At 39.0% G+C, this 72,089-nt stretch overlaps 1 protein-coding gene and 2 long non-coding RNA genes across 4 annotated transcripts; 2 read left to right on the forward strand and 1 right to left on the reverse strand.

Annotated features, from left to right (window-relative positions):
* Nucleotides 1-25,333: 25,333 nt before the first annotated feature.
* LOC110929292 (probable E3 ubiquitin-protein ligase ARI1) lies at nucleotides 25,334-32,184 on the reverse strand. Its single transcript, XM_022172423.2, has 7 exons — nucleotides 31,874-32,184; nucleotides 29,135-29,167; nucleotides 28,749-29,028; nucleotides 27,665-28,145; nucleotides 25,990-26,538; nucleotides 25,755-25,921; nucleotides 25,334-25,649 (listed from the first exon to the last, which is right to left on the reverse strand). The coding sequence occupies exons 1-7, from the start codon at nucleotides 32,006-32,008 to the stop codon at nucleotides 25,501-25,503; spliced, it is 1,794 nt and encodes a 597-aa protein (XP_022028115.1). The 5' UTR covers nucleotides 32,009-32,184; the 3' UTR covers nucleotides 25,334-25,500.
* A 4,262-nt stretch (nucleotides 32,185-36,446) lies between these two features.
* On the forward strand, nucleotides 36,447-39,367 carry LOC110927815. 2 transcript variants are annotated; one of them, XR_002585919.1, is made up of 3 exons: nucleotides 36,447-36,575; nucleotides 37,509-37,603; nucleotides 39,139-39,367. It is a non-coding gene; the product is annotated as an uncharacterized LOC110927815 (long non-coding RNA). The 2 variants fall into 2 exon arrangements; XR_002585920.2 differs by lacking the exon at nucleotides 39,139-39,367 and adding an exon at nucleotides 38,961-39,109.
* A 2,753-nt stretch (nucleotides 39,368-42,120) lies between these two features.
* LOC110927817 lies at nucleotides 42,121-45,020 on the forward strand. Its single transcript, XR_002585921.2, has 4 exons — nucleotides 42,121-42,228; nucleotides 43,162-43,256; nucleotides 44,614-44,669; nucleotides 44,792-45,020. It is a non-coding gene; the product is annotated as an uncharacterized LOC110927817 (long non-coding RNA).
* Nucleotides 45,021-72,089: the final 27,069 nt, after the last annotated feature.

Below are 72,089 nucleotides of genomic sequence, written 5' to 3' on the forward strand. Positions count from 1 at the left end.
TCCGGAAATCGAACCTGTTATGGGTGAAATTCTGAGCCCATACCCTGACTTTGTATCTTGATTTTTTATTAGTTGTATATGATCAGGATACCGGATCATGATATTAGATCAAGATACCGGATCAGGATACCGGACCAGGATGTTGGTAACATCCTGAGGCAGTATCCTGACTACTACTAACAATTTGCTTGTAAACGTTGGCTACAAGGGACTAATGTTCATGAAGACCAATTCATCCTGAAGACCTGCTCAAATTGGTTAGGATAAGGGCGTTGATGGCGGAAAAATAGCTCTTGTAACGGTCAGCATTGAAGATTGGCGTGTTTTATGGAAAGTTACAAAGATTGGTCAAAGATATTAATGTTGTAACGGTTATGGAAGCTTAAATCCCGGAGTTATAGTTAGTAAGCGCGTGGAAAACGAGTGGAAACAGGCTGGCAACGTTCAGAAAGGAAATAATCTCAGTATCCCGGATTTTTAGCATAATATCCCAGATTTTTAGCAAAGTTAGTTATTTCCTTTTACTATATAAAGGAATGCATAGATCATAGGAAGACACGACTTTCACACACACAGTTTCTCGTACACTCTTACTCTCTACCACTTGTAACCACTCACAAACACAAACACTTGCACTCGAATCGCATTGTAACACTTAGTTGATCCGTGTCATATCCTGCATTGTATCCTGTTATTCAAGCAATAAGAAGAACAAGGCAGCGGACGATTGTCAGCTCCCGAGGTTTTATGCCGGAGATCTAGATTGATCAAGGGCTTTCCTCGTACATCACGTGTCAACCTTTACATTTTTGCTCATTGTTTGTTCGTAGATACAGCTCGATATCCTGAGCCGTATCCTGTTAACTGTTTTTGCAAACTAACAAACCAACATATTTTTCACAAAGTATTACTAGCACACTACCTTACAAAACTAATTTGATCACTTAATTGCTTAGGTAATTTTGGACCAAAACAGAACCCACATGATTTTATTTAATTACGTTAACTAGACTCTCTAGATTTAGACTGACACGACTCTAACTGTTTATATATACATATATATATATATACTATATTATAATGCATGAGGCAAGGACATTTTAAGATATCCAAAAAATAAGAACTTTCCCCCCTTTTATTTATAGAAATACCCCTAAAATGAGGGTAGTTTGGTCTTTTAAACGCTATTTGTTTTTTATCCCCTAAACTTATTACACTTAAATCACTAAAATTTTAACAAAATTATAGATAATTAGTTAGAATTCACCCCTTCATAACAAACTTATATTTTTTTTACTTATTCTTGACATATCTTATAAACTATAATGTTTAAAAAAAATCCAAAGATAGCATGACGACCTACACATTTTTGTCGACGTTTCGGTAGTTGTCTTGTTCAATATCGACGCACGGATTAAAAGGTACAAGTAGATAATGCTTTAATGTATAAGTGATTTAAGAAAATAAAAACAAATAATCTATACTATATTATAATGCATGAGATAGGGGTATTTTAAGATACCCAAAAAAATAAAAACTTTTCTCCCCTTTATTTATAGATAGACCCTAAAATAAGAGTAATTTGGTCTTTTAAACAATATTTATTTTTTAGCCATTAAATTAGCAGTTAAAAAAAAGAACAAAACAAAGTTAATGTTGTAATAAAAGAAATGAAAACAAACTAATAATTAATAATAATAGTAATAATAATTAATAACTTAATTCTTTGACTTTTATTCAAATCAAAAGATCCGCCACTCTTTTTACGAATTCAAAACCTTAAACAACTATCATTCTCTCAACACAACAAACTCACAGGATAACTAGGAAATATTGTTATCTTTCAATAACAATCAACACTATATTTCGAATGATTCCCGATTCAAAGTTCAAACCTCACAAAGTTGTTATCAACTATTTTCCTTACACACCCTGATTCAATATCTGTTTTGCCACGGACCTCTGCCGCAAGGAAACAACTCCGACGACTTCGCATCACGTGATTGGTCATTCGGTAAGATTTTTTATTCCATTTGATATGGCTACCTCTATTTGTAACTGAGTGACCGGAAATAACATTCGAGATCTCGCTGGTAGGTCTCTGAATTGTTCCTTCATTCTCTATTCAAGCCACAGTTTTGAATCTCTAATCCAGTCCATTTATTTTTCATAGCCGCGGCAGACCTCCGACACGTCACCTCCACTTGTAACGACTAATGCCTAAGGTATATATTGTTATTCGATACTCTTCTGCTGTGTTTCGTAACTCGAATATTCAGAGAATAGCTTTCTTTACTCGCAGCTGCGCACCAACGTTGTCAACTCTCTAAATCATCACAAATTCATTGCCTTGCTGTTTGAAGATCTCCTATTGATCCACAACGCATAACCCAACTCTCTTTCTGATCTAAGGTACCGATGCTAATCCTTCTATAACGTCATGTTCTGATTGAAAGATATAGAATTATGTGTGTGAGTTGTGCACATGAAAGAAGATAAAGAATTAATGGGTCCGTGTACTATACAACCTACTTACACAACTTTTTTTCATCTTTCTATTGGGTTGGGTAAATAATATATGAAACACTAAATTAGTAATTTTTAGAAAAACTAATACTCTAGAACTCTCAAAAACTAAGAATTTATGTTAGTAAATTTAGATCATTAATATATATAGATATATGTTAGTCAACCAAATCTGTATTTTCGGCTAAAGGATGGAGATAGCTGGTATTCACAATATCAAATGAATATGAAGTGAAAATTGTTGTTGTAAAAGAAAAAAAATGTTAAACCAAACGACGTATTTCTATATATACACCATTCGCGGATTTAGTGCAATTTTAGATGTCCAAAAAATAAAAATAAAAAATAAACGGTAAACCAAACCACGTAAATGTACAGTAGCATTTGAACTTGGTTCACAACCACTTGTTTTTACTTCTCTGCATGATTACCACTTTAATATGTAGCTAATTTGCATATTTGTGTTGTTTAGAACCGTAATTTATAATTTATTTTGATAGAAAAAGTAAAGTAATTATAATGAAAATGATAAACTATGGCAAACATAATAACGTGTGTTTTGAGATGATTTGAGAGATGGATTATAAAAAAATTAGTCAAAGTAAATTTGGATGATTAATTTAATAATAATTAAAATGTGTCACGAGACAAAATGACCTTAATACCTAATTATTATTGTAACGCATATGTAGGTTTGTGATTGTTTGAGATGAATATCAGCTTCAGTGGAGGATAATAGCTAAACCGAACGAATCATGCACGCCATAATGAAATTGACTTATCGATGACTTCGCCTATGACGTATACCCACTATAATGATGCTACAATAAATATTATACGAACAAGAAAACTACCAGAAACGAGTGCTGCAATGCAAATTGTCCCCCCCCGCCGCATCGCGCGAGCACACTACTAGTATATATATATATAAGGAGAAGATCATGAGAAAACTACATATAAATGAGAAAACTAACTAAAAAACCTAAAAAAAGCTAAAAAACATACCAATTTTTTTTACAATTTTTATAAGAAAATCGCTAGTTTTTATATATAAAAAAAATTCAAAAAAAAAATTGTTGTACTGCACATGTGCATTATATGTGTACTACACATGTGCACTATATCCGTAATAGTGCACATGTGCAATACAACAAAATTTTTTTTTTATTTTTTTATTTTTTTTTTGAACATTTTTTTTCCATGCATAAAAAACTGCGATTTTTTTATAAAAATTTAAAAAAAAATTGGTATGTTTTTAGGCTTTTTTAGTTAGTTTTTTGGTTTTCTCATTTAAACTAGTTTTCTCATGATCCATCCCCTATATATATAGGGTTAGATTAACGTACAAATGCCCTTATCGTACATTACGTACGCGATCATCTCAGCCGTCAGATCTTCATCCCACATTGAAATCGCATGTTGGTTTTTTTGTAACAATTTCGCATGTTGGTTTTTTAACATGCGATTTCATCAAAATTACCACATGCGAAATTGTTACAAAAAACCAACATGCGAATTCATCAAAATTATCACATGCGAAATTGTTACAAAAAACAAACATGCGATTTCATCAAAATTATCACATGCGATTTCACTGTATTGTACGTAATGTACGTTAAGGGATATTGTATAGTACACTTTCTCTCTCTCTCTTTCTCTCTCTCTCTCTCTCTCTCTCTATATATATATATATATATATATATATATATATATATATATATTTGGGGGGGGGGGGTTCTAAATATACGAAAATTGAAATTAATTAAAACTTATTAACTAAGTTAACTAAGACACGAAGATACTTGGGTTTTATTCAGATGATGACGAATGACTACCTAGACTGGAATCCTGGAATATTACTAGTTATGTTTTAATAGGATGCAAGTTATTATGTAATCGGGATCATAAAATACTAAACCTCTCGAGACACCGAACAGGACCCCCGGCCCTTCTCATGAAGACACCTATGGAACTCTAAAGGTTGTTGAGACTTGAGAACACTGGTTAGTCTAGACTCACTCTCGGGTTATCTAAGTGGTTTATGTAAACTACCCTAATTTGATCTACTCCCTCTCGGGTTATAAACCTAGGGTAACTTGGGTTCTTGATTCGACTCGATAGACAACGGTTGACAAGGAAACTAGTTTGGACTCCTCTTGAAGACCTACCTAGCAATTTACCAACTTAGGGGGTGTTTGTTTTTTCTTCAAACATCTTCAAGGGGGCTGATGTCTGCAGGCGCGCAGACGTTACCCTTGAAGACTGTTTGTTTTTTTTCTTTTAAATAGATCTGAACTCAGCTTTTTTCATCTTAAAAAATAAGCTATGGACCCCCTTCTTAAAACATCTTCACACCTCACTCTTCTCCTCCCTCAAACATCAGCCCCTCCCATCGCCGCTCCTCCACCTTCTCTGACCTCCCCCTTCTCCTCCGGCGACCTACCTCCTCCTCCGGCGACCTCCCTCTTCTCCTCCGGCGACCTACCTCCTCCGGCGACCTACCTCTTCTCCGACCTCCCTCCTCCTCCGGCGACCTCCCTCTTCCTCCGGTGACCAGCTCCTTCTCCGACCTCCCTCGTCTCCTCCGCTGGATCGAAGCGGAATGTGAATGTTTCGTCATTGTTTGATGCGCTTCAGACCGGTATCAACTTATAAAAACAAACAGTCTTATATTTTCAGCTTGCAGATCTTCAGACCACATCTTCAGTTGCAGACATAAAAACAGATGAAATCAGCTTGCAGACAATTTATGTCTGCAAAAACAAACAACACCTTAGACCTACCAATAACCTCGCACCTCTCATCTATTGAGATTAGCAGAACACTTAGACCTACTCAATTATCAAATATTACTTCTAAGGTATATCGGCTGATTAACCAAACAAATCACAAACATAAGTTATGATCTAGCATGGCCCTATTACGCGAAAGAGATCCACCAAGAATCATACGAAGCAATAAACAACTTTTAAGCAAGTCTAAGCATGCATATACAACGAACCAATAAGCAAGTCGGTTACTTTAACATAAATAATCCATAAATATACAAGTACCCATCGTAAAAAACAAAACTTTAACATCCCATTCATCCTAGTCTAGGCAGTACAAGGTTTCTAGCCAGACATATTGTTCATTAAGCACAAAGCAAGAGTATTATCAAGATAAGTAAACATGGTCAAAACTAAAAGTGAAGAACTAATAAACCCGAAAGATAATATTGTTCACGAGCCATGCGATCCGAGCACTTCCAACCTTCAACTTATGCTTATTCAACCTTGAAAACACTCTTAGAACTTCAGAATTTTCACCCAAGTCTTTTCAAACTTATAACTCGGGTTGGACATGTTTATTATGATGTATTTATATGTTTCCATGTAAGTGCCTAGCTCAAACCACGAAACCTTCTGCGAAAACAACCCTTTCGCGTCACGCAAAGGGGATCTCACCCAAGCGTCGCGTAGCGCGACGCGTTATAAATTTCTTATTCTTTTTATTGCCTTCGCGTTACGTGAAGGTGATTCTGCTTCATGGCCGCGTGACGCAGCGTGTTCCTTTTCCAATTTCCTTCGTTCTTTCAGTTCCCTTTCAGCTGCATCTAACCCGGTTCTCGGTTCTTTTTCTCGTTAAACATATTTTCGCGTTTTTCAGCATTTTCAGCATCCGAGACTTGCAATTCTGTCACACCCCGATTTCCACGTGTCTCACCGGTGGGCCCGGTGGGGGATTACCGTGACGATGTTGGCAACAATATAGTCAAACCACACAATTATATAATGCACAGCGGAAGCATAAGATAAATATATAAATTTCAACCTCTGATCGTAATATCAAAATGTATTACAGGGGTTGAATATATCCACAGCGGATCGTAAATAATCATAAATTATTGTTCCATCAGATACTGCAATCAAGCTTGCGAGGCTTATCCCGACGCTAGGGAGCTAATACCAGCCAATTACGTTTAGGTACCTGCACTTAATCTTTTTTTTGGGGAAAATACGTCAGTTTACACTGGTAAATACATTCAACTGACACATTTGAAAATGTTTATTTAAAATTGATTTGAATGCACAAGGCACAAACTCTTTTATAACTTGGGAAAATTCATAATGATCTTGTGAACGTTTTACATGTTCTTTTATGCGTTCAGTAGCCCGGGTCGTGCCGGGTTAAAGATTTATAGACACACCACGTTTGCGTAAAACCGTAGTATAAAAACCAACGGCTACGTCTTTTAATTTTAATGTCGACACTTTATACCGGGTGTACGCCTACACCGGGATGTCGATGGTCGTGGCCATTTCGTAAAATGATGCCGAGGATATCCGGGACAACGGTCATTAAACCCCCCAAAGGCTTATAAGCAACAAAACTGTTTAAATGAGCCGATCATATTTAATCAATTAACCACCTAAGCGATGGAATTATATAATGCTCAATCAAGCGGTATTAATATACCGTAACCCAAGCCCATATAGGGGAAATAAGTTAAAGTATTTACCTTTGCAAGTATTAATCCTTAATTTAGATCAAGTCACCGATAGCTTTTACTGGGGCTCCTAATCTGGAACGAAGGTTTTAATTAACCTCTTAGAATCCTAACGGTCCTTGTATTAGCCGTAGCTTAAACCGGTTGATTCCGATATATAGATATGGTTAATTCGCACGGAAAGGCGAAAATCGAGAATGGAGTATGATTTGGACCCAACAAGTTTAGTGACTTGTTTTATATGGGTTTATAGTTCATACTCTGGATTTTGGGGTTCAAATAATATAATTTGACCCATATCGGCTATTGCACGAAAACTAGTTCCATGAGCCGTACCGTGTGCGCAAATAGGCGAAACGGTTAACTATGAGAGTCGTACGCTTATTTTCCTACGTCAATATGCCTTAAAAGTATTTTGGTATCAGTAGGATACCTTCCGTAGTGCCCGCAACGAGTTTATGTTTATATTATGCCCCGTAGGGGCTTGTCGGTCATTTTAAAGACTTTAAAAGGGCTTTTCGAGTTCTACAGGAAATCTGAGTTTCCCGAACAGCTTATAAAGCTTAAAATACTTTATTTATTATTTAAAACCAGTGGCAATTGGAATCGGGTCAAAAGACCTTGTAGAACTCCCGTTTTGGCCAAAAAGGGCATATTCGGTATTTACCGAACCGTAGTCATAACCGCAGGTTATGAGCAAGGTAAAAATTATTAAAATCTTTAAAATTCCCAAAATATTATTTTACCACAGTGGGTAAAAGTTTTGGTGACGAAAACTTGGGTTAGATGGGCGTTATGCTAATTGCGCCGTTAATTACAAAACTTTCTTAAAAGTGCGCCTTTTAGCATAACTCTCATTCTAGGTCTCGGATTGACGTGAAACTTTAAGGACATGCTTATAATTTAACAAGCAAGGTTTTGGTCCGTTCACGTGTCCGAAATACTCGTTTTAATTTTAAAAGGCCGTTACGGTCAACTTTTTAGGCGAATGACGGAAATACGTAAAAGACTCGGATAACTCATGAACCGACCACAGAGGCTTATACCAACATGTGACCTGGTCCTAAGAGAGTCCTAAGGTATATTTATACCTCACTAAAACGGGTCAGAACTGAAGTCAAAGCAAAAGTCAAACTTATGCGACTTTCGGCTCCGAACCGGTTCAATATAGTAAATGATCGATTCAAACGAGCGCAAACAAGTTTATATACTTATTATCATGTTTTATGATTGTCAAAACAGGTTCCATAACATATACATTACAGATTATGCATAAATCGCTAAAATAGCTTTCTGTTGACTTTTTAACCGCGCGTTTGACTCGACATTTGACATAGTTAGAGTGGTGATCAGGGGGAACCATTTTAGAGGTTTATTACCCACATAAATACCAACTCATAACCACTTTTGATTCGTCATAAGACTGATCCATTACTGATCTATTGTAAAGTCAAACCGTAGTTACGACGGTTTGGTTTTTAGCTAAAAACTAAGCATAAACTGAACTATGGATGATCAAGGTAACTTACAGAAGTTAGTACTTGAATATGGAGCAGAGAAGAATGCTTGGAGCTTCTTAGAATGATCAGATAGTGTGTTTTTGTGTTGTGTGTATGTTATGAGCCAAGCATGCTATTTATAGTGGAACTAAGCCTTCTAGCTCACTAAATAACAACCTATACTGACCATGATGGTAAGTAGATGTCCCCTGAGTGATATGGGTCGAGTAGGGGGCTCCCATACCTCATTTATTGGGGTTGATCGTTCACTATGCTCAAAAGTCAAGAAAACATCAACTTTCTGCATCTGGGCGTCTAATGCGGCCCGCATGGAGGTTCCATGCGTTTACAATGCGGGCCGCCTGGGATTAAAAGATCAGACGCGTTATTGAGGAGGCTCGCGGCCCGCCTCAACTTAACCCATTATGCAATGCGGGCCGCGTGGGTTAAGATTTCAGAAATTTTTAAATCTTTTATCATGATTACAGAATCTGGCCATTAATAACGAAATCTTTCGTAATGATTTACCTGACCTTTCGGGTTTGAAGGGGTAACTTTGCGGTTTGGCCCTCGGTTATTTACCGATAGGGGCCTCGTGTTATTTACCCGCATTATAAAGTCCCCGGTTTATTTATTTAATTATTCTGAAAGCCTTAACTTTCACTATTGACGCTTTTAACCCTTCTTCTACGAATTCGATCGTAACTTTCTCGTTTCATATCGAAACTTTGCGAAATTCATATATATTATTTTAGTGAGGGTATAATACCGTTACAAAGTCTTTGGAACGTTAAAGGGTCACTCAGAGGTATTATTAAACATGTTGACACAGTTAACCCCTGTAGTTTGTAATCTCTCACTTTCTTCCACGTTTTGTTTTTGTACGATCTATAATTTATTCGTTTGAAGGTTTAAGCATTATTTAGGGATACTATACAGTATATTTACCCTTGTTGACATTTATAACCCTCGAATTTACATACTTTCAAGGTTTGTCAAAATTAGTCATTTATTTATTATGGATGCCACGTGTAATCAAATGACACGTGTTAACACATCATTGGACACAAAATTTCGAGGTGTTACATCCTCACCCCCTTAAAATAAATCTCGACCCGAGATTTACTCAAATAAATAGGGGTATTTTTCTTTCATTGTAGCTTCGACTTCCCATGTATATTCAGGACCTCTACGAGCATCCCATTTGACTTTTACAATCGGTACGTGCTTGCTGCGAAGCTTCTTCACCTGTCGATCTTCAATCGACAAAGGTTTTTCTATGAACTTTAAGCTCTCATCTATATGCACATCTGTGTGTGGAATCACCAACGATTCGTCGGCGAAGCACTTTTTGAGATTGCAGATGTGGAACACATTGTGAATTCCATTGAGCTCTTCAGGCAAGTTTAGTTTATAGGCAACTGACCCGACCCGTTCAATGACCTCAAAAGGTCCTATGTATCTCGGACTCAGTTTGCCTTTCTTGCCGAAACGCATCACCCCCTTCCAGGGCGATACCTTAAGTAATACCTTTTCACCTACTTCGAAGTGAAAATCCTTACGCTTTGGATCAGCGTAGCTCTTCTGCCTATCGCGGGCAGCCTTGAGACGTTCCCGGATCTGGACAATCTTGTCCGTCGTCTGGAAAACAATCTCTGGTCCCGATAATTGGACCTCTCCTACTTCCGCCCAACAAACAGGCGATCTACATTTCCTACCATATAATGCCTCAAAAGGCGCAGCCTTTATGCTGGTGTGGTAGCTATTATTGTAGGAGAATTCGATCAGGGGTAGATTTTTATCCCAGTTACCACCTAAATCGATCGCACATGCACGAAGCATGTCTTCCAGCGTTTGGATAGTACGCTCACTTTGACCGTCCGTCTGTGGATGGTAAGCCGTACTAAAGTTTAAACGCGTGCCCAAAGATTGCTGGAAACTCTTCCAGAAATGAGATGTGTATCTAGTATCCCTGTCGGAGATAATAGACACAGGTATGCCGTGTAAGGCTACAATCTTATCAACATAAAGTTGGGCTAACATATCGGAGCTATACGTCTCCTTGATGGGTAGAAAATGAGCTGATTTAGTCAGCCTATCGACTATGACCCATATTGTATCGTTTCCTTTCCTGGTTTTGGGTAACTTGGTTATGAAGTCCATAGTTACGCATTCCCACTTCCACTCGGGAAGTTCAGGCTGTTTTAGCAAGCCAGACGGCTTTTGGTGCTCGGCTTTGACTTGAGCACAAGTCAAGCACCTTGCTACATGGGCGGCTACAGACTTTTTCAAGCCTATCCACCAATAATTTGCCTTTAAGTCTTGGTACATTTTATCTGCACCCGGATGGACTGAGTATTTGGAACTATGGGCTTCCTGGAGAACAACATCTCGTAGTCCCCCATAAATCGGAACCCATATACGTCCATTCAGCCTAAGAATTCCATCCTTGCTAAGAGTCAACTGCTCCTCAGTTACTCCTAGCTTTTCATTAGGATAATTCGCTTCCAACACAGCCTCACGCTGCGCAGCTAATATCCTTTCCATCAAATTATTCTTAACCTCAATGCTCTTGGCATTGATTCGGATAGGTTTTACCCTTTCTTTTCTGCTCAAGGCATCGGCGACCACATTCGCCTTGCCGGGATGGTACCTGATTTCACAGTCATAATCATTCAGGGTTTCCATCCAACGGCGTTGCCTCATGTTCAACTCTTTCTGGTTGAACAGGTGCTGGAGGCTTTTGTGATCTGAATAAATCACAAATTTAATGCCATAAAGGTAGTGCCTCCACAACTTAAGTGCAAATACAACAGCACCCAACTCCAAGTCGTGGGTGGTGTAATTCTTTTCATGCACCTTTAATTGTCTTGAAGCATAGGCAATCACCTTGCCCTTTTGCATAAGCACACACCCCATGCCCGTGTGTGATGCATCGCAGTAAACTACGAATTCATCTGTACCTTCTGGTAAGGTTAACACAGGTGCGTTGCTCAGCTTCTGCTTCAGTATTTCAAAGGACTCTTGCTGCTTTGGGCCCCAAATGTACTTTTCTTTCTTCTTGGTCAAAGAAGTCAAGGGCGCAGCAATCCTCGAAAAATTTTCAATAAATCTTCGGTAGTATCCTGCTAACCCCAGGAAACTACGAATTTCAGTAGGCGTCTTTGGCTCTTGCCAGTTCATGACTGCCTCTACCTTAGCGGGATCCACTTGGATACCACGCTCACTCACAACGTGTCCTAAAAACTGGACCTCTCGTAGCCAGAATTCACATTTCGAGAATTTGGCGTAGAGTTTCTCACGCTGTAGTAATTCGAGAATGCAACGGAGGTGCTTCTCGTGGTCAGCTTGATTCTTGGAATAGATAAGGATATCGTCGATGAAGACTATGACGAATTTGTCCAAGTATGGCTTGCAAACGCGATTCATGAGATCCATGAACGCAGCCGGTGCATTTGTGAGCCCAAAAGGCATCACTAGAAACTCGTAATGACCATAGCGAGTCCTAAATGCAGTCTTGTGTACATCTTCATCTCTGACCCTTAGTTGATGATAACCCGACCTTAAGTCGATCTTGGAGAAGTAGCTTGCTCCTTGCAGCTGATCGAATAGATCATCGATCCTTGGTAAAGGATATCTATTCTTTATGGTAACTTTATTCAGCTCTCTATAGTCGATGCACAACCGCATCGATCCGTCCTTCTTCTTTACAAATAGGACAGGAGCTCCCCAGGGAGATGAACTAGGTCTGATAAAACCTTTCGCCAGCAGTTCATCCAACTGGGTCCTCAGTTCTTTCATTTCCGTTGGCGCTAGTCTGTAAGGTGCTCTTGCTATCGGAGCTGCTCCAGGAATGATGTCAATTCTGAACTCCACTTGTCTATCTGGTGGCAAACCAGGTAGTTCCTCAGGAAAAACTTCGGGGTATTCAGAAATGATAGGAAGATCCTCGATCTTCGGCTTTGGTTCTTCAATTATCACCTGAGCCATGTAAATTGCACAGCCTCTGTTCAAACACCTTGAAGCTTTCAGCATAGATACGTCTTTGGGCAACCCGTAATGCGTATCCCCTCGAATGGTAAGAGATTCACCACTCGGAGTCTTTAAAACTATCTGCCTTTTGCCGCAAATGATTTGGGCCTGGTTATGGGATAACCAGTCCATGCCTAGCACGATGTCAAAACCCGCCAGTTTGAAAGGAAGTAGAGATAAAGGAAAAGAATGGTTCCTAATGGACATTTCACATCCTTCTAGAACAGTAGAGACGGTTTCTATCGTGCCGTCTGCTAACTCTACTTCGTATTTCACGTCAAGGGTTTTGATTGGCATATTTAGTAGTTGGCAAAATTTCTGGTCTACAAAGGATTTATCAGCGCCAGAATCGAACAATACTCTTGCAAATATATTATTTACGAGAAAAGTATCTGTAAGCACATTGTCGTCCTTAACCGCTTCCTTTGCATCCAAGCGAAAAACTCTCGCATTCGACTTCTTCGTCTCTTCCGCCGTCTTGGCATACTTCGGGCAATTACTCTTTATATGCCCCTTTTCGTTACAATTAAAGCAGGTTGCGTCCTTTATCTTTTTGCACTCCACCGTCTTATGATCCTTGGACTTGCATAGCCCACAGGGTGGAGTCTTTTGTTGCGACTGTGAACCAGACGCAAACCTACACTTCCCGGAGTGAGGTTTCTTGCAGACCTTGCAGTAAGGTCTTCCATCAGCTTGCCCCTCCTTCTTTGCCTCCGACCCTCTCTTGCCCTCACCGTTTCCACGGTGCTTTTTACCGGACTTTCGTGAGGTATCATCCTCACGTTTTCGCTTTTCAGCCTCCTTGCTCCTTTGTGCCCTCAGACGGACAGCATCAAGTGTAAGAGACAAGGAGAGGTCAGTAACTGACCTGAAGGTCGTTGGCCTAGAGGCCTTTACGCTGGCCTTGATCGCCGGCTCTAAGCCCCCAATGAAACGGGCAATCCTTCTAGGTTCTGGTGTCACAAGGTATGGCACCAGACGTGACATAGTGTTAAAACTTGTCAGATATGCCTGACAATCCAGGTTTGTCATCACTAGTGAGACAAAATCTGCCTCAATCTTCTCAACCTCGTGCTGAGGGTAGTAGTTTTCTTTTATGAGGGTAATAAACTCCCCCCATGACATTTTGTACAAGGCAGACTTACCTGAAGCCTGCACCAGAGCTCTCCACCACGCCAGGGCCTCGCCCTTGAATAACTGGGACACAAACTTAACCACGTCCCTCTCCGCGCACCCGCTGATGTCCACTATCGTGTCCATCTCGTCTAGCCAGGTGATACAGTCAACCGCACCTTTCTCCCCTGTAAATTCACGGGGCTTACATGATACAAAGTATTTGTAGGTGCAACCCTTAGCACTTGACGCATCAGTATATTCTCTATCGCGATGAACACTGTGCTCAGTAGACGAGTGCTTGTCGTCATCTTTCTTGGGTTCAGAGGGTGGTTTGGAGTGTGTCTTTGGTTTAGAGGGTGGTTTTGACACAGTTCTGCCTTGAGACTCAGTATGTTGACGATCAATAGCTGCCTGGACAGCATTGTTAATCAGAGCCTTCAGTTGTGCGCCTGTCAAATGCACTGACGCATTGTCATAGTCATCTTCGTTTGTGTGGCTGTTCTCTCCGTTGGGATCCGCCATTGTAACTTGAATCTGTTACAGAAGATAACAAAATTTTAATTTAGGAGATTATTATATGATTGTCTTTTATGACAATTTGTCAACCATGGTACAGAGACCATATTTGGTTAACTTATTATTTAAATATTAGGATTTGAATATATCCTATTTCAACTATATAAATAGTATTGGCGGCATAAAGCCTAATCATGATGATGTTTTATAATGTTAGCCGAGATTTCAGAGAATCAAAGGCATAGAGAGTTGAACCGTAGTTCTTTTATCTCTATCTGACAGGGAGTCATAGACCACCACTGTCTTTTGTCTTTATAAGACAATTATTATGGCCCATAGGCACTACATCTCTAATGGATGTCTTAATATGGTTGGCCCGTAGGCACTACATCACTAATGGATGTTTTAATAATATTGGCCCGTAGGCACTACATCACTAATGGATGTTTTAATAATACTGGCCCGTAGGCACTACATCACTAATGGATGTTTTAATAATACTGGCCCGTAGGCACTACATCACTAATGGATGTTTTAATAATTCTGGCCCGTAGGCACTGCATCACTAATGGATGTTTTAATAATTCTGGCCCGTAGGCACTGCATTACTAATGGATGTTTTAATAATACTGGCCCGTAGGCATTGCATCACTGATGGATGTCTTTATAATACTGGCCCGTAGGCATTGCATCACTAATGGATGTCTTTATAATATTGATCACCTTCATTGGTGATTTAACCCACGATTTATATATCATTTAGTTGGGTTTTGAAATCCTTAAAGGATTATTGTATAAGAATGACGTGCGTGATTTTAACGAATCACATCTGCCATGAATGTTAACATGCGTACAGAGGTTAACTGGGAATCAGAATCTTTTCAGTTTAGGTCGTACCATCTTGACTAGATCTTAACAGACCCCAAGCTAGGTTTCACCTCTTAAGGTTCTTTATTTAGGCAGATCAATATAAAAGGAATGGTTTTGATTTATTTTTATATATATTAAAACAAAACTCATAACATACATTCCAAAATCTCTAATACAATTACATATTGCCCTAAACGGGTCTTTCAAATAATACATACCTCCAGGGAGGTTTTAAAATAAGTGACAAGTCCACGCAGGGACTAATACAAGATAGGTGTCCGTGCAAGGACGAAAGATAAGTCCACGTAGGGACTGAAATACGATAAGTTGTCCACGCAGGGACTTATTTCAAAGTAGACATTACAGTAGTATTACTATTAAGGGTTAATGGTCACGTTTCTTCTTTTTGCCCTTTAGTAGATTTGCCAAGCCTTTGAGAAATCCTCGGTGGCTTTTCTTTTCTTCCTCGAACTCTCTCTCCACACGATCTAGTCGATGGAGTATTTCTTCCTGTTCAGGAGGAGAAAATCGTGGTTGTGGCGCTTGATGCGGAACTGGAGGTCTGGGAGGTATTGGATACCCATGAGCTGAGTAGTCCGGTGGTCCCATGTTTCCATGTGCTCCGTCAGGGTAGCGCGCATTATATCTAGCCGACACCACATATGGGTCGCGCTCATAGCCGTAGTTGTATTGTGCTTGTGATGGTTCGAACGGGTTGTAAGCCGTCGGACCCGTATAAGCAGGTATGGGTTGGTCATACCCAAATGGTGGCGAATTTCGTGCAGTAGGTGCGGAGTTCGCCTCCTGTATAGGGCTTGAAGGTCCTTCTTCTTGTAGCGGCGGATAATGGCTACTACTTGAATGTCGAGGAGTGCTGAAGTGGATACCCCCTCCTCCTCGCGTAGACATACGAGCATTGGTCCTCCTACGCCTCGGCGGATCAGGTATAACTGGTTGTGCCGGTGGCGGAGGTGGTGGCGTAACTGCCTCAAAGCGTGAATCCTCAGAGGGATCCTGTGGATGTCTCGGTTGCGATGTCTGATGAGATGGTGTGTTGTACCACTCATGTCGGTCAAACAAGGCCATAAAGCTGTCTGGGCCTTGATACTGCGGACCATGATATGAAGATCCATCAGATACTTCTATCGGATGCGTGGGCGTACCACGAGCTGGTTCAGTTGGATCCTCATCTTCCTCCATGGGATCTTCAGAAAAATGGTCTTGTGGCCCTAGTGGAACAAAACCTGAAGGTTCCTGTATGTAGTCAGCCGGATTGAACTGACCTATGTAGTACGGACTAGGGTCGTCGTAGTTTCGGTGCGAAACCGAACGTTGTAGAGGTATGAAGGAAGGTTGTGGGTTGTTGGGATTATTTTCTGAATCTGGTCCAAAGGAGTGCCGGTAGGATGGCGTCGAGCTGTGCGAAGTGGAATGCCTCGCGGGTTCGTAAAGATCTCTTCGTCGTTGTGGCTCTTCGCTCCTTGTCATCGAAGGATGTCTTGTACCAGATGGTCCAGCTTCTTGATCGTGATGTGTCACGATTTCTCCTCGGCCTCTACGTCCCCTTCCTCTTCCTCGGAATATAACAGGTGGCATTTTCCTGCTCCAAAACTTATTAAAAATCAAATCGAAAAATAAAGACAAAGAGGAGTAAAAATCCGAATTTGTCCTAAGTTTTTGTCTAGACTCAAGTATGTGCAATTGTGTCATTGAGATTAAACACAATAGGATAGTGTTTAATTCACTCAATGTTGGCTCTGATACCAACCTGTCACACCCCGATTTCCACGTGTCTCACCGGTGGGCCCGGTGGGGGATTACCGTGACGATGTTGGCAACAATATAGTCAAACCACACAATTATATAATGCACAGCGGAAGCATAAGATAAATATATAAATTTCAACCTCTGATCGTAATATCAAAATGTATTACAGGGGTTGAATATATCCACAGCGGATCGTAAATAATCATAAATTATTGTTCCATCAGATACTGCAATCAAGCTTGCGAGGCTTATCCCGACGCTAGGGAGCTAATACCAGCCAATTACGTTTAGGTACCTGCACTTAATCTTTTTTTTGGGGAAAATACGTCAGTTTACACTGGTAAATACATTCAACTGACACATTTGAAAATGTTTATTTAAAATTGATTTGAATGCACAAGGCACAAACTCTTTTATAACTTGGGAAAATTCATAATGATCTTGTGAACGTTTTACATGTTCTTTTATGCGTTCAGTAGCCCGGGTCGTGCCGGGTTAAAGATTTATAGACACACCACGTTTGCGTAAAACCGTAGTATAAAAACCAACGGCTACGTCTTTTAATTTTAATGTCGACACTTTATACCGGGTGTACGCCTACACCGGGATGTCGATGGTCGTGGCCATTTCGTAAAATGATGCCGAGGATATCCGGGACAACGGTCATTAAACCCCCCAAAGGCTTATAAGCAACAAAACTGTTTAAATGAGCCGATCATATTTAATCAATTAACCACCTAAGCGATGGAATTATATAATGCTCAATCAAGCGGTATTAATATACCGTAACCCAAGCCCATATAGGGGAAATAAGTTAAAGTATTTACCTTTGCAAGTATTAATCCTTAATTTAGATCAAGTCACCGATAGCTTTTACTGGGGCTCCTAATCTGGAACGAAGGTTTTAATTAACCTCTTAGAATCCTAACGGTCCTTGTATTAGCCGTAGCTTAAACCGGTTGATTCCGATATATAGATATGGTTAATTCGCACGGAAAGGCGAAAACCGAGAATGGAGTATGATTTGGACCCAACAAGTTTAGTGACTTGTTTTATATGGGTTTATAGTTCATACTCTGGATTTTGGGGTTCAAATAATATAATTTGACCCATATCGGCTATTGCACGAAAACTAGTTCCATGAGCCGTACCGTGTGCGCAAATAGGCGAAACGGTTAACTATGAGAGTCGTACGCTTATTTCCTACGTCAATATGCCTTAAAAGTATTTTGGTATCAGTAGGATACCTTCCGTAGTGCCCGCAACGAGTTTATGTTTATATTATGCCCCGTAGGGGCTTGTCGGTCATTTTAAAGACTTTAAAAGGGCTTTTCGAGTTCTACAGGAAATCTGAGTTTCCCGAACAGCTTATAAAGCTTAAAATACTTTATTTATTATTTAAAACCAGTGGCAATTGGAATCGGGTCAAAAGACCTTGTAGAACTCCCGTTTTGGCCAAAAAGGGCATATTCGGTATTTACCGAACCGTAGCCATAACCGCAGGTTATGAGCAAGGTAAAAATTATTAAAATCTTTAAAATTCCCAAAATATTATTTTACCACAGTGGGTAAAAGTTTTGGTGACGAAAACTTGGGTTAGATGGGCGTTATGCTAATTGCGCCGTTAATTACAAAACTTTCTTAAAAGTGCGCCTTTTAGCATAACTCTCATTCTAGGTCTCGGATTGACGTGAAACTTTAAGGACATGCTTATAATTTAACAAGCAAGGTTTTGGTCCGTTCACGTGTCCGAAATACTCGTTTTAATTTTAAAAGGCCGTTACGGTCAACTTTTTAGGCGAATGACGGAAATACGTAAAAGACTCGGATAACTCATGAACCGACCACAGAGGCTTATACCAACATGTGACCTGGTCCTAAGAGAGTCCTAAGGTATATTTATACCTCACTAAAACGGGTCAGAACTGAAGTCAAAGCAAAAGTCAAACTTATGCGACTTTCGGCTCCGAACCGGTTCAATATAGTAAATGATCGATTCAAACGAGCGCAAACAAGTTTATATACTTATTATCATGTTTTATGATTGTCAAAACAGGTTCCATAACATATACATTACAGATTATGCATAAATCGCTAAAATAGCTTTCTGTTGACTTTTTAACCGCGCGTTTGACTCGACATTTGACATAGTTAGAGTGGTGATCAGGGGGAACCATTTTAGAGGTTTATTACCCACATAAATACCAACTCATAACCACTTTTGATTCGTCATAAGACTGATCCATTACTGATCTATTGTAAAGTCAAACCGTAGTTACGACGGTTTGGTTTTTAGCTAAAAACTAAGCATAAACTGAACTATGGATGATCAAGGTAACTTACAGAAGTTAGTACTTGAATATGGAGCAGAGAAGAATGCTTGGAGCTTCTTAGAATGATCAGATAGTGTGTTTTTGTGTTGTGTGTATGTTATGAGCCAAGCATGCTATTTATAGTGGAACTAAGCCTTCTAGCTCACTAAATAACAACCTATACTGACCATGATGGTAAGTAGATGTCCCCTGAGTGATATGGGTCGAGTAGGGGGCTCCCATACCTCATTTATTGGGGTTGATCGTTCACTATGCTCAAAAGTCAAGAAAACATCAACTTTCTGCATCTGGGCGTCTAATGCGGCCCGCATGGAGGTTCCATGCGTTTACAATGCGGGCCGCCTGGGATTAAAAGATCAGACGCGTTATTGAGGAGGCTCGCGGCCCGCCTCAACTTAACCCATTATGCAATGCGGGCCGCGTGGGTTAAGATTTCAGAAATTTTTAAATCTTTTATCATGATTACAGAATCTGGCCATTAATAACGAAATCTTTCGTAATGATTTACCTGACCTTTCGGGTTTGAAGGGGTAACTTTGCGGTTTGGCCCTCGGTTATTTACCGATAGGGGCCTCGTGTTATTTACCCGCATTATAAAGTCCCCGGTTTATTTATTTAATTATTCTGAAAGCCTTAACTTTCACTATTGACGCTTTTAACCCTTCTTCTACGAATTCGATCGTAACTTTCTCGTTTCATATCGAAACTTTGCGAAATTCATATATATTATTTTAGTGAGGGTATAATACCGTTACAAAGTCTTTGGAACGTTAAAGGGTCACTCAGAGGTATTATTAAACATGTTGACACAGTTAACCCCTGTAGTTTGTAATCTCTCACTTTCTTCCGCGTTTTGTTTTTGTACGATCTATAATTTATTCGTTTGAAGGTTTAAGCATTATTTAGGGATACTATACAGTATATTTACCCTTGTTGACATTTATAACCCTCGAATTTACATACTTTCAAGGTTTGTCAAAATTAGTCCTTTATTTATTATGGATGCCACGTGTAATCAAATGACACGTGTTAACACATCATTGGACACAAAATTTCGAGGTGTTACAAATTCACACATCTATTAGCAGTAACTAAATCTAACCTAGAAACGACACAAACTGACTCAAAACATATATAAACTGTATATGATAAATAGATGTATTTTGCAATACATCAGTAATAAATGTTAAAGAGAAGCAATGGTTGTACGTTTTTTTATCACCAGCAAAGCATTGTCATAATCGAATATGTTTAAGATACTTTGCAGCTTATATAATTAGAGTTAATTACATTTTTCATCTCATGGATTGTTAAAAATAACCAGTACAATCTATTAGTTTAAATTGCTAAAACAGTCCCTATACTTTCACTTTTGTAACAATTACAGTCCATTCTCACTAAGGTCATCCAGTGATTCGTTAGTTTAATTGAAATGACCATAATGCCCATTTTATTAAAATTTTAAATCAAAATAAATAAAGAGTTACTTACGTTTTTCGTCTCTTTGGTTTAATGAAAATAATCATTACAATCCATTAGTTTAATAATTGTTAAACAGTACCATTGTCTTTCTATTTACTTTTCATTTTCCCCATTTATTCAGATCCTGGCAAAACATCTCCTGCTCCGGCTCCACAACTCTGTTCTGACGACCCAGTTTCACCACAGCACCCCTTCGCCGTATCACCGTCAACCACATCTCCTCCGTCACTTCCATCGGCGTCATATATGTTTCCGTCAACTGGTTACACCGGAATCAAAATCGTCGGCCACCTAATTTCCCCATCACAATCGACATAAGTGTGAGAACTTGAGGCCTACCTGAAAAACTTGAGGGGAGGAGATTAAGTCTGGGCGCTGCCAGTGGTCAGAATTGGTAGAATTCATCGGTCGAAAAGGAGTTGGCCGACGATTTGTTTGAAGAGAATGACCATGGGGTGTGGGGTAAGGGGTGGGCGGTAGTTTGATAACGGTGATGGGCAGATTGGGTGGTGGAGGTGGTCACCGTTTAGGTATGTGTGTGTGGTGGTGGGAGATGTTGAAGATGGATGAAGTGGAGAGGTTGTGGAGCTGGAGTAGGTGATGTTCCGGCTGGATCTAAAGAAACAGAGATAATGAAGAGTAGAGTGAAGGATAGTAGATAGATGAGGTTGTTAGCCGCCATTGTTGGTGAGTTAAAGGTGGAAGTTGTGAAAGTACTGGTACTGTTTTGGCAATTTTTAAACTAACATACTGTAATAGTTAGCTTCAATAAACCACATGGATGAAAAGCGTAATTAACTCTTTATTTATTTATATTTTAGTTTTGAGTTAATTACGTTTTTGTCCCTGTGGTTTGCTAAAAATCACTATTTCAGTCCATTAGTTTAAAAAATTTTCAAAATAGCCCTTGTGATTTCACTTTCGTAACTATTACAGTCCCCCTCACTAGGGGTGTAAACAAACCTAGAAGCTCGAGAGCTACTCGTTATCGGCTTGGTTAAAATCTCGAACGAGCCGATCTTTAACGAGCCCGAGCTCGAGCCTGAATTAGAGCTCATTTAGTTATCGAGCCCGAGCTCGAGCCTGAAATACAAAGTTCGTTTGAGGTTGTTCTGAAAATAGCTCGAGTCGAGCTTAAGATTTAGTTTAAACTTGCGAGCCGAGCTCGAGCTCAAATAAGTAGGCTCGAACCGAGCCGAGCTCGAGCTTCACAATAACATGACGAGCCGAGCTCGAGCCCAATCGAGCTCGGGCTCGGCCCGGCTCATTTACACCCCTACCCCTCACTAACATCATCCAGTTATTCTGTTAGTTTATTTGAAATGACCATAATGCCCTTTTTATTAAAATAAATAAAGAGTTAGTTACGTTTTTCATCCATGTGGTTTGTTGAAATAACAATTACAGTCCATTAGTTTTAAAAATTGTCAAAACAGTACCAATACTTTCACAACTTCCACCTTCAACTCACCAACAATGGTGGTTAACGGCTTCATTTATCTACTATCCTTTACTCTACTCTTCACTCTTTCTCTTTCCTCAAATCCATCCGGAAGATCACCTGCTCCGGATCCACACCCTCTTCGCTTCATCCATCTTCAACATCTCCCACCACCACACACACATACCTGAACGATGACCACCTCCGCCACCCATTATGCCCACCACCGTCATTAAACTACCACCCATCCCTACCCCACACCCCATGGCCATTCTTTTCAACTAAAACATTGGCCAACTCCTTTTCTACCGATGAATTCTACCAATTCCGACGACTACGTAGGGCACTGCCCATACTTCATCTCCACCCCTCAAGTTTTTCGGGTAGGCCTCAAGTTTTCCTACTGGCGTCGATTATGATAAGGAAAATTAGGTGGCTGGATCTAAAGAAAGAGGGAGAATGAAAAGTAAAGTGAAGGATATTGGTACTGTTTTTGCAATTTTTAGAACTAATGGACTGTAATGGTTATTTTTAACAAACCACGGGGAAGAAAAACGTAACTAACTCTTTATTTATTTTTATTTTTATTTTAATAACAGGGGCATTATGGTCATTTCAAATAAACTAGCAGAATAACTGGATGGTGTTAGTGTGGGTGGACTGTGAAAGTTACGAAAGTAAAACCATAGGGAATGTTTTGGCGTTTTTTAAACTAATGGACTGAAATAGTGATTTTTGACAAACCACATGGACAAAAAAATTTAATTAACTCTTAAGTTTTAATAACAGGGTATTATGATCATTTCAAATTAGCTAACATAATAACTAGAAGACGTTAGTGAGGGTGACTGTAATTGTTACAAAAGTGAAAGTATGGGGACTGTTTTAGCAATTTTTAAACTAATAGATTGAAACAGTGATTTTAACAAACCACATAGACGAAAAACGTAACTAACTCGTATAATTAACTTGAGTGAAGCTACAACTTTGATCAGAATGAGTTACTATGGTTCCATAGTCCGCTTTTGAATGTTCTCTAAAAAGAGATATATAAGCTTAGCTTGAGATTTTATCTTCTTTTTGTTAGTGAATATTAATGTTGAAAATAGTTTGATACACACTAAATAACCCATGTTTAAAGGTTGTCTTTAGTAGGATAGTGGATGATACTTATGAGTTGGACTGTCCTAAAGGCTAAAGTTAGATATATTAAAATCTTCCATTTTAGTTTTTCTAAATCCTTTTAAGTTAGATATGTTACATACAAGAACCTTTTAGTTCTATATTGTGTTTTAAATATATAGTGAGAAATTATCATTAAAAAAACACCAAGACTTCTCGGCTAACACAGTTAGGCTTGTGATGTGTAAAGTTGTCTCGGCTAACAACAGTTAATAAAACGTCAAAATAAGTGTGTTAAAGTACACACTATATTCTAGTCTCTAGACCATACCTTAAGACTTCTATAGTTTTATATAATTGATGAAAGAGTAAACACACAACCATAAGGGGATTTCACGGTCCAATTAGTCTAGTTTTGACGAACATTTTGGCTGAAGTGTTGCTGTACTTTTGAAAAGAAAAAGAAAAGACAAGACCAGGTTGGTTGAGTTGGTGGAAGCGGCCGGTTTTCATGGCTTTACAAAAACATAACTTTGTACCAAGTTTTAAGAAAATATAAGAACTATTCATGCTTATAATATATATATATCTAGGGTTCAGTTAACGTACAATTGACCATAACGTATGATGCGTACGCGATTAGAAATCCGCACGTTATAAACCTCAAAAGACGAAAACCCGCATATTATATTTATCAAACCCGGACTTCACAAACTCGGACATGTTCATAACCTCAGACTTCACAAACTCGGAAGCTAAACAATCTATAAAATCCGCATGTTATATATCAAAATCGCATGTTCATAGACTCGGACTCACAAACTCGGACAATCAAATTGTACAAAATCCGCATGTTATACCACTCAATCCGCATGTTATATACTAATCGCGTACACATCGTATGTTAATCGATATTGCATAAAACACTCTCTCTCTCTCTCTCTAAAAAAGTTTTTTATTTTTTTTATTAACGAAAAGTAGCAATTTTTATAAAAAAAAAAATATTAAAAAAAATTGTATGTTTTTTAGATTTTTTTAGGTGTTTTTGGTTGTGTTCACACTGGTTCTCGCAATAAAGGGTGGTTCCTAACGGATCTTTCTTCTATATACACACACACATAATTTTACGGGATAGGGTTTTAGAGTGAAGACTAGTGTATTTGTGAACCAAATGAACAAATCCTCAAATTGTAAAGTATACAAGTGTATTTTCATCATTAAATCATAGCCATTTACACTTACGTATTGATAATCAAGGGCTAAAATTAGTTAATTAGTGTTCACTATCAAGGGTGATGTTCACAAATAAACCTAACGCTAACTTTAGGTTTCTAAATAAAAACTAATGATAAATATAAATTACCAGTTTGGTTTACAAGGTTTGTTCCAAGTTCCAAATCATAAACCGTTTAATATCAGCCACGAAGCGGACCACATATATTTTAATCGGCCGACTCTTTTCAGTTTTGAGCAATTTAGTCTATAAACCGTAAAAAATCATTAGAATTGATAAGGGTGTTAGGAGTGGAGATCGGCAAAGGTCGGCAAACCGGTTTACCGCGTCGGTAAACCACCGCCAGCAGGAGTTTACGATTTCGGCTTCTTTGTTCGGTGATGCCATGACGATGCAGGAAGGGAGAATAGGAGAGAGAGAGGGGGTGTGTTGGGTGGGGTCCATTCCAATCTCAACCAATCACACTTTTTTCCTTTTTTTTTAAATAGTTTACCACTTCACCAAGTGTCTAAACCATTACCAACATTTTGAGCATAGTTTACCACTTTGACATGGCACACTCTCATTGGTTGATTTTTTAGTTTGCCACTCTCAAATGTTTAACCACTCGTAACACCCTAATGTAGACCGGCAAAAATCATTAGAATTCAGTCAATCCTATATCCGATCACTAAAGTGTCGATTGACAATGAATCAAAAAATGTGTTTGCGGATCAACATTACCCGTTTTGACACATACTAATCAGGTGCCCTTTCTGACCCAACACAGTTAACTCAAGCCTGTTTCGACCGGTTATCTAACCCCAAACATCTGCAAATTTTACCCCTTCTAGAACCATATGAACCAAAAGATAAACCACTTTATAAACCAATCCCCCAGAACCTGGTAGCAACAAGTCCAATGTATATCACCATGAGAATCAATAGATCTTATAAAAATAACCAAAAAGTTTATATATTAGATAGTAGTTTTCAAAAGAGACCAATTCATAGAATAGAGTCGCTCCTATGTCAGAGCTATACACTTGTTTATAACTAGAGTAACGAGCACCTCTGATCGCCCTTTCAACACCTCAGTTTCTATCGATGACATCAGCAGGCAAATTGAGGTCAAACATACTGTCTCCAAACCTGTCATCTTTTCTGGCCCTCTTCAATGAAGAGAACCCAATCTCGTCTGAGCTGCCAGAACCCGAAGGCCGATCAGATTCCGATGTGCCACCTGTAGCATACACAATTTTGACCAATGGGTCGTTGATACAGGTTATGTTTCAACATTGCCACCGTGTAAAAACAGCTAAAGGAAGAAAAGTTCAAGATATTTCACCGTTAGTCGGGTCTTCCAACTTATGACGTTTTTCAGCATTGCATGATTTAGCAGCCCAACTGACAGGTAGCTCGGTAGCTTTCTCAATCCCTTTTGAGTAATACGGAGCTATGTTATGAATGCCAAATTGTAGAGAGCCTAACAAATCCGTCTCAATACATTCGTACCTACAAATATATAACCGATTCAATACGTTGCTCTTACTTTTAAAAATATATATTAATATCCAACATACATTTTCCTGCACAAGGTGTCAGTGATCACAGATAGATTAATAACTTGCATACGAATTTCCATGATTCTGTCCTCCGAGTAGTTATCAAACGGTTCCTCGATAAACTTCGATAGCTTCTCAACGTTAGTTTCAAGCTGCTGCTGTTGATCCTCGAACAAATGCTGTTTTATTTCTAGATCTTCTTTTGTCATCTCATCGTTAAAAAGCTCTTCACCGAACATATAATATGCAAACGGGTATGAATACGAAAGTGCCCGACGGGATCTGAATAACCGATACAGCCCATTTGTAACCCAACTAAAATCTCGTAACTGTGAATCTCTTCCCTCCAAAACCACCACCTTGTCGCGTATGGTCTCCTTGAGCCTAGATTCTTGCTTAAACGAATCTGTATGAGCTTTGTAACGATTGTGATAATGCATGTAACGGTAAAGGTCTCGCTTTGCACGCTCAGATTTTTTCTCACGGTCTTCCTTGTACCGACCGCAACTATGACCGGCGATACTTGACCATGTATGATCCCGACCCGTTGCACCACCACATAGCCAACTAGCTCACACAGAGTCAAAGAAGAAAGATTGAGCATTGACAAACAATGGCCGCAGTGCCACATTATTTAGATAACTAAACCAGACCATTGGAACATATTAGGATTTCCCAATAATTGCTTAAAATAGAATTTGAATAAAGTTATAAAACCTTTTCACAGAATAATGCTCTTACCACGTAAAACGGGTCAAGCTTTAGTTCAGAACAAACTGGGTTGACCCAAAAATCCTGTTTAGTTCATTTTTAATATGATGATTATATCCTTAAATAGGATTACCCCAGTATTGTTACGATAATAACTAGTTCTATTAACCATCGCGCGTTGCGGCAGCGTTGTACGCGACGTGATAAATTATAGACTGCAATCAACCCGACTCATTTCAGAACTAAATTTACGTTGAAACGTAGAGTAATCCGAATTTATACCATTTAATGAAAATGTATTATATTTGACCTAACTTGTTTCAAAACAAATATCACGTCGAAACGTAGACCAACTCATAACGTACATACAATAAACTCGTGCGGTGGTGTGGTACGAGGCGTGATAAAGTATAGACTACAATCAACCCGATTCGTTTCCGAACTAAATTTACGTCGAAACGTATAGTAACTCAAATTTATAACGACTAATGAAAACGTATTTTATTTGACCCAATTTGTTTCCGAAAAAATATACGTCAAAATGTAGTCCAACTCAAAAAGTACATAAAAATAAAACATTTTATACTTGACCCGACTCATTTTCAAACAAAAAATACGTTTAAGCGTAGAGGAACTCGGATTTATACTGACATGCACATAGAAATAAGAACGTAAGAATTTAGTTTTAGGGTAAACTTGAAACGTTAGAAGCTTAAGGGGGTCAAAGTGACATTTATAAAGTTAGGGTTATTTAGAAAATTGGGGGTAGAATGGGTCGGTGGCTTTGAGCCACCGACCTTTGATTTTAAGGTTACATAAATCTACATTTTATAATAAAATAATTTAGAATGTTGACACTGAAAATACACTTCAGGCAAATTTCAACCCGTTCAGCCGATTTGTCTTGTTCATTTTTTTCACAAAAACTCTAATGTGACCAATTTGAAAATTAATGAAGTGAACAACAAATTAAAGTCCTTACCAAAAGGCCTGTCCGCATATACAGCTGACAAGATTGCAGCCACCGTTTTTCTCAACAGGTTTATGACACTTAGGACAAGGCTTCGTATGAACGGTAATCCAATTAACCGTTTCCGATTCATCTCGGCATTTCTTAGTCCAAAGTTCCCACATTACACAAGAACAAGGAGAATGAGCTTCACATAAGCAACTGAAACAGAATTGATTACCACACGAGCATTCTACTTCACAAAACTCATCTTCTTCAACACGGATTGCGTTCCCGCAATGAGGAGTACTTGGACACCATTTCACCATTTTATTGTCCTCGATATACGACTCGAGAAGAAACCGATCAAATTTCTCGGCCAAATCGGGATGCCGTTTATTAACTAGATCCCGGATTATTGCTTCATCGCATATCGCAAAACATTTATGAGCCATGCACCGGATTCGTCTACTCTGCCCCTCGTTTATTTTTACAATAAAATGCTCTGTCCAGCCTACCAAAACAAAATAGCATCAGTGGGTGTGCACGGTTCGGTTCGGTTCAGTTCTATTAGAAAACCAAAACCAAAATGTTCGGCTTTCAGTTATTAAAAACCATTTGGTGTTTCGGTTTTAGCAACATTTTGGTTCGGTTTTTTCGATTAAGTTTCAAAAATAAAAGTATAATCCAAGATTTAAGAATCTTTGATGTTTACATTTGAGTTATTAACCTTCTAATCTATTTTGATGTTTCTCTAAAGTTTTTATTAAGACATTTTCTTTTATAATACTTTGAAAATCATTTAATTTTTATGTTAAATTTTGTTATTTCTTGTAGACAAAAGAATAAATCATGTTTAAGATAAACAAACATGCTAATGTTTTTACTATAAATACTTGACATTCAAGAATAAAACTAATAATTCCTAAATCAATATATAACAAACATTAAAAAAATGTTTTTTTAAGTAATTCGGTTCGGTCTTTCTCGGTTTTCATAAAATGCAAAACCGTAACGAAACCGTAAATTTCAGTTCGGTTTTTTTTTCGGTTTTCTGTGATACCCCTCATTCCACTAATACACCAAACCAATTAATTGAGGATTAAGGATCGCTTACAATTATTACAAAAGCAGTGGCCGCAATCCATTTTTGTCATTTCATTGGACGGTAAATCCTCCATGCATATCTCGCACATTGTTGTAGAAGTAGAAACCAATAAGTCTGAATTATGAGACTCAAGAATAGGCACACCAGCCTCTGTGAACAAACGATCTTTTCCTTTTTCTACAAGTACTGCAAATATCTTCTCAACGTCCCAACGATAATGTATAAGTAGAGTCCTTGCATGATGTTCCCTCAGAGACAGTAGTTCGGTAACTCTACGCATATCTTCCCTCTATAAAAGTGATGTAAATTATCAGAAATCAACAAGTACATAGGGTGCACGGATAACGAAAAAAACAAAAGGTTAACCAACTTGGGTAACATTTGTACAGTTTTACCTGTGCAGCCAAAAGAGACTCTTTTGTTATGACCTGTAAAGAAAGCATAAAATAATTAAAAAAAGTTAACAATCATAATGAAGGACATATAAGAGACGCCATCTGATGAAGGACAAACAAACGAACAGAAAGTTAACGCTATCCCGGTGTCTAAACTTCTCAACAAATCTAATCCACCCGAGCCAAAGGATACCAAGATGAAACTTCAAAACAAGGTTTAAAAAAACGGAAACGAGTTTCGATGCGTTTTCCTTTCGCCTCATGAGGCGTAAGCCTCGAGGTGAACCGAGGCGGAATTAAAAAATAAATGTAAAAATTATATATCATTTAAAAAATAAAACAGTACTTCAAAATTCCAATAAATACTTCAAGAATTCAATGGGCTAAGTCAAATTTCCTTATTTTTAAGAGAGCCCATGTTTTAAGTATAAGCCCAAGTTTTAAAAAAGAGCCCACTTTTATAAAAACTCAGAGCATGTGTGTTTTAGATCTAAAACCTAATTGTTATCTCCAAACTCCATCAGCCATAAGAAACCCTAACTGTTAATACAGCCGTCATATACTTTGTTTCTTCCGGATCGTCCATGCTACATGTCCATCTGCTGTGTTTGTTCTTCAACGCCACACCTGGTAAGCATCAATCGTTGAAACAGTCGTCATCTCCAAAGAATAAAACCCTAATTCTCCCTCTTCCATCACAAACGTACGCTTCTATCAGAAACGTACGCCTCTACCAGATACGACCACCTCAGACCAAATGAGGCATACGTATAAAATTAACCACCGAGGTGCCGCCTCAAAAACGGTTTCTTCCTGTTTCGCCTCGAGGCGCGCTTCAAAACAGACGCCTTGAACGTTTTTTTAAACCATGCTTCAAAAGACTTCGTTGTGCAGAATCTTAGTATTCTGTTAAAAAGAGAACTTATAATGTTTGATTTTCTGTCTCATGGCATGCGTTTTACCAGCCTCCATGGAGTCAAAATATCAATTCTACTACGCGTTATATACCCCAATTACCATGCAGGTCACGGTCTTTTTTCAAGCCGTACACCCTGTTTCTCCAAGTCTTCAAATTCACAAGGAAACGTAAGTGTGATAGATCGAAACCACCTCCTCTAAGTCGCGCTACACGGGACTAACCAAGTGGGTCAGGCTACTTATGAATTGGAGTTTCCTCCCCATGCACGTATCCACCTAGTCCTCCATGTCTCTACGCATAAACCTGCAAGCTTGGTTTAAAAAAGCGGGAAGCGCACAAAAGCGATGAGGTCTAAAACCATTTTTTTAAAAGCGAAGCGCAAAAGCAGCGAGCTTTTCGTACGCAAAGCGCAAAGTGATTATATAACTAATTTTATATATCCCATAAGTGTTTAGCATCCAATACGTATGATTTAGCTATAATTAAGCTTTATATATGTTTTAAAATGAAAAAAACATAAATGTACAGCCTAAAAAGCCTGTTGTACAACACTCAGCAGCATAGAAACACACCATGTACATAAGGCGTGCGCCTCACCTGCGCCTCAGGTCAATTTTTAGGCTAAAAAGCGCTCACCTGCGCCTTTTGTACATCGTGCGCCTTGTGTCACTTAAGGCGATTTGCTTGGCGCCTTGGGTCGCCTCGTGCCTAGGCGCGCTTTTTTAAACCAAGCCTGCAAGGGGGTCACCTTTCTACTATAGCGGTTACACCTATTCCTGTCACAAAGGATTGAAACATTGATCTTCGACTTGAGAACAAGTCGCTGGGCAGGATGTATTGATATGAACCCACTGCTGGGTCTAACTAGGCCGGGAAGTCAAAGTGGGTCAGGTCAAACCCGATCAATGTTGGCTGGCGCGAAAAGAAAGCAAAAAAATCAGAAAGTGTGGGAGTGCTCCAGAAATTCAGGAAGTGGAGGAATGAAGGAAAACTACCGAGAGTTTTCAAAAGTTTATATTCAGGATTGTGATCAGAACCGTGGAGACTACCCCCTCTCGAATCGGGGCAACCATACTTTTTCTTGTTTATTTTAATCAACTGAAAGAAGCACGTGACAAAAATTTGCTTACTTTGTAATGAAACAAAATTTTATCAAGCACCAAGGTGGCTTAGACCTAATTGTCTCTCTTCCGCCTCCCATAAACATCCCAAAAAAAGTAAAAGGAAACCCCCAATCCAGCCACAGTTCAAACTAAACGAAACAATCGGGCGACAGAGCAATGTACACTAAAATATACATACCAGTAAGACAGAACTCAAAAAAAACACAAAAATAAAACATTAACAGAGTATACACACATTATAATACCAAAACAAACATCCCACTATGTGATCAAACAATTAACAACCCATAAGACAAAACTGAAATCAATGAAAAACCACAAAAAAGATTAAAAAAAAAAAAAAAAAAGAAACCCCAATCCAGCCACATTTCAAAACTAAACTATCAAACTGCAAGCCTGCAATGCCAAACAACACATAAAATCTTAACCGAGAAATTTAACCGATTCGATCTTAATAAACGCTATCCCTAATTTCCCATCACAACATTAAAACACAAGTAAACAACAAAACGCATATAACATCCAAAGAACCAACACAATTCAACACGGCCACAACCAAACCTAACCAACTAACTAAACAATCCAAACTAAACCTAAAAACCAAACCCTAACCACAGCAAAACCCTAATTAACCCTAATTAACCCTAATTGACCCTAATTCACCATCACAACAAACAAAATAAAACAAGAATCCACCTTAGACGAAGAGCCTTTAGGCGGAGCCCACTGAGGATCAGATTCCTCATTCTCGAGGACATCGTCAAGCGAATCACGATCAGAGCAATAATAATCTTCTTCGGCGCCGCTGCTCATGCAATCGTCTGCTTCCATCGCAAGGGGGGTGCGAAATTCGATCGGAAAAGGGTTGTGAAGGACGATCGATGAGTGGATTTTGGAGTGATTAGGGTTTGATCGAGGTGAATATTATTATTATTACATGCCGCCGGTGAAGAGGTGGAAAAGGGGCTTTAGTTTGTGACGATGAGGCAAAGCTAAAGAGTCGCGATTATTAGTTTATACAGATAAATTATTATTTATTATTATTATTATTAAATATTATATTTAGTTATTTATTATAGTGGTGTATCAAGCAAGATTCAAGAAAAAACAGGTTGACACCGATTTTAGGAAGACTAAAACAATATAAAAACTTGATGATGAGCCAACTGTCTATTACGAACAATCTGTGTCGGATACTGAAAAATATTGTTACTGAACTCGTATTGATATCGAACCATATTGTACTGATTGAATTTTGGTATCAATTCAGTAGCCATTTTTTACATTCTTTGAAGCTCGTACTTTTGATTCGGTATGGTACGGCATTTTACCTTCGAATATTATGTTGTACTAAGTACTTTTGGTACCGGCACTGGGAGCCATTTCATGTGATTTTCGGGATTGGTACTTTGCTCATATCTAATCAATAAAATGGAAATCTAATTTAAACTAAACTTAGGTCGTTTGACATAATAGAATGGATTCTGAGTGAAATTAGAATGTAGATTTCATTTCGATGATGTTCTTTTCAACAAGGAATTGAAACTAAATCCATTGAAGTTATACCAACAAAACATACATTATGAGATTTCAAGGTAGTTATGTCATTTTTACATATCTTACATCCCAATTCCATTGATAATTATACTAACCAAACACATTATGGGATTTCAAATTAATTTCTTAAAGTCTTATTTTAATTCCATTACATTCCACGAAACGAACATTACCTTAATATTACTGAACTAATGGGATTTATCGTGTTTTTGTTGCAAACTTACAGTCGATATCAGTTCGTTTATTACAGTACTAGTATAATACCGACATTTGGTAAGACAGACAAAGAAGATAAAAAAAAGAATAGCGGTACTGATACCCTGCTTTCAAATGGTAACGATTTTGTTAGTTATGGTACGGTCGTACCAGTATGATATCGGCACTCGCTATGGCTTACGGTACCAAAAAGATGCTTTGTTGTGAATACAACTCTATTATCAATGAAATACACACCTAGGGGTGTTCAAAAAACTCGTGGCTCGCAGCTCGCTCGAAACTCGCTCGAAAAAAACTCGAAGAAAGCTCGGCTCGAAATTGGCTCGGTTGTAAACGAGCCAGCTCGGCTCGGCTCGATTTATAAACGAGCCGAGCTCGAGCTTGGTCTGGCTCGGCTCGTGAGCTCGTGAGCTGGCTCGATAAGGTTTACATCCTTCATTTTTTTGTCCCACATCGCTTAGAAAACAAAAACTAAGAGTGTATCTCCCCTATAAAAGAAGGTAAAGACAAGGAGAAAGTGAATTAACTATTTATATTTGCATATTTAGCCATATGGTTAAATTAAATGGCAATTATGGCCCTTAGGCTATGAAGAAATTCATTTTTAAAGGCTTTTTAAGTAATAAATTTTGCGGTTCTTTGTTAGTTCGAGCTAGATCGAGCCGAGCCGAGCTAGCTCGAATTCTAATCGAGCCGAGCTCGAGCCTCAAATCTCAGCTCGATTTGAAATTCGAGCTCGAGCCGAGCCAGCTCGAATCGAGTTCGAGCCGAGCTCGAGCTGAGTCTAGCTCGGCTCGACTCGGCTCGTTTACAGCCCTATACACACCCAAAAGCATAAAAACGAATAGTGTTACCAATACCGATGTTATACGAGTGGTATCAGTTCGGTTTAATCACGATAAAGAAAAACACGACCCTCGTTATAGCTTACATTACAAAAATATACTCTAGTACTAATACAACTTTGTTTTCCAGATAGTTTGCACCGGAAAGCATAAAATGCAAATAATCATACCGATTTCCAGATAGTTTACATCGGAAAGCATAAAATACAAATAATCATACCGATATTGTTCGGACGGAATCGGTTATGTTCATCACGGTTGAAAGGTTCAATTATATTTGATCCATTCGATGTTAACGTAGATAAAAATAAGTAAGTCGCAAATGTATATTCAAAATTTTATATCTGGTTATATCATATTATTGAAATAAGGAAAATGATAAACAACGTCAATTTATATATAAAAACTAAATCACAGGGTATTTTGATAACATGTATGTTTGTGCTCTAATTACTTGTAGATTACTATACAACTCAGCTTTCAAGTAAAATTTATATCTACACGTAGATAAAAAAATAAATACGTCGTAAAGACATAACCGAAACTTTATAAAACGGTGTAATTTGTATTATAAAAAGTTGTTAGAGGGGTGAGGGTTGGGCCCAATGGCAAAGCCTTCGGAGTTAAAGTAAAGCTCCTCTTGAAGGTCAAGTGTGCTTGGGTCTAGAAGAAACATTGTCTTTCAAAGGAAAAAAAAGTTAAGAGAGAAAACTAAAACATGCTCAAAAATAATTATAATAATAATAATAATAATAATATTAAAAAATAAGCGTTATTGTTTCAACAATGTTTTCCCTCACATCACTGAGGTGCGGTTTGTTTTATAAGAGGTAAAATGACTGTAGTATGCGGATCACATCTGCAGACATCTGTAGAAGAAGAGGTGGACAAAACCTCTGCAGTCTGCAAGAAGAATCGTTAACCGAACAGGACTCGTTTAACTTATTTATTTAAATATATCAAACAGTTTAGCGAGTAGTATTCAAATTGTAAATGTGTTAATCATATTGGTGGGTTGTGAAAAATGGGTTAAACTAGTAAGGTGTAACAACCCGCACTTTCGCACTTGTTACTCTCGTTACACTCGTTACGCCTAGCACCAGAGATTCGGATCATAATGTAAACTATATCGCAAACTACGCTACTTCGCATATTTTTCGCACTACATCGCTTATTACAACACGCTATATCTCAACGCTTACATTATGCTCGCATAAATTATTACGTTATTGCTACGCTACTCGCAAACGCAAATGCAAACGCAAACTCGAAACGCAGTTACTGATGCTATGACCTATTATATGATATTACTAGTTATATATAAATATCTAAGTACTAATACTTGTTTAAACGCACGCACGTTGGCACGCGCAACTCAATTTATCGCGCTGAAGCACAACATAACACGATACTACTTATCCACTAAAACGCTTAAAGTAGCCACAATGTTCAAACGCAACGCAATGCTTAACAAACGAACCAAAGTTGGAAAACTAACAAACTCAACTCGATCGTCCGAATGGACATCCGTCCAAATGGACATCCGACCGGATGACCATCCGCTCGGATGACTATCTGTCCGGATGGCCATCCGCCCAAACGCAACTCTCGCACCGCCTTAAATCTCACCCTCACCTATAAATAGGGCCATCGTGTCTCATTTCAACACTTTGGTTCTCTCATCCGCCACCAACCACTCAGTCGCGATTTAAGGCCTAATTGTAAGCTTTTTCTCTCAAATTCTTCGTCAATCTTCACCTCTAATCACTTCTACACCATCTTCTTCATCAAAATCACACAAACACTTAAATATTTTCTCGAAATCATCTAATTTAGACCTCTCGAAGGTGATTTCCACTCAGTTTGCTTGGGCGAATTGTTGAGGAGCATCATTCAATCGAGGTTGGTTCAAGATCTAAAGGATTTCACACTTTTCAACTTAGTTAATATAACAACCCTCCTAAAATATTTAGAACGTCCCTATACGTCCAAAAATACATCCCGTACACGAAAAATAGGCCCAAAATACCTTTATATAATTAAAAATCAAATAAAAACAATAATTTAAGTCTGTCGCGGGGCGCGACAGACTGCACCTGATCCTTCGCGGGGCGCGAGTGCTGGCCACCAGACGGAACCCTGAGCTGCCACGTGGCAGCATCGTGTCAAACCTACACTTGTGATTCGACAAAGCTAAACCCTAGATAGTCTAGCTCGCTGTGATTATGAAAGTAAATTATGAATTTAAGAAGATAAGGACAATGTGTACGATCATAATTTTTCATGATTAAGACTTTTGCAAAGGCCCCGAATGACTTATGTTGTAATGTACCCATTGAATGAGTACATTAGAAGGGTAAGAGTAAGAACGAGCAAGGTTTCGAGGACGAAACCTTCTTTAAGGGGGGTAGACTTGTAACACCCCAAAATTCGAATTATTAAATTCGTTAGCATGTTGCCATGTTTAATAAAATGAGATACAACAACTAAGTTAATAAACCTAGTTAAATGCCTATTAGATAAGCTAAATGATGAAACTTGTGGCATATATGACAGTAAGTTAAAACTTGAGGGACTTAGAGTGCCAAACTTGGAAGTTAATTTATTAAAAACAAAAATCTAACACACATAAGGTGTTTGGGTGCGTGAGAATGATCAGGAGCAAGGGGAAACCCTTCTCCTTCAACTACTTACAAGAACTCAAGAATTGAACCTGATTTTGAGAAGAAATCGAATGCATGAGGCTAGATACAACATAATCTAAGTGTATTGATCATAAGGTAAGTTCCAATTTATGATTTGATCATCTTGTATGAAGTGGGTTATTGATTAATCCACGAATTGGTATGAAATTAAGGGTGATTATGTGTTAGAATCGTTATGTGAAACATGTATTATGTATGATTCCAACTAATTTGATGATTTAAGAAGAAACCCACAATTTTGAATAAAGGTAGCGACATGGGTGTTCTACCCATGTCCAATCCTTGTTTGACGTATTTGTTACTAGCTTGAAATGGGTTTTGTGATGTTAGTTTAGGGTGAATTGTATGAATGGAATGTGATTTTGAACACTCTCTTGGTGGTTGGAATTTAGAAGTTAATGACTATGCTTGAACTAGTTGTAAACTATGCATAGTAAGTTGTACGCACACCAAGTGTTTGATAAAATGACTAGGTGAAGCTAGAAAGTGAAATTGTATGAAAATTGTGAGTTTGCATGTATAGAAAGCGGTTGTGATAAAAGTAGTAGCTTACTAACTTGAAAAATGTGCTTTAGATGGTACTCGTATATGAATTCGGGTTGAAAGTATATGTTAGTCAAACTTATGCATTAGGAGCTTGTACATTGTGTTTGAACGGGTGAGGTTGCTATGCGGTCTACTAATCCCTTAATTACGGTTAAGAGTGAACATGCACTAAGTGAATATGGTGCACAACTTCACTAACAAAGGATGAAATTAGGATTTTTGCTAAGTTGATTCTTATAAGATATGGTTGTCGAATGTAGAGTTATGAAAGTATGAGTATGTGAGCATTGATTATGTGTTATGTGTGATAGTGAATTGGGATTTCGAAGATATTAGATATCGTGGTTGACAAATCATGTCTTATGCATGTTAGTAAAGGTCGATGTTGATAAGAATAGGTAAATGTGTGTTAATTTGAATGAGCATGAATACTAACATTATTATGGCATGACGACATGAAAGAATCGGACCCACACAAGCATGGACGTGGACTCAAGCACGAAAGACTAACGGGTCAAGATGAGGCAAGCAAGCGGGTATGAACACGGATGCACAAGGTAAGTGATTCCGTGATCACTTCTTAGTTGTTTATGTAATGTTATATGCATTTTAATTACATGTGATAATTGAGGTCAAATAGGAATGAATTGTATGATGTCGATGAATGTATTAAACGGATCTTAGTTTTGATCCGAGCAAGGTAGGTGTGATTAAGAAATTGTAGCAAGGTAGTGGAATTGGTTACTTATGTAAGAAATTCCTTTGTTATTAAGGATAGAGCATAGTTGACTAAAATGCCCTTGATAGGTATATCGGGCAAACGACCATAGAAGTCGTTTAGAAACGAGCTATTTCGATTAGAGTAATGTCTTGGACAAGTATGAAAGAGAAGTATAGGGTTTTGTATGTCATGGTTCATTTAATGTGCAAATACCCATAACGGGTCAACAATAAGCTTTTGAGCGAAAATGGGTTAAGAGGATGCAAGACGTCCGATAATTTAATCTTTTATGTTAGGTGCCAATGAAACTATTAAAGATCATATGAGATTGAGGTCAAATAAACAGATTATGATGTTAAATGCACGAACGGGTCAAATAGTTAGAAAATGGTAATATGTCAAATGCACGAAAGTTAAGAATTTCCTTAATCCGGAGGTAGGATTTTAAGTTAATATGATAGAATATGAATTTACAAGCATGTAGGAAGAAACGGTAGGTTAAACGGGTAAACGGTTCAAAAGTTATGCGCGTTTTAGTGCGTACGGACGACGAAACGGAACTGCAGAAAAACTGCAATTTCTAGAGGGCGTCGCCGACGGGTATGGGGGCGTCGCCGACGGGCTCCAGAAAGTGAAGTTTTGTGCTGACGGGTTAATTACCTGCCTACGGGTTTTTGGGCTATGGGTGAATGCAAGGCCCGTCGCCGACGGCCCTAGGGGCGTCGGCGACGGCCTCCCCAAGTCTCAAAAGCTAAATTCTTGTTATTTAAGTTGATTTACGTGTCGTAGGCTTCGGTTTGTTATCCGTGGACTATGACGGACCTTCCAAACATGATTTTTACGGTTCCTTAGATGTTTATGGGCTTTAAACCTAAGTCTAAGACCCTTGTAAATATTGTATGTAAGGATGTAGGAAGATATGTACGTATGTAGATGTGTAGGTATGTATGTCTAAAGATATGTATGAGCGTATGCATGTATGTAAAGATGTAGGAAAGGTATGTACGTATGTGGTTGTGCATGTATGTATGTGTAAAGACATGTGTGAGTGTATGCACGTATGTAAGGTCGTAAGAAAGGTATGTGTGTATGTAGAGGAGTATGTATACATGTAAGATGGTACGTATGCATGATTTAAATACGTAGAGTTTTAACGTTACTAATTATGCGTTTGAGGTTGGTATGTAATGCAGGAACGAGAATATCGGATTCTTACGAAATTTAAGCTCTACCTGGAATAAGAGGATGAGTAAGGATAGTTGGATGAACTAATGTTAAATTGTCGAATGCTATTCAATATTTAATTATATGGGATTAATGTTATATGATGTTGTCGTTGACTAATGACTAAGTTGTATGTTATGTCCATAGGTGCCACACGGACTTCTTCTGCTACTTAGAAAGTGAAGCGGAGGTAGATCGAGTCAAGAGCAAGGATTGCACGGATAGATCGGTCATATAATTGAAGTGTATAACGTCTAGTAATGTAAATTTTAGTATAAATGTTGTAAATTCTTTTATAGAACGTTTAACATTTTTAGCATTGGAACCTTCGCGAAAGTAATGTCGTTAATAAGGAAAGAAATTTTTAAAGCCCTTTTTCCGCTGCATCATTTTTAAGGTAAAACGTGTTAGGGCGTAACAAGTTGGTATCAGAGCCCTGGTTTGAGAGAATCAAGTAGAAGGAGGTATATACTTGAACTCAAACCGGTGTGCTCTTGTGACCAGAACCCGTGCAATCCAAGACTCGATCAAGGCCTAAAGGCAAAAGCAAATGTAAGTATGTATTAGATTATGTAATTGAAGGAAATTAATAGTATGTTATGTGAAGGGTAAGCGCAATTGTTTGGAAGGGATGATTCGTGGATGCGGTCTAGGACCGACATCAAGGCAAGTAATAAGGCAAATTGACCCCAGGTACGTAAACCTAACGTGTGGGCATATGAAATGGTATAATTAAGCAAGTGAAAGAAATTTTTAGCAAAATATAATAACGACATGATAAATAAGTTTTGAAAAGGTTACACGAGCCGAAACTAAATTCTTCGGACCTAAGGTGGCAATTACACGAAGGCACGAAACTAGTACGTGGAATGTGTACCTGGCCAGTACACAAGAAACGTATGACGTTCGTGAGACCGTGATAATTATTACAGGTATGTCCGATAGAGTTTGGTAGCAGCTAGGCGTGCGGGTGAAATGGGTAGTAGGACTCTCGGGGGATTGAGAGTACCTTGTAGGAATGAAGGATGTGAATGCAATGCTTGAATCAGCGAGACGGATTCAAGGAACGAAAGATGTGAATGCAATGCTTGAATCCGCGAGACGGATTCAAGGAATGAAATGTGCGAATGCAATACTTGAATCCGCGAGACGGATTCAAGGGATGAAAGATACGAATGATGCAAATCCCTTGCGGATTTGGTTATGATAGCGAATGCTATAATAAGCTATGCAAGTCGACCGGTTCAAGTTGAACAAGTCGAGTAAGGATAAGGTACCATCCGTTTAGAACGGGTGGTCGTGAATGCAATAACGAATGTATGAGGTTCAATCCGTTATACGGATAGAACGAAAGATTTATGTTGAAAGCAATTAACCCGATGTGACCGGGTCGTAAGCGGTATGCTTGAATCTCATTATGAGAGTATATGCCATTACCCCTTTAATTGGGTAATCGAATGTGTAAAGGGAATGAAAGTATATGAGCAAATGGAACTAAAATATTAGTATTGTAAGCGAAATAAGTATTATGACTAACTTTTAAAACGGGAAGGCAAGTGTTTGCAAGAAAACACTGGAATAGTGAAGTGATGAGATCGTAAGCATGTCTGAATTGAAAAGGAGTACAAACATGTACCTCGACACGTAGGTATATATAAAAATAAGAATGATATAATAAGAAATGGCCATGTATTGACCCGTTACAAATAGGTCTAACACACTAATGTCTTAAGAAGGAATTGAGAAAGTATTGATATATAAATGAGGTGATATGATAAACAACATGTCTGAATGAGATCGAGTGAAATGTGTAAATCCCAAATTTTATAATAAGATTGGCAGTAATCATGATGCAATAAAGCTACCTAGGACGGTGAAAGAATGCTCACGAATGGAAGCTCATGTTACCAGATGGACAAGATCAACCCTGTTAAGATACGGGATCGTGAAGGAGCAAGTCAACTCGGGTGGTTAAACGTTGGCTCGTGCAAAATTAGCAAGGTTAGTAACTGGTTTAACTTGTGGATGTTAAATAGAAAGTTACATATGGAATAATACTTCTATGCGAACTAGTGGTATTGAAATTGAAAGCTCGTAACTGTGGAAATTCTGATAGAATATAATAGACGGCAAGAATTGATAAGAAATGCTAACCTTGATGCTCGGCTTATTGGCCATGTTCAATTGAACAAGACATTGTAGAAAAGATATGCATGACATTAATAACGAAAGTAACCATGGAAACAATGCTTAGTCTTCATGTTAAGTACGGATAAGTAGGTGTAAGAAGGGTGATTTTGGTTGTAATAATAAGTCCTTGAATGATTGCGGTAGGCATATGATAATATATCGACCCTTCCCATGAGCTTAAAGCTAATCAGAAGTAATGATAATAATGGAATGTTTAGGACAGTTCATAGTGAACAAAATAAAAGATAGCATATGATGTATGAGTAGTATGAAATAAATCAATTTATTTTGATTAGTAAATGTATGAATATCATATGGTTAAATAGGAAGCTAGAAACCAGTTGTGACCTTAGGTCTTTACGAGTAATAATTGTATACATTCGGAATAAGTTCAAGGAATGAAATGCCAGGAATAGTATGTACTAGAAACTAGCAGTGTAAAGTGAAAGACACTAATAAGAGCTCTGGATCAGACCCTGACCTCGTGTGATTATGAAAGTAAATTACGAATTTAAGAAGATAAGGACAATGTGTACGATCATAATTTTTCATGATTAAGACTTTTGCAAAGACCCCGAATGACTTATGTTGTAATGTACCCATTGAATGAGTACATTAGAAGGGTAAGAGTAAGAACGAGCAAGGTTTCGAGGACGAAACCTTCTTTAAGGGGGGTAGACTTGTAACACCCCAAAATTCGAATTATTAAATTCGTTAGCATGTTGCCATGTTTAATAAAATGAGATACAACAACTAAGTTAATAAACCTAGTTAAATGCCTATTAGATAAGCTAAATGATGAAACTTGTGGCATATATGACAGTAAGTTAAAACTTGAGGGACTTAGAGTGCCAAACTTGGAAGTTAATTTATTAAAAACAAAAATCTAACACACACAAGGTGTGTGGGTGCGTGAGAATGATCAGGAGCAAGGGGAAACCCTTCTCCTTCAACTACTTACAAGAACTCAAGAATTGAACCTAATTTTGAGAAGAAATCGAATGCATGAGGCTAGATACAACATAATCTAAGTGTATTGATCATAAGGTAAGTTCCAATTTATGATTTGATCATCTTGTATGAAGTGGGTTATTGATTAATCCACGAATTGGTATGAAATTAAGGGTGATTATGTGTTAGAATCGTTATGTGAAACATGTATTATGTATGATTCCAACTAATTTGATGATTTAAGAAGAAACCCACAATTTTGAATAAAGGTAGCGACATGGGTGTTCTACCCATGTCCAATCCTTGTTTGACGTATTTGTTACTAGCTTGAAATGGGTTTTGTGATGTTAGTTTAGGGTGAATTGTATGAATGGAATGTGATTTTGAACACTCTCTTGGTGGTTGGAATTTAGAAGTTAATGACTATGCTTGAACTAGTTGTAAACTATGCATAGTAAGTTGTACGCACACCAAGTGTTTGATAAAATGACTAGGTGAAGCTAGAAAGTGAAGTTGTATGAAAATTGTGAGTTTGCATGTATAGAAAGCGGTTGTGATAAAAGTAGTAGCTTACTAACTTGAAAAATGTGCTTTAGATGGTACTCGTATATGAATTCGGGTTGAAAGTATATGTTAGTCAAACTTATGCATTAGGAGCTTGTACATTGTGTTTGAACGGGTGAGGTTGCTATGCGGTCTACTAATCCCTTAATTACGGTTAAGAGTGAACATGCACTAAGTGAATATGGTGCACAACTTCACTAACAAAGGATGAAATTAGGATTTTTGCTAAGTTGATTCTTATAAGATATGGTTGTCGAATGTAGAGTTATGAAAGTATGAGTATGTGAGCATTGATTATGTGTTATGTGTGATAGTGAATTGGGATTTCGAAGATATTAGATATCGTGGTTGACAAATCATGTCTTATGCATGTTAGTAAAGGTCGATGTTGATAAGAATAGGTAAATGTGTGTTAATTTGAATGAGCATGAATACTAACATTATTATGGCATGACGACATGAAAGAATCGGACCCACACAAGCATGGACGTGGACTCAAGCACGAAAGACTAACGGGTCAAGATGAGGCAAGCAAGCGGGTATGAACACGGATGCACAAGGTAAGTGATTCCGTGATCACTTCTTAGTTGTTTATGTAATGTTATATGCATTTTAATTACATGTGATAATTGAGGTCAAATAGGAATGAATTGTATGATGTCGATGAATGTATTAAACGGATCTTAGTTTTGATCCGAGCAAGGTAGGTGTGATTAAGAAATTGTAGCAAGGTAGTGGAATTGGTTACTTATGTAAGAAATTCCTTTGTTATTAAGGATAGAGCATAGTTGACTAAAATGCCCTTGATAGGTATATCGGGCAAACGACCATAGAAGTCGTTTAGAAACGAGCTATTTCGATTAGAGTAATGTCTTGGACAAGTATGAAAGAGAAGTACAGGGTTTTGTATGTCATGGTTCATTTAATGTGCAAATACCCATAACGGGTCAACAATAAGCTTTTGAGCGAAAATGGGTTAAGAGGATGCAAGACGTCCGATAATTTAATCTTTTATGTTAGGTGCCAATGAAACTATTAAAGATCATATGAGATTGAGGTCAAATAAACAGATTATGATGTTAAATGCACGAACGGGTCAAATAGTTAGAAAATGGTAATATGTCAAATGCACGTAAGTTAAGAATTTCCTTAATCCGGAGGTAGGATTTTAAGTTAATATGATAGAATATGAATTTACAAGCATGTAGGAAGAAACGGTAGGTTAAACGGGTAAACGGTTCAAAAGTTATGCGCGTTTTAGTGCGTACGGACGACGAAACGGAACTGCAGAAAAACTGCAATTTCTAGAGGGCGTCGCCGACGGGTATGGGGGCGTCGCCGACGGGCTCCAGAAAGTGAAGTTTTGTGCTGACGGGTTAATTACCTGCCTACGGGTTTTTGGGCTACGGGTGAATGCAAGGCCCGTCGCCGACGGCCCTAGGGGCGTCGGCGACGGCCTCCCCAAGTCTCAAAAGCTAAATTCTTGTTATTTAAGTTGATTTACGTGTCGTAGGCTTCGGTTTGTTATCCGTGGACTATGACGGACCTTCCAAACATGATTTTTACGGTTCCTTAGATGTTTATGGGCTTTAAACCTAAGTCTAAGACCCTTGTAAATATTGTATGTAAGGATGTAGGAAGATATGTACGTATGTAGATGTGTAGCTATGTATGTCTAAAGATATGTATGAGCGTATGCATGTATGTAAAGATGTAGGAAAGGTATGTACGTATGTGGTTGTGCATGTATGTATGTGTAAAGACATGTGTGAGTGTATGCACGTATGTAAGGTCGTAAGAAAGGTATGTGTGTATGTAGAGGAGTATGTATACATGTAAGATGGTACGTATGCATGATTTAAATATGTAGAGTTTTAACGTTACTAATTATGCGTTTGAGGTTGGTATGTAATGCAGGAACGAGAATATCGGATTCTTACGAAATTTAAGCTCTACCTGAAATAAGAGGATGAGTAAGGATAGTTGGATGAACTAATGTTAAATTGTCGAATGCTATTCAATATTTAATTATATGGGATTAATGTTATATGATGTTGTCGTTGACTAATGACTAAGTTGTATGTTATGTCCACAGGTGCCACACGGACTTCTTCTGCTACTTAGAAAGTGAAGCGGAGGTAGATCGAGTCAAGAGCAAGGATTGCACGGATAGATCGGTCATATAATTGAAGTGTATAACGTCTAGTAATGTAAATTTTAGTATAAATGTTGTAAATTCTTTTATAGAACGTTTAACATTTTTAGCATTGGAACCTTCGCGAAAGTAATGTCGTTAATAAGGAAAGAAATTTTTAAAGCCCTTTTTCCGCTGCGTCATTTTTAAGGTAAAACGTGTTAGGGCGTAACAAGTTGGTATCAGAGCCCTGGTTTGAGAGAATCAAGTAGAAGGAGGTATATACTTGAACTCAAACCGGTGTGCTCTTGTGACCAGAACCCGTGCAATCCAAGACTCGATCAAGGCCTAAAGGCAAAAGCAAATGTAAGTATGTATTAGATTATGTAGTTGAAGGAAATTAATAGTATGTTATGTGAAGGGTAAGCGCAATTGTTTGGAAGGGATGATTCGTGGATGCGGTCTAGGACCGACATCAAGGCAAGTAATAAGGCAAATTGACCCCAGGTACGTAAACCTAACGTGTGGGCATATGAAATGGTATAATTAAGCAAGTGAAAGAAATTTTTAGCAAAATATAATAACAACATGATAAATAAGTTTTGAAAAGGTTACACGAGCCGAAACTAAATTCTTCGGACCTAAGGTGGCAATTACACGAAGGCACGAAACTAGTACGTGGAATGTGTACCTGGCCAGTACACAAGAAACGTATGACGTTCGTGAGACCGTGATAATTATTACAGGTATGTCCGATAGAGTTTGGTAGCAGCTAGGCGTGCGGGTGAAATGGGTAGTAGGACTCTCGGGGGATTGAGAGTACCTTGTAGGAATGAAGGATGTGAATGCAATGCTTGAATCCGCGAGACGGATTCAAGGAACGAAAGATGTGAATGCAATGCTTGAATCCGCGAGACGGATTCAAGGAATGAAATGTGCGAATGCAATACTTGAATCCGCGAGACGGATTCAAGGGATGAAAGATACGAATGATGCAAATCCCTTGCGGATTTGGTTATGATAGCGAATGCTATAATAAGCTATGCAAGTCGACCGGTTCAAGTTGAACAAGTCGAGTAAGGATAAGGTACCATCCGTTTAGAACGGGTGGTCGTGAATGCAATAACGAATGTATGAGGTTCAATCCGTTATACGGATAGAACGAAAGATTTATGTTGAAAGCAATTAACCCGATGTGACCGGGTCGTAAGCGGTATGCTTGAATCTCATTATGAGAGTATATGCCATTACCCCTTTAATTGGGTAATCGAATGTGTAAAGGGAATGAAAGTATATGAGCAAATGGAACTAAAATATTAGTATTGTAAGCGAAATAAGTATTATGACTAACTTTTAAAACGGGAAGGCAAGTGTTTGCAAGAAAACACTGGAATAGTGAAGTGATGAGATCGTAAGCATGTCTGAATTGAAAAGGAGTACAAACATGTACCTCGACACGTAGGTATATATAAAAATAAGAATGATATAATAAGAAATGGCCATGTATTGACCCGTTACAAATAGGTCTAACACACTAATGTCTTAAGAAGGAATTGAGAAAGTATTGATATATAAATGAGGTGATATGATAAACAACATGTCTGAATGAGATCGAGTGAAATGTGTAAATCCCAAATTTTATAATAAGATTGGCAGTAATCATGATGCAATAAAGCTACCTAGGACGGTGAAAGAATGCTCACGAATGGAAGCTCATGTTACCAGATGGACAAGATCAACCCTGTTAAGATACGGGATCGTGAAGGAGCAAGTCAACTCGGGTGGTTAAACGTTGGCTCGTGCCAAATTAGCAAGGTTAGTAACTGGTTTAACTTGTGGATGTTAAATAGAAAGTTACATATGGAATAATACTTCTATGCGAACTAGTGGTATTGAAATTGAAAGCTCGTAACTGTGGAAATTCTGATAGAATATAATAGACGGCAAGAATTGATAAGAAATGCTAACCTTGATGCTCGGCTTATTGGCCATGTTCAATTGAACAAGACATTGTAGAAAAGATATGCATGACATTAATAACGAAAGTAACCATGGAAACAATGCTTAGTCTTCATGTTAAGTACGGATAAGTAGGTGTAAGAAGGGTGATTTTGGTTGTAATAATAAGTCCTTGAATGATTGCGGTAGGCATATGATAATATATCGACCCTTCCCATGAGCTTAAAGCTAATCAGAAGTAATGATAATAATGGAATGTTTAGGACAGTTCATAGTGAACAAAATAAAAGATAGCATATGATGTATGAGTAGTATGAAATAAATCAATTTATTTTGATTAGTAAATGTATGAATATCATATGGTTAAATAGGAAGCTAGAAACCAGTTGTGACCTTAGGTCTTTACGAGTAATAATTGTATACATTCGGAATAAGTTCAAGGAATGAAATGCCAGGAATAGTATGTACTAGAAACTAGCAGTGTAAAGTGAAAGACACTAATAAGAGCTCTGGATCAGACCCTGACCTCGTGTGATTATGAAAGTAAATTACGAATTTAAGAAGATAAGGACAATGTGTACGATCATAATTTTTCATGATTAAGACTTTTGCAAAGACCCCGAATGACTTATGTTGTAATGTACCCATTGAATGAGTACATTAGAAGGGTAAGAGTAAGAACGAGCAAGGTTTCGAGGACGAAACCTTCTTTAAGGGGGGTAGACTTGTAACACCCCAAAATTCGAATTATTAAATTCGTTAGCATGTTGCCATGTTTAATAAAATGAGATACAACAACTAAGTTAATAAACCTAGTTAAATGCCTATTAGATAAGCTAAATGATGAAACTTGTGGCATATATGACAGTAAGTTAAAACTTGAGGGACTTAGAGTGCCAAACTTGGAAGTTAATTTATTAAAAACAAAAATCTAACACACACAAGGTGTGTGGGTGCGTGAGAATGATCAGGAGCAAGGGGAAACCCTTCTCCTTCAACTACTTACAAGAACTCAAGAATTGAACCTGATTTTGAGAAGAAATCGAATGCATGAGGCTAGATACAACATAATCTAAGTGTATTGATCATAAGGTAAGTTCCAATTTATGATTTGATCATCTTGTATGAAGTGGGTTATTGATTAATCCACGAATTGGTATGAAATTAAGGGTGATTATGTGTTAGAATCGTTATGTGAAACATGTATTATGTATGATTCCAACTAATTTGATGATTTAAGAAGAAACCCACAATTTTGAATAAAGGTAGCGACATGGGTGTTCTACCCATGTCCAATCCTTGTTTGACGTATTTGTTACTAGCTTGAAATGGGTTTTGTGATGTTAGTTTAGGGTGAATTGTATGAATGGAATGTGATTTTGAACACTCTCTTGGTGGTTGGAATTTAGAAGTTAATGACTATGCTTGAACTAGTTGTAAACTATGCATAGTAAGTTGTACGCACACCAAGTGTTTGATAAAATGACTAGGTGAAGCTAGAAAGTGAAATTGTATGAAAATTGTGAGTTTGCATGTATAGAAAGCGGTTGTGATAAAAGTAGTAGCTTACTAACTTGAAAAATGTGCTTTAGATGGTACTCGTATATGAATTCGGGTTGAAAGTATATGTTAGTCAAACTTATGCATTAGGAGCTTGTACATTGTGTTTGAACGGGTGAGGTTGCTATGCGGTCTACTAATCCCTTAATTACGGTTAAGAGTGAACATGCACTAAGTGAATATGGTGCACAACTTCACTAACAAAGGATGAAATTAGGATTTTTGCTAAGTTGATTCTTATAAGATATGGTTGTCGAATGTAGAGTTATGAAAGTATGAGTATGTGAGCATTGATTATGTGTTATGTGTGATAGTGAATTGGGATTTCGAAGATATTAGATATCGTGGTTGACAAATCATGTCTTATGCATGTTAGTAAAGGTCGATGTTGATAAGAATAGGTAAATGTGTGTTAATTTGAATGAGCATGAATACTAACATTATTATGGCATGACGGCATGAAAGAATCGGACCCACACAAGCATGGACGTGGACTCAAGCACGAAAGACTAACGGGTCAAGATGAGGCAAGCAAGCGGGTATGAACACAGATGCACAAGGTAAGTGATTCCGTGATCACTTCTTAGTTGTTTATGTAATGTTATATGCATTTTAATTACATGTGATAATTGAGGTCAAATAGGAATGAATTGTATGATGTCGATGAATGTATTAAACGGATCTTAGTTTTGATCCGAGCAAGGTAGGTGTGATTAAGAAATTGTAGCAAGGTAGTGGAATTTGTTACTTATGTAAGAAATTCCTTTGTTATTAAGGATAGAGCATAGTTGACTAAAATGCCCTTGATAGGTATATCGGGCAAACGACCATAGAAGTCGTTTAGAAACGAGCTATTTCGATTAGAGTAATGTCTTGGACAAGTATGAAAGAGAAGTATAGGGTTTTGTATGTCATGGTTCATTTAATGTGCAAATACCCATAACGGGTCAACAATAAGCTTTTGAGCGAAAATGGGTTAAGAGGATGCAAGACGTCCGATAATTTAATCTTTTATGTTAGGTGCCAATGAAACTATTAAAGATCATATGAGATTGAGGTCAAATAAACAGATTATGATGTTAAATGCACGAACGGGTCAAATAGTTAGAAAATGGTAATATGTCAAATGCACGTAAGTTAAGAATTTCCTTAATCCGGAGGTAGGATTTTAAGTTAATATGATAGAATATGAATTTACAAGCATGTAGGAAGAAACGGTAGGTTAAACGGGTAAACGGTTCAAAAGTTATGCGCGTTTTAGTGCGTACGGACGACGAAACGGAACTGCAGAAAAACTGCAATTTCTAGAGGGCGTCGCCGACGGGTATGGGGGCGTCGCCGACGGGCTCCAGAAAGTGAAGTTTTGTGCTGACGGGTTAATTACCTGCCTACGGGTTTTTGGGCTACGGGTGAATGCAAGGCCCGTCGCCGACGGCCCTAGGGGCGTCGGCGACATCCTCCCCAAGTCTCAAAAGCTAAATTCTTGTTATTTAAGTTGATTTACGTGTCGTAGGCTTCGGTTTGTTATCCGTGGACTATGACGGACCTTCCAAACATGATTTTTACGGTTCCTTAGATGTTTATGGGCTTTAAACCTAAGTCTAAGACCCTTGTAAATATTGTATGTAAGGATGTAGGAAGATATGTACGTATGTAGATGTGTAGGTATGTATGTCTAAAGATATGTATGAGCGTATGCATGTATGTAAAGATGTAGGAAAGGTATGTACGTATGTGGTTGTGCATGTATGTATGTGTAAAGACATGTGTGAGTGTATGCACGTATGTAAGGTCGTAAGAAAGGTATGTGTGTATGTAGAGGAGTATGTATACATGTAAGATGGTACGTATGCATGATTTAAATACGTAGAGTTTTAACGTTACTAATTATGCGTTTGAGGTTGGTATGTAATGCAGGAACGAGAATATCGGATTCTTACGAAATTTAAGCTCTACCTGAAATAAGAGGATGAGTAAGGATAGTTGGATGAACTAATGTTAAATTGTCGAATGCTATTCAATATTTAATTATATGGGATTAATGTTATATGATGTTGTCGTTGACTAATGACTAAGTTGTATGTTATGTCCATAGGTGCCACACAGACTTCTTCTGCTACTTAGAAAGTGAAGCGGAGGTAGATCGAGTCAAGAGCAAGGATTGCACGGATAGATCGGTCATATAATTGAAGTGTATAACGTCTAGTAATGTAAATTTTAGTATAAATGTTGTAAATTCTTTTATAGAACGTTTAACATTTTTAGCATTGGAACCTTCGCGAAAGTAATGTCGTTAATAAGGAAAGAAATTTTTAAAGCCCTTTTTCCGCTGCGTCATTTTTAAGGTAAAACGTGTTAGGGCGTAACACTCGCGGGCCGCGAAGCCCCTTTGTTTATCTCTCACGGGGCGCGAGAAAGGGTCGATCAGACCCTATAAATAGCGGCCATCGGCCTTCAGTCCAATTCATTCAAAACTTTCTCGATCTCTCTCAATTTCTGAATTTTAGAATTAATCTTCGGGTATTATACCCACGATAATAGCGAAGCTCTGCCTCGATGTAAGTATCATAACCCCTGGTTACGTATTAGATACGCTGCCTGATTGATCTAGTACTCCGTAACGCCTGTCGAGGCTCTGCCCGACGTAGTCGTTGGAGTTTCTGTCTCGGGAGGGTATAACTAATGTAAATTGCGTTATTATACTAACGTGTGTGCATTGTTTAATTAATAGATTATAACCAGGAAGTCACAAAGGAAATACCTAAAATAACAATGTGAGTAATCTCCTTTTTGTAAACCTTTTTGCAAAATGTTTTTACAAAATGTTTTTACAAAACCTCAATGTTTTAAATTCTATTTCACAGTGATTGAGTATTTGTAATTCTACAATTATCGTCGGTAAGTTGGGGTTTTGTATACAAAATTTGTTACTACACTGTGAGTAGTAACATGAATACAAGTCGGGTTGACAGTACCGTGGGTGGTAATTAAGGTAGAATGGTAAACAAATGTAATTGTGAGATCGCCCTCAATGTTGTACAATGATAACACCTGTTTTGATTAAATTGGGATTCACTCGCCAGTATTTCTTGCTGATAAAATGTTTTTAAACGCGTTTCAGGTAACAAAATGTGAAAGCCAATTAGAAGCCAGCTGGACAGCACTGAAGGCTTGGAAAAGTGGCTATGAAAGTTACCTAAATAAAGAAGATGTTTTATTTCAATAAATTAGGGTTTATCCCTATAAACATGTTTGTAATGGAACCTTGGGAATTTCCCATGTATTTAATATTATAAAAATGTGGTATTTTACTCTGATAAAATATTTCCTAACTACGGTCCTGATGTAAATTCCGCTTCCAAAAAGTTAAACACCGATACCACTGATACTGGTTCGCGGCCGCCCGTTCCCAAGTGACTAAGGGCCGGGGGTTGCGACAGAGAGTGGTAACAGAGCTACAGCCACTGATTTCAGCCACAGAAGTATTCTGCTGACATCAAAATTTTATCTATTATGTTAGGAAATAAGCTACGCGGTTACATACATATCTGTATATTATTGTGTTGTGTTATTTGACAATTTGTTAGTTTACAGTATGAGTGATCAAGGACCATCGGACGCCTATCGTCAATTGTCTAGTTCTCCTAGGGATGAAGGAACTTATTCCCATCCTACCCCCTCGGGGTATTTAGCTGACACAGAAGAGGGGATTTTCATATTCAAAGCGCAGTCCGAAGAGCCATTCCCTACCAAAAAGAGAGGATGGTTCAGTCGGGGAGCTCACGAGCGTAGGAAAAGAATGAGGAAGTTACAGCAGCAGAGGGCTTTAGCAGATGCAAATAGGGAGATGAATGCCCAGGACATAATCAATATACGATTGGCCAATTTCCACATACTAGCTACCACAGCCACATACCCAAATTTAGAACAAATCATAGCACCACAGCCACTACCCTTGTTCCCAACTCAACCCTTGGAAATAGAACCTAACCAAGGAGACCAAATTCCAGTACCTGCTGATGCGTGTCAGTGTATATATGTTTTTAATATATAATTAAGCCCCTTTTTACACTTTTAGCCAAGTTTTAAATTTATAAAACACGATATTTACTAACACTAAACACACATATGGGCAAGTGCACCCATCGTGGACGTAGTATAGTGTTGGTAAGATACCGAGGTCGTCCAAGGACACAAGAGCTTTTAATACCGGTTTATCCTCAACGTCTAATCAAATCAAAAAGTTAGAAAAATGATTTTAAACTCAGAAAAATAAAAACTAACTAAATGCTGAAAAATAAAAATAAAATAAAAACAGATAGACAAGATGAATCACTTGGATCCGACACGTGTATTAGTATAACCTTTGATTATTTTCGCACTTTTGCACTTGTTTAAGAGATTATCTTAGTTATTGTAGTAGGCCCCTCTTTTGAAGGCGACGTTACCCTCAACCCAGTAGTTTGAGTCAGCAAGGATACAATCCTAAAGGGTCGGATTATTGAAAGATAATGAATTAAGTTATTAATGCAAATTATGGTAGGCCCCGCTTTTGGCGGTGACGTTACCCTCGGCTAAGTAGTCTGAGTCAGCAGGGATACAGTCCTAAATAGCCGGGTTATAGTATTAATAGTAGTTAACTTATGAGGGGGTCAAAGAGTTTGGATCCCCGCCATCCAATACCTATGGGCATTGAAGGAGATCCTACTAAATTTGACCCAGGTCCCAAGTAGGACCTCTAAACGCTGAACAAGGGCAAGACCCTTACCAAACCGTTCCCTTAACCCCCGACCAGGTAGCCAACATATCTCCATATAGACCGTGGAGATATGAATGGTGAAAATCTTTTATTTTATATAGACAGTAAAATAATGCCAAGACACCACGGACAAACGATAAGGAAAGATCACCTTCAACATAAGTAACTAATTATTAAAGTCATTAATACAAAACCAAATAAAAAGTGCAAAAGATTAAAAATAAAAAGTATTATACTAAACACTTGTCTTCACCAAGTGATGTAAGAGACTTAGGCAAACATGGCCTTGATTGTCAAGAACTCTTACGATCAATCTTGGATCCCGAGACGACTCACACACTCTACGATGGACAATGGATGATGGTGGTGGATGGTGGTGTTATGGTGGTGGTGGGTGGTGGATGAGGTGTGAGAGAGGTGGTGTGCCAAGGGATGAGAGAGAATGAAGCCAAGCTCCTCTATTTATAGGCTGAACAGAAGGCTGGACACGGCCCCGTGTCCGCTGGACACGGCCCCGTGCCCGCCTGATACTCTCTCTCCTCATTAATTGTAATTGCGAATTACAATTAATGCGCCTGCTGTACTTTCACCACGCCCCCGTGCTCGTTGGACACGGCCCCGTGGTGGGCAATGGAAGCTTCTACTGGTTTGTCTTTTCTGCTGCTTCCTGGGCACGCCCCCGTGTTCGCTGGACACGGGGCGTGTTCAGACTCTGTTTCTTCTCCTTTGCCTTGGGAGGTGCCGTTTAGGGTCCGGGCAATCCACTTTTGTTCCTTTTCTTGTATTTATGGTAGAATTAGTAGTCTTTTTTGCTTCTTTTGTGATTTTGAGCTCATTTCATCCTGAAAATACAAAAGGAAGACAAAAACACTATTTTTCCAACATTAGTACTTAAAAAGGGTTAGTTTTATGCCTTAATTGATGTGATTTATATGTTGCATTTTACACACATCAAATAGCCCCACACTTGAACTTTTGCTTGTCCTCAAGCAAAACTCTTTAAATGTGGCTTACACTCCCAAATGGAATAGGTAGAAGAGAAGTTTTTTAGCTTGTCCTAGAGTGTCGGGAATCCAAGGTTTGTATAGGTTTTATTTTTATTTATTTACAATCCTATTCGTTATGATTTATTTTGAACGTTTCATAAGATGAATTACTTATTTGGGCATAGCATGCCTTATTAAAATTCCATTTATATACAAGTTCACATACCTCACGGGAGATCACTCAACACTCGGCCGAAGGTGTATATTTTAGTGAATCACTCGAGAGCGGCACGGAACTTATGTCTTCCATAGGCTTGCCAAGCAATCAATCCTCCTTCTTTTTAACTTTTTACCTTTGTAAATATCAAGAGGACTTTTTGGGTGAAGGCTTGGGTTTAAAGGTGGGTGGTTGGTTAGTGGTTAGTAAAAAGGGCGAAAATCGTAACAAGCGTCGGTTTTCGTGAAGTACCTTATTTTAGTGACTTTTTATTTTGAAGTATTTCTCCAAACAAGCTTTTATAGCTTTTGTTTGTTTTTGACTTCATCATCAAAAATATATATATATATATATATATATATATATATATTTTTTTTTTTTTGATCGTCACATAAAAAGGTGATGTTTACGAAAAAGTGAACTTGTTACTAAAAAAAAAATAAAAATAAAAAGGTTTTTGGTGGGTAAAAAGGGTTTTGGGGTAATGAAATGAAAGGTTTAGGCTCAAAGGGGCTATCTAGGGGGATTTTGGGTAGGTAAAAAAAATGAAAAATAATGGTTTTGAAAGAAAAATGGTTAGTCCTAATGCCTCCATCATTTACTTACTTGGGTTTAAGTTGGTAAGGACGGGAATGTATCGTCGTGGCAAGTTCTAGATTTGTAAGGACCGAGCGGCTATTCACACAAGAAACGAAAAATGAGCATTTAATCTAAATATGTGTATTTTTATGCTCAATAAAGGCTCAAAACTCACTTTTGTGGGAATGGGTTTTTAATGTGACCAAGCATATATAATCGAATTTTAAACTAGACTTGTTATGCCGTTTCATAATTTTCTTATGTTGGTTCCTTTTTTTTATCACGACGCTATCGGTTGTAAACTTGTAAAAATATAACCTTTTTAGAACTTGTTATTCCCAACTTAAACTAAGACAAGTAAATAAAAAATGAAAAAGTTTTTGAAAAAATTTGGGGTGTTTAGCGGTTCCAATAGAGTTTTGTGTAAGGCTTGTGTTTAGGATTTTGCAAAATTTCAAGGTTTTAGCATCCCCCCCACACTTAAATTACACATCGTCCTCAATGTGTCCAAAAATAATGTTTTTGGTTGATTAGAATGTATAAAAGTGGGTTAAAAAGCAAAGATTTATGTTACTGGCATCCTGGACACGGCCCCGTGTTCACCGGGCACGGCCACGTGGTCAAGTGCCAGTAACAAAAATTACAGAATTGAAACAGAAGCCTGGACACGGGGGCGTGTCCGCTGAACACGGCCCGTGTCCAGTTACCTGAACTGGGTGATTTTCTGCAGGGGCTCAGCACGGGGCCGTGTTGGTTGGGCACGACCCGTGTTGAGCCTTCTGTGATGGAGATTTTTGTCGGGTTGCTCTGTTCTTTGTGCATGGTTCCATTTCTCTCGTTCCCTTTTTCATCCATTACCACCATGAGTGTGTTTTATTCTCAAAACAACCATCAATCATAAAAACCATCATAACATTGCAAATCATAGAGAGACATTACACTAAGTTAGCTAAATAACTAGGGGATACATAAGGTTATCATAAGGGTTCTACTTATTTAAGAAAATTTCGGGAATAGCTTCCCGATGTAGTAACTCTCTCTAGCCGATGGCTCCTCGGTTGTCATTCAAAGCCATTCTTCTATCTCCCTAGGGAGGTAAAAGGTAGCTTCATTCTCTTCGGTGTCTCGAGGAGGAATGCTCACCGGAATTCCTTGCACCACCCTCGGTTGAGGTACTTGGTGCATGGCGTGCCATTCTGCTGGAATGATAACCTCGGGTACTACATTCCACGCCCTTTGGGTTATCACCGGGACCAAAGGCGGGGAAGCGAGAAGGTTTAATCTCTGGTGCAAGAGATTTACTTCTCGTAGGCAGCCCTCCAAACCTACCGTCAGATGATTAATACGATCCACCAAAGCTTCTTCTACTCCCGTCATCTCGTCTATGGCTTCCCTCAAAGCGTAAACGTAGTTTACTAGGGAATCCTCTGCCGTAGACGACCTCCTTCCATTTCGGTTATTTCTCGAAGATGTTCCGCTGTTTCTGCTGGCCATTTTCTGCGAAATAATCCGAAGATAACTAAACTTTTGCAAAACAGTACCTCGAACACGGCCCCGTGCTCAGTGAGCACGGCCCCGTGTTCAGCTATCTGCAGGATTTTTGTCTAACGACTCCAGGTTTTTAAATTATTTTAATACACTTTTATTGTGTTTTAAGCTTAGATAATTTAAAACAAAGTTATAGAACTAACTTTAGACAAGAATCTGTAGCAAAAACTCCTACAAACCTTTCATAGAAGGTTGGAATCATGGGTTTCCAAGCTTCCATGGAGGTAAGGTTTGAAAAATTTTTGGAAGAAGGAGAAATGAACAAAAGTGGAAAAGACAAGATGGTCCTTAGGAACCTTCTTTTAGCACTTACCTAGGATGGTATATGTGAAGATCCCAGGAATCTCTGCTTGGTGAAGTGGTAAAAAATGAGCAGGATTCAGGCTGCATTTAAAGAAAACGACAGCACACTGGACACGGCCCCGTGTCCGCTGGACATGGCCCCGTGTGCAGAGAAAATCCTGACACATTTTGTCCGTATTCTGACAGAATCAGCAGAGAATCTTCTGAGTGAACACGGGGGCGTGTTGACCGGGCACGGCCCCGTGTCGGTAGGCTGTTTTATGGAGTTTTGTTTCTTACTAAGGAGCTAATCTATATCGGGTGGCTCTTGACTTGTTGGAACAACCCCAAAGTGCCTAAGATACCTTAATTGTCCTATACTAAGGCGAGAACGCAAGAGGTTGTCGGTGAGGGTAATTCCTATTTTTATTCTAGGTGGACAAGTCCAACCCTTTCCCGGGCTCTCGTTAAAGAAGGTGTATGCCGAATCGCTCAGGTCTATGTATGCATCGAACGAAGTCGATGGGGAGTCCTTCACGGCACAATCGACACAGGGACGACTATCGTCCGCGTCTTTTCCAGGTAAGAAGGTATTTTCGGGAGCAACGAGGTTGTCGGAATGCGGTTCCAACATTTCCTCATGGTCATCATCTTGGGATGGATCTAAAAAATCCTTCCTAAGTTCTTTTGACCAATTGAGAAGTAGTTCTTCTAGTTGAAATAGCTCGTCAAGGAGCATTTCTCCTAGAATATCTGGCTGGGCGCATTCGAGGGAGAAATAGTGCTTATTTTTACTTTCGCCCCTCTTAAGGTTACAAGGAATCGGTGGGTCTATATAGTGGGGCCTATAAGTGAGGAAAAAACATTTTAATTCCTCATGTTCGCCTCCACATATTCGACACCACAAACCATAAGAGTGCCGAAAGTAAAAAGAATTACTATTACTCATGTTTGTGTCAGAAATTACCAACCGCCGGGATCTAACGGTTCTGTTTTCAGCAACTGAATCTTGGGCACGGGGGCGTGTTGAGTGGACACGGCCTCGTGTTCAGCCTACTGTCTGACTTAAAACAGGATTGCCAGTTCCAATGATTGAGCACGGGGCGTGTTCAGCGGGCACGGCCCCGTGTTGAGCTCTGCAGAAGCTAAAAATCTAAGAAAAATCCTAAAAAAATTAAAGAAAATTAAAAATATGATTAGGCCGTTGATTCCTAACTTTCTTAAAATCCTTGTGTCCCCGGCAGCGGCGCCAAAAACTTGATGCGTGTCAGTGTATATATGTTTTTAATATATAATTAAGCCCCTTTTTACACTTTTAGCCAAGTTTTAAATTTATAAAACACGATATTTACTAACACTAAACACACATATGGGCAAGTGCACCCATCGTGGACGTAGTATAGTGTTGGTAAGATACCGAGGTCGTCCAAGGACACAAGAGCTTTTAATACCGGTTTATCCTCAACGTCTGATCAAATCAAAAAGTTAGAAAAATGATTTTAAACTCAGAAAAATAAAAACTAACTAAATGCTGTAAAATAAAAATAAAATAAAAACAGATAGACAAGATGAATCACTTGGATCCGACACGTGTATTAGTATAACCTTTGATTATTTTCGCACTTTTGCACTTGTTTAAGAGATTATCTTAGTTATTGTAGTAGGCCCCTCTTTTGAAGGCGACGTTACCCTCAACCCAGTAGTTTGAGTCAGCAAGGATACAATCCTAAAGGGTCGGATTATTGAAAGATAATGAATTAAGTTATTAATGCAAATTATGGTAGGCCCCGCTTTTGGCGGTGACGTTACCCTCGGCTAAGTAGTCTGAGTCAGCAGTGATACAGTCCTAAATAGCCGGGTTATAGTATTAATAGTAGTTAACTTATGAGGGGGTCAAAGAGTTTGGATCCCCGCCATCCAATACCTATGGGCATTGAAGGAGATCCTACTAAATTTGACCTAGGTCCCAAGTAGGACCTCTAAACGCTGAACAAGGGCAAGACCCTTACCAAACCGTTCCCTTAACCCCCGACCAGGTAGCCAACATATCTCCATATAGACCGTGGAGATATGAATGGTGAAAATCTTTTATTTTATATAGACAGTAAAATAATGCCAAGACACCACGGACAAACGATAAGGAAAGATCACCTTCAACATAAGTAACTAATTATTAAAGTCATTAATACAAAACCAAATAAAAAGTGCAAAAGATTAAAAATAAAAAGTATTATACTAAACACTTGTCTTCACCAAGTGATGTAAGAGACTTAGGCAAACATGGCCTTGATTGTCAAGAACTCTTACGATCAATCTTGGATCCCGAGACGACTCACACACTTTACGATGGACAATGGATGATGGTGGTGGATGATGGTGTTATGGTGGTGGTGGGTGGTGGATGAGGTGTGAGAGAGGTGGTGTGCCAAGGGATGAGAGAGAATGAAGCCAAGCTCCTCTATTTATAGGCTGAACAGAAGGCTGGACACGGCCCCGTGTCCGCTGGACACGGCCCCGTGCCCGCCTGACACTCTCTCTCCTCATTAATTGTAATTGCGAATTACAATTAATGCGCCTGCTGTACTTTCACCACGCCCCCGTGCTCGCTGGACACGGCCCCGTGGTGGGCAATGGAAGCTTCTACTGGTTTGTCTTTTCTGCTGCTTCCTGGGCACGCCCCCGTGTTCGCTGGACACGGGGCGTGTTCAGACTCTGTTTCTTCTCCTTTGCCTTGGGAGGTGCCGTTTAGGGTCCGGGCAATCCACTTTTGTTCCTTTTCTTGTATTTATGGTAGAATTAGTAGTCTTTTTGCTTCTTTTGTGATTTTGAGCTCATTTCATCCTGAAAATACAAAAGGAAGACAAAAACACTATTTTTCCAACATTAGTACTTAAAAAGGGTTAGTTTTATGCCTTAATTGATGTGATTTATATGTTGCATTTTACACACATCACCTGCTTTCGACCCAACCGAAATCCCTAGAGTCCCAACACCCCATCCCCCAGATTATGACCCATGGTTTGACGACCATAGGGATTACCCAGAACTCCACCCACAAGAGGAACCCATGCAAAACCCAGTAGCACCCTATCCAAACCTTGACCCTCTAAATCCATACTAGGATAATGACCAACATATTCGAGAGATCCTAGAGAACCCATACCCATACGAAGAACCAATGCCACAGTACCCTGAACCGATACCAGCACCCGCACCACCCATGAGCACCGAGAATGTGCAAGAACTCCGCACTTTTGGTGAGGAGTTGTAAGATGAAAGTGAAAAGATAAGGCAAACAGGGGAGAGGCTTGTTTGGAAATACGACTAGCGTAACATGTAATATTGGATGAACCCCTATCAGTAATAATAATAATAATGATAATATAAAATATATATATATATATATATGTGTGTGTGTGTGTAAGTTAAAAAATATATATATATATATAATAGATAATCCAATACCTACTGATGCATACTAGTATTGTATTTTAAATTCCAGTTGTGTTTGTAATATATATATATATATATATATATATATATATATATATATATATATAAAATAGAGTAAATGTCGCAATGCACGACAATTTTGATCAACCTGTTTGTGTTGTGTGATTTTTTGCCTTAAATATTGTTTTGGGATATTAATACTTAGTAAATGTTTATAATCCAGATGGACAATGAAGTGAATCAAGAAAACCCGAATAACGATAATAACGACAACCAATTAGATAACCGTGTCATCCAACACATAGTGGCACAAGGGATTATAGATGATATGCCATATGTTATCAAAACGGTTAAGTAAGCGGAAAATAATAAAAGTAATAGTGGAAGTAAACGACCACCTACTGAATCCAGTCACAGCGTAAACAATGGACTGTTACTTCAATTGCCTATCCCAAAAAGAAGAAGAACCATGACTTATGGTTGTTCTTACAAAGAATTCTGGTCTTGTAAACCAATATAATTCTTGGGCAATGAAGGAGCCATTGCAGCTCTACGCTGGATAGAAAAGACTGAGGTAGTCTTAAAAATAAGCAAGTGTGCCGAGGAAGACAAAATCATGTTTGCTTCCAATCTATTTAAGAATGCCGCTCTAGAATGGTGGAACACTATCCTCCAATCTAGAGGAAGTGACAGAGTCTATAATATGGAATGGAATGAGTTTAAGAATATGCTTGAAAGGAAATTCTGTCCTCCTAATGAAAAGGAACAGATTACTAATAAATTCTTGAACCATAGAATGACTGGAGTAGACTGTAAGGGTTACACTACCGTATTCTTTAAATATGCTAGAATAGTGCCAACCCTAGCATCACCAGAACCGGTATTAATCTCTCGTTACATCTGGGGACTAATCAGCGAGATTAGACACGTAGTCAAAGCAGCTAGACCACAAACTATAGAAGAAGCTGTAGAACTAGCAAATACCTTGACTGATGAACTAGTACGTACATAAGAAGAAAACCAGAGGAAGAACCTAGTCCAGAAACTTACCCAAGAATTTCGCTACGGAAATTCTAACCGTGGGAAAAATGTAGGTTCTACTTCTGCACCTTATTGTAAGGCCTGTAAAAGGAAGCATTCAAGAAGATGCTCCACCTACTGCAATTTCTGCAAGATACCAGGACATAAGGAAGAAAACTGTAGGAAGAAACCCAGTAATGGAGTATGCTTCAATTGTGGAGAAAAAGGGCATATCAAGTCGAACTGTCTGAAACTAGCTCCAGCCATGAACAAGAAGACTACTAAGAATGCTAGAGCATTTGTTCTGACAACCGAAGAAGCAAAGATGATTCCAGACGTGATTGCCGGTACGTTTTTAGTTAATGATGTTTTTGCTAAAGTATTATTTGACTCTGGTGCAAACCAAAGTTTCATTAATACTTCATTTTGCAAACTTCTCAATCAACCATTAACTAAACTTCCACAAGAATGTCTAGTAGAGACAACAAATGGAGAATCCATTAAGATTACTGAAATCTTGTAGGGAGCAAGAATAGAAATTTTAAACCAAAATTTTATTACTAATCTTTACCCAATGAATCTGGCTGGATTTGATATTGTATTAGGAATGGATTGGTTAGTAGCCAATAAAGCCAGTATTCTATGTGATCAAAAGTCAATCCAAGTAAATTCACCAAAGGGTGAAAAGATCACAATTAAAGGAGATAAGCCATCCATATCCACGAAATTCATCTCTGTGATTGTTATGGGTCATTTTCTAAGCATACATATCCTGACCAATATCCTGCCTTTGTTTGTTTATTTGTGACCAGGATGCTGGAAGAGGATATTGCTAACATCTTGGGTGATATCCTGAGGTTTATTAATTAACCACGTGCAGGTTAAAGGCTGAGGCTTACTAACGGTCAAGAGGACTTCTTCTCCTCAGGACTCGGACGAGTTTGTTGAAGAAGAGACGTTGAGCCCGAAAGACCAGGTCTAGAACGTTCGATGAAGGAATATTCGGTGGATCCCGCAAGTTTAGGATAGTTTGTTAATTTATCTTTACTATAAATAGATGTGGCGGATCAGTTTAAGGCACACACTCTTTTCGCTAACACTCTTGTACACTCTTGCTCTCTAGATTACTGCAATCACCACACTTGTACCCAATTCACGTTGTAACACTTAGTCGATCCGCACCACATCCTGCACTGTATCCTGATATTTGAAGCAATAGAAGAACAAGGCAGCTGCGATTGTCAGCTCCCGAGGTTTTATGCCGGCGATCTAGATTGATCAAGGGCTTTCCTCGTACATCTCGTGTCATTTACTTTACTTTTTTGCTCATTGTTTGATCGCAGATACGACTCTATATCCTGAGCCGTATCCCCAAACTGTTTTTACAAATAACTCAATTGACATATTTTTGAACACATTCTCTTAGCACACTACCCCACTTAACTAATTTGATCACTTAATTGCTTCGGTAATTTTTGACCAAAACAATTTGGCGCCCACCGTGGGGCAAGTGGTGCTCTCTTTACTAAAAATTTTTGTCAAATCGCTAATCAGTTTTCTATTTTCAAAACTTTTTGCCACATTGTCCATAATGGCCTCAAGATCAAACATGAGTTCCTCTACTATGTCTACTATGACTTCTGCTACTACTGGTTCGGTGCTTCCACCACCTCCTCCAAGGACGCCAGCCTCTTCATGACCTCAGGATATTATCCCTACCCGCAGTGTTCAGGAATCTGCTCCCGTTCTAGCTTCTAATGATGAAACTCTTACTTTATTTGGAAGTGTGCAGGAACAAATGAGGCAGCAACAGGAAACAAACCAAATGCTTTTAAGGGAAATACAACTCCTGAAGTCTGGCTCGAGCAGATCTGCTGAGGATAATGTCACTCCATTACACCCCAGAGCATTGAACTTTAGTTCAGCTGTGTATACTGAGGATAACAGGGGGAATATTGTGCCCAGTCTTCCTCAGAATCATACTCCTGAGATACCCTCCTCGGTCAGGATGTCAACCATGAGGAGCTCAGGATATGCTTCAGGATATGGGCAAAATCCTCCAACGGGTTGTTTTGGTCAAAAATCACACAAAGGATAATGCAACCAAACTCTATGTAAACGGGGTATGATGCTTGGTTTGTTGAAAAAGTAAAGGATCACTTTCACTATGAAATATGCAAAGACACAATGATTTATACGATGAAAAAGCCCTTGATCAATGTATGATCTCCGGCATAAAAAACCTCGGGTGATGGCAACTACCGATCACCAAACTTTAATATAAGAAAAACAGTTACAACTTCGGATGATAACGAGCTGAGTACAAGGATCACTATAGTTTCGAGTGTCTAAGCGTGTGAGAATTGTGTTGTGTGTTCTTCCGAATGGGGAAGAGTGTTATATATACAAGTGTAGGTGACCTATTTTAGGTAAAAAGACTAATAATCAGCTCATTACCCCTTTAGAAACAAAAGTAAATCTAGCCTAAATTATCGCCCTTAAATCATGCCAAGTTTCCATATCCTTCACAACGTCCATCTCCGATTAAGCACATGCTATAGTTGTAAAGACGCGTCCTGTGATTGTGATGCTTAAGAGCGGATCCTGCTAGATGTCCTGCAAAACAACATTAAATTCAACGAAAGCAACTGTTAGCATGAGGATCCTATGATGGTCCGTGATCCTAATCCTGGAACTCTGCTGAGGATCACTATCTGCCAAAGAAACAAGGATCACTGGTTAGGATCACACGTGAGGATCATGTATTGTAAAAATCCAGCCCTAACAATTGCCCCCAAAATATAAGGAGTTTATTGTAAATAAATGAGTTATATTTTGCTTTGATCTTATCTGCAACGAACAACTCGGATAACTAGCCGTTAATCTCGAACTAGCCGTTGCAACCTTTACGTCATTGAGGTGACATCCCTGCAAATCATGATTATAAATAGGAGATAGGGTTAGGATCAATCTGCATTTAAATTCAAGATATACTCCCTTTATAATCTCAACCGAAGATCAATCAGGTATTCTCTTCTTTTCCTCTCTTGCTCTGTTTTCTGCTTTTACCCTGCCGAGAGTATGTTGCTCCGAAATTCCCCTCACAAGGATCACAAGAAGAGCAGTCCCCTGAAAAGCCAAGGGATCGTCAAAGACTCTCCTACGGAGAGGTGCTGCTTCACTGATGCTCATCTTGATAGGATCCGTCACTGTTTTCCAGCGGATACCGTCTTCAAGTCTTTTACTCCCACCGCTCTGAGTGATTTCGTTTCCGACGCCTGGGTGGCCTTTCCTGCAACTCCGTTTACCATAGGATATTCATATCCTTTTCCAGCCTTCACCCAATCCTTCTTTTCTCTGACCGGCATGTCCTATATCCAAGCCATGCCGATGATCTGGAGGGTTCTGTGTACCCTTGAGAGGATCATTGAGCAGGAGGGGATTGACTTAGGGATGCCGGAGCTGGCCGAACTATATGATCTCACCACGTTTGGTTCTTGTCGGTACTTGTTGAAACGGAAAGCTGGAGAGGATCACCCTGTTTTTAAGGTCACAAAAAATGATACCAACTGGAAACGACGATTCTTCTTCGTTAGGAGAGATACCATCCCTAACGGGGAGGATCTGCCCAATGAGTGGGCTACTCATGGTAGGATAGAGGATCCTGGAAGGATCACTATCAGATATGTCTCTCATGATGAGGATCACTAATGTTTTCTTTGTCTTTTGTGCAGCCATATCCATTGCTCATCTCAAGTTAACTCCTGCTGCAAGAGAGAGAGTTTTAGCTTTCAAAAAGCTTGATCCTGAAACCAGAAGTTTTCAAGTCACTGTCCAAGATTCACAAGAAGTATCCTCCGCATCTGCCACTATGTCAAGTAAGTATCCTTATTAAAGAGTAAGTTATACGTAAGACTGTTTAGTTAGTAAGGGAACTTATCTTGTTTTGACTGTGTAGGCACTGGGAAACCTGCTAAGTCTGCCAAGTCTGCCTCCAAGTTCGGGATTGATGAACTTGCCAATGTCAAATCTTCAAGAAAGAAGACCCCTGCTGCTAGTCCCTCTGCTTCTGCCCCTAAAGCTCCTATTAGGGGTAAGGGAAAGAAGAGAAAGGCTTCTGAGGATCTTCAAGGATTTCCCCTGATCCGCCAGCAGTTTCTTGATTCTGTCAACGAGGTTAGGATCACTGCCCCTGTTGGTTATCCTGATGGTTTTTGAGGATCACCTATGTCTGACGTCATATCTTGTTGTTTTTGCAGAAACTTACTGAAATAGAGACTTATGTTAACCACGTTGAAGATCAAGATCGCCAAATTGCCGACCTCCAACAGATGGGTGTGCTGAAGGATCTCAAGATAGCTGATCTTGAGAAGGAGCTCCGGGTTACCAAGGATGAAGCTGTCAAAGCATTGATCAAGTTTGACTACGAGAAGCATGATATCACCCAGGATGCTAAGGTCTCTGCTGCGATAACCATGTATAAGATCCAGCTGCAAATGGCTGCGGAGGCTCAGGATCCTTCCTTTGACAAAGGCACATGGGACGTGGAAGGTTGGAAGGCAAGGCTGGCAGAGTTGGAGGATGATGATGATGCTGAGGATATCCCTATGCTTGAAGGTGGTGATGCTGGCAAGGATCAGGGTGGAGAAGCTGGTGGTGATGGAGCAGCAAAGGTGTGAGCTGCTGGATTGGGCGATGATGGATATTTCGAGACTAGGCCGGAGCCCAATTTTTTAAGTTTTGGTAGTGGTTTGTTTGTGGTTGTTGATGTTTGAAACAATTATGGTTTGTAACTTGAACAATAGTTTTTAGGGTTAAGGATCATGGATCCTTCGGACAATAGGTAGGATTACAAAAGGTGGAGGGATCCTCTGTTTGGGGGATGAAGCCTTTGTGATCCTGCCGCCTTTAATTTCCTGCACCTGCTAAGACCGCATAGACAATGGACACCCTTTGCCAACCCATGTGGACGGGCCACGTTTTGCTGGTAGAAATGTGGGTTGGTAATTTTGACAACTTTTTGAAAGGGTTTAAGATCCTTTTGTTAATAATATAACTTTAATCTTTCTGGCTTATCTCGTGTTGTTATCCTTTATTTATCCTCTTTATTTTCCAGTTTGTTTTAGAAACATATTTGTTAAAGAAACAAGAGTTGAGCAAACCATGTTTAATAAATTCAGGATATGATCCTAGATCAAATATCCTGACACTGAAAATTTTTGAAGCAATCAATTTCAAGGATCATAGGTTTAGTTGTCAAAGTGTAAGGGTTGTTTAGTATAATCAAAATAGTCAAGGATCATACCTGAGGATCCAAGTTAGGATGCTAACCTTTAATCAAGATAACCATAAGTGAAATTTTAACGGATAATAAGGATTAAGGATCCTTATTTGTTTAACTTCGAGAACCTGAAAAATGGGACATAACTTGGGACTAAGCCAATGTAAAAGATAAATTAGTAGCTGGGGACGTGCCCAAAGGATAACTGGGGATGATCCCAAAGGATCACTGGGGACAAGCCCAAAGGATAACTGGGGACAAGCCCAAAGGATAACTGGGGACAAGCCCAAAGGGTAACTGGGGACAAGCCCAAAGGATCGTATGTAAACTGGAGTATGGCCCTTACTGGCGACTATCCAAACTTGGTGACATGAAAATGCCAAAACCTTAGCTAACGTGAAAACGTTAGAAACCTTAGGAACGGATGTATGGTACGTCTACCATTATACGGAGGATCCTGGGTATAGCCAGTACGATGAGGTTGTCAGCCCCGGAAGTGGGTACTGGTCCCAAAGACGTGAACTATATCAGGATCATCGTGCGCTGCTGGCGGAAACTGGGGATAATCCCAAGGATAACTGGGGTTGAACCCAAGGATCTGTGGTGCTTTTGAAGAGCTTTAACGATATGCTGAAGATACCTGAACTATCATAACTCAAATGGTTCGTGAGAAGAGGATGAAGGATACATGATCCTTATCCTTAGGTAAAAAGTAAGGAAATGTAATAGTTTTAAGATAAGGACATTACCAGAGTAAGGATCACTGACATCACCGGGATCCTTCGAGGATACTTCAGTGTAAGGATCACATGCTTGAAGGATCATGTTCACATAAAGTATCTCTTTAAGTGAACAGCATTCCAGGCTCGTGGTAACAAGTTTCCTTCCATAGTTAGCAATCTGTATGCCCCCTTTCCTGCTTCAGCTTCAATCAAGTAAGGGCCTTCCCATTTTGGTGCTAACTTCCCATCAGCAGGATTGATAGTGTTTTGGAATGCTTTTCTCAACACCATATCTCCGACTTGGAACTTCCTTATCCTAACATTTTTGTTGTAAGCACCAGCCATTCTTTGTTGGTAGCTTGCCATTCTTATCCTAGCCAGATCCCTGATTTCCTCAATAGTATCCAAATCTTGAGCCAGGATTGTAGCATTCTCTTCAGGATCACGAGCACTTGTTCTAGCAGTTGGGATCACCATCTCTGTTGGGATCACTGCTTCTGCCCCAAATACTAAAGAGAAAGGTGTTTGACCAGTGGCATTCTTGGGAGTTGTCCTATCAGCCCATAGCACATAAGGTAACTCCTCTGCCCATTTTCCCTTCTTGGATCCTAGCTTCTTCTTCAGATTGTTGATGATAATCTTGTTGGATGATTCTGCTTGGCCATTGGCTTGTGGATGAACTGGTGTTGATGTTATCATCTTAATTCCCCAACTGTCACAAAAGTTAGTGGTTCTGCTTCCAATGAATTGGGAACCATTATCACATACAATTTCAGAGGGAATGCCAAATCTAGTTATAATGTTTCTTTTGATAAAGGATATAACTTCTTTTTCTCTGACTTGAGCAAAGGCTTCAGCTTCTATCCACTTAGAGAAGTAGTCAGTCATGGCAAGCATAAATACTTTTCCACCAGGTGCTTTAGGGAGCTTGCCAACTATATCCATCCCCCATCTCATGAATGGCCAAGAGGATGGTATAGGGTGTAGCAGTTCAGCTGGTTGATGAAGGATATTGCTGTGTCTTTGACAAGGATCACATTTCCTAGCATATTCTACAGCATCCCTTTTCATGGTTGTCCAGTAGTATCTTGTTCTAAGGATCCTTGAGAACAATGCCCTGCCCCCAGTGTGGTTTCCACAATCTCCTTCATGGAAGTCTCTCAACACTTCTTTAATTTCAGGATCCTCGATACATCTTAAATATGGTCCTGCAAGAGATCGTTTATATAGCACATTATTTAGGATTGTGAATTGAGATACCTTAATCCTGAAAGCTCTAGGATTTTCTCCCATCGGAATCTCCCCGTATTGCAAGTATCTCATGATTGGTGAGATCCATGATCCTGCATAAGATTGAGCTTCTTCACTAGGGATTACTGCAGTATCCTCTTCTATTTCCATGGCCACCTGATTTTCAATAGCAGGAGCCAGGATATGGATGATAGGGATACTTATATCTTCTGGAATCTTTAAGGATGATCATAGGTTGGCCAATGCATCAGCTTCCGTGTTATCCTCCCTTGGTACCTGTGTTAAGCTGAAAGAGACAAAAGAGAGTGCCAATTATTTGACTATCTCTAAATATTTGGTTAGTTTTTCACCTTTAACAGCATAGGATCCGTTAAAGTGATTGGTGATCAATAATGAGTCTACATATACTTTAAGATATTTCACCCCCATATCCTTAGCAATTTGCAAGCCAGCAATTAAGGCTTCATATTCAGCCTCATTGTTAGTTGCTTGGAACTCACAGGCTATGGAGTGGGGTATTATGTCCCCCTGTGGCGATTTTAGTAGTATCCCGAGCCCTGTGCCCTTGACATTTGAGGATCCATCAGTGTGTAGTATCCAAGGATCCTTGGTCTCATCCAGCTGTTGGACCTCCAATTCTGCTTCTTTTTGTAGATCACTACTGAAATCAGCCACAAAGTCAGCTAGTGCTTGGGATTTAATGGCTGTTCTTGGCTCATATCTTATATCATGGGCACTAAGCTTTACTGCCCACTTAGCCATTCTTCCTGACATCTCTGGTTTCCTGAGGACATTCTTAATTGGAAAGTTAGTTCTAACAACAATAGTATGGGTTTCAAAATAATGCCTTAGCTTAGTTGATGCCATGATTAATGCAAGAATAAGTTTTTCGAGGTGTGAATACCTGGATTCGGCATCCAGTAAACTCTTACTTACATAGTAGATAGGATATTGTGTACCTTCATGATCCTTAACAAGGACAACACTTACAGCGGTTGAGGATACCGCCAAATATAAGGATAACACATCTCCTTTTTCGGGCTTTGATAATGCTGGTGCTGAGGACATATATTCTTTAAGGGCTTGTAAAGCATTCTCATGTTTCTCAGTCCATTCAAACTTCTTGTTCTTCCTTAGGATATCGTAAAATTCTTTACATTTTTCTGAGGATTTTGATATGAACCTGTTCAGAGCTGCTATCCTGCCTGTTAGCCTTTGCACATCCTTAGCATTGGCAGGGGACTTGATGTTCACTAGTGTTAGGGCTGGATTTTTATCATACGTGATCCTTATACGTGATCCTAACTTGGATCCTCAGACAGTGATCCTCAGCAGGACTTCAGGATTAGGATCATGGACCATTGAAAGGATCCTCATGCTAATAGTTACCTTCGTGTAATACAACATTATTTTGCAGGAACATCTAGCAGGATACGCTCTTAGCATCATAATCAAGGGACGCGTCTTCACAATTATAGCATGAGCTTAATCAAAGATGGACGTTGCAAAGGATATGGAAACTTAGCTTGATTTAAGGGCGGCAATTTAGGCTAGATTGTCTTTTATTTCTAAAGGGGTAATGAGCTGATTATTAGTCTTTTTACCTAAAATAGGTCACCTACACTTGTATAAATACCTCTCTTCCTCATTTGGAAGAACACACGACGACATACAACGCAACTCTCACACACTTAGACACTCGAAACAATAGTGATCCTTGTACTCAGCTCATTATCATCCGAAGTTGTAACCATTTTGTTCTTATATTGAAGTTTGGTGATCGGTAGTTGCCATCACCCGAGGTTTTTTATGACGGAGATCATATGTTGATCAAGGGCTTTTTCCTAGTATAAATCATTGTGTCTTTGCATCTCTATCACGAAAGTGATCCTTTACTTTTATAATTAACCAAGCATCATACCCCGTTTACATAAAGTTTGGTTACATTATCCTTGTGTGATTTTTGACCAAAACAGTTTGGCGCCCACCGTGGGGCAATTGGTGCTTCATTCATAAGAAAATCTTTTGTTCGAAATCATTTCATAGAATTACATGGCTTCATCATTGAAAAACATGTCCACGACAGTGTCTGCAGTCACCTCGTCCCAGAACATTCTGCCTCCACCACCGGCAGGATCCCAGAAGAATGCTGAGAAGAGACAAACTCCTACTAATTCTAAAACTCCATCTCCTTCTGCTATGAATTCTTATATTCCCAGTACTAGTGATGTATTTACTTTGATTTTGCAGATGAAGGATCGTATGCAACGGCAGGATGAAACTAATGAAAGGATCCTCAGGGAAATTGGAGATCTCAAAAGACAAAAGAAAGCGGCAGAGGATCATTCTCCACTGATGCCCAAATCCTTGAGCTTTGATACTCCAATGATTACTTCTCAGCCATCAGGAATTCCAGACGTGCAAATCATGGGAGAATCAAGAGGATTGCACCACGGATCGACAGCAATGACTCAGGCATTAGGCTCACACTTCCAGCCGGCAGGATCCTACCCCCAGCATTTGGGATCCTTCATGAATCCGGGAGCCTATCCGGGGGCACAGCAGTTTCAAGGATCCTACTTTGTTCCAGGATCATTCCAGGGCCAAGGATCCTCCTTTGTTCCAGGATCATCCCAGGTTCAAGGATCCTCCTTCGTTCCAGGATCATCCCAGACACCAGGATCCTTCCAGATGCCAGGATCCCTAAAAAGTTTGCAAACAGGAAGTCTAGATGTCCATCAAGGGGACTTCATTCCAGTGCAGACCATTGCTTCCACTGGTCCCTCCGTTGTTCCAGAATCCCAGCAATATGGATTCCCTAACTTGAACCCAATGGGAGGTAACACTTTAAATAATTATCCTACCACTAACCATGGATTCATGCAGGATACAGGTACCAATCATGCTATGGCCAGGGAGTTGCAGAAGCTAAAAGATATGATCTCAAGTGTTCCAGGGGTAGTCAAGCCTATCCCAGAGATTGCAGATGGAAGCCACAAGGTATCTCGCTTTGCACCACCAATTTGTGATGCAGAGGTACCCAAAAGGTTCCATATCCCTACTATGAAGCTGTATGATGGTACAACGGATCCAGAGGAGCACATAGCACAATACAGGGAAAGGATGGAGATCAATCCTATCCCAGAAAAGTTGAAGGAAGCATGCCTATGTAAAGGATTTGGATCCACTCTTACTGGATCAGTTCTTAAGTGGCTGCTAAGTCTTCCCCCCTACTCTATTACTTCATTTGCTAATTTAGTTAATTTATTCAATAACTAATTCTCTTGTAGTAGAAAATTTGAAAGATTAACTAGTGATTTGTACAGGATAACTCAAAATCATAATGAATCATTAAGGGATTATATAACTAAATTTAGTAAGGAATCCTTGGACATTCCTAACTTGGATATGGCTACGGCTGTTGAAGCCTTCAAAATGGGACTGCTTAAGGATTCATTATTCTATGATGATCTTGTTATGACACCATGCAGGAATCTAGATGAAGTAAGAACTCGAGCACTCAGGTTCATCCGGCTAGAGGATGACAAGAGGATCCAGGAGAGACAAGTAGGATCCTCAAAACAGGAGAAGCATGGATCCTCCTTCAAGAGCAATAAGTTCAAATCCTACCATAGAAACGAT

This window comes from Helianthus annuus, chromosome 3 (genome assembly GCF_002127325.2).
Source record: "Helianthus annuus cultivar XRQ/B chromosome 3, HanXRQr2.0-SUNRISE, whole genome shotgun sequence".
Taxonomy (NCBI): Eukaryota; Viridiplantae; Streptophyta; class Magnoliopsida; order Asterales; family Asteraceae; genus Helianthus; species Helianthus annuus.

What these genes read in the sequence shown, in the direction of transcription:
- LOC110929292 (XM_022172423.2), bottom strand. Translation starts at nt 32,008, where the DNA reads ATGGAAGCAGACGATTGCATGAGCAGCGGCGCCGAAGAAGATTATTAT. An exon ending in GACACCTTGTGCAGGAAAAT is followed by an intron (nt 25,922 to 25,989) that starts GTATGTTGGATA and finishes ATATATTTGTAG; the next exon opens with GTACGAATGTATTGAGACGG. An exon ending in GTTGGAAGACCCGACTAACG is followed by an intron (nt 25,650 to 25,754) that starts GTGAAATATCTT and finishes TGTATGCTACAG; the next exon opens with GTGGCACATCGGAATCTGAT.